Here is a 72,089-nt window from a genome sequence, read left to right on the forward strand (position 1 = left end):
GAAGGTAAACGGCGTTTCCGTGCGCTGCTCTGGTTCGCCAGAAGTGGCTTAGTCATGCTGGCCACATGACCCGGAAGCTGCACGCTGGCTCCCTTGGCCAATAAAGCAAGATGAGTGCCACAAGAGTCGGTCACGACTGGACCTAATGGTCAGGGTCCCTTTACCTTTACCTTTATTCCAAGTGGAAACATGCAAAGTGGGCATAGAACCATAGTGTGAGCAAATCATTTGCACGCTCTGCCTGTATTGTGAGAAGGATTTTACTGTGCCATTGTTCCCTGGTTTTCAGATTGGGCATGGATGTCAGGCAAAACTATCCTCATCAGCTGAGATAGATGCTGCAAACGAACAGGGGCACTTCCAGATTGTTGCTATTTTGAAGTGGGATTAATTACAGTTTTGCAAATTTAGGTTGCACAAGGATAGTTGACAAGGAGGTCTTGCACAGCAAACCCACTTCCTCAGAAGACTTGAATGTTTGTGATAAGGAGGGTGATGACAAAACACACTGGAAAGTGTGGGATAGCATTTGCTTTGATGCAACACCATCTAACATCCCTGCAAACAAATTGGGTTGAATGCTCAGTAACCTGGAAGGGCCCTATCTGCCTGCATATCACTTGGCAAATGGTTGCCTGTGTTCATTTATAGTTTCAGTATTGTTATGAGTTGGGGTGGGTGGGAAGAGGAGGCTGTATGCCAAGACCCTTCTAATACCTGACCCCACCTTTTTTTTAATTCTTGGAATAGCCAGACTAGCTTCCCATTGAGGAGATAGGCTAGGCCATTAGGAGAACAAAGAAAGGAACTCTGTGCGAAATGGGAAATGGGTAGGGCTCCCTCCCCCAACTAATAGATAGTTAGAAGGACAAACCCAGAGTTGAGAGCAGAGAGTTTGGATTGCTGGGAGCTAGAAGTAAAGCAGCAAACTGGGAACTGAGAGAGGCACAGTGATGTTTGATTTCTGTTTGAATCCAAGGCTGCGGCTATGGGGGAAGCAAGACCCTCTTGGGATATTATTGCTGTGAAGCCCTCCACCGTGGACTCAGGTTATATACCACGTATCATAAAGACACCACAGTCTCTGCTGTGCCTCATTCTGAAGGAAACACAAAGCCTGGAACCCCTGAAATCTTACACCACTCAGAGATTCTGAATACAACACTATGTTTTGGACTGGATCCCAGTCTCTTTCTGGAAGTTGAGCAGAGTCAGGATTTAAACCCATTTTGCTGCCGTCCGCTTGCTTTCATTTCACCATTGAATACTGAATTACACCCCCCAACACACAAACACACTTTATAAAATTAAAGACCCAGCCTCTCCTGCTTGTCTTCAAAAAGCTTTGAAGAGGATTCAGGTTCACTTCAGGGCACCAGCACCCACCACAGGATTTCCAGCTGGGGCACTTGGCATTTTCAATCTGCCCCTTCAGGTGTTTACATCATTTGCCAGCAGGTTCAGTTCAATAACTCTCATTGAGGGCCCTTCACAACATTTCCCTCCCTCTGCACTCCACAATTATTTTGAATGGCTTCCCATGTGGCCTTGTAAAAAAAGCACTTTAATGGGAGAAATTCACAGGCATTCACCCTGCTGTTGTTTGCCTCAAGTCCACTATTTCAAAAATAGCTGATCTGAAGGTTCTCCGAAGATATTTTTCAGAGAGAAAAAAAATGGATTTTTCTTTTTCTTCCCCAGTTCCTACTGCTTCTAAAAAGAAGCCATTCTTCAGAATTTTCTCCAAATATTATCCAAGTTTTTTTTTTAAAAAAAATGACAGCCACTATTTCCTCCCCAAAATGTCACAGAATGATGTTGAGACTGAAACATCATGGAGTGTGCAAAATGTTGGCCAGACTGGAGAAAATACTTGTCGCTGATTATTATTGCAATTGCAATACACACACACTTTGGGGAAGGAAGGAAGGAAGGAAGGAAGGAAGGAAGGAAGGAAGGAAGGAAGAAGCTGTGGTATTGTTACTACTACCGCTGAGACCCACAACCACCAGAAACTGTGGAGAATCCCCCGCCCTGAGAAATTTGATGAAATGGTCCCTTAGTGGATAATTTTGAGAGGCCACCTCTGCACTGAAAACATCACCTTTGGACAGGTGGATTCAAGTGCATACCAAAAATTTAGTTTGAGCAGTTAAATAGGTTGTCTGGAGGAGTCCAAAGAACATTTTAGGGCAGAGTAGCTGGGGTCATTTTTGTTTTTGTTTCTGGGATGTTTTGTTCCAGCAACAGTGTCTCCTCCACTCTGCCACTCTGCCCATGCAATGATCTCCTGATGGGAGAATAACCTCAGGGAAAGAGGTGACTGTTCTACTGGTATCTTATATCTAGGAACTACCTTGCTAAATCAAACCAGAGTCCCATCTAGTCCAGCATCCTGTTTCTATGAGGCTGGTGATAGGACCCCAACTCTACTTTCATGTATTGGGTGGATTATTCCCAGAGTTCCCTAGGAAGAGGGATAGATTGTTAATAATAATAATAATAATAATAATAATAATAATAATAATAATAATAATTTCTTTATACCCCACCCATCTGACTGGGTTGCCTCAGCCACTCTGGGTGGCTTCCAGCATATATAAATACATACTAAAACATTACACCTTAAAAAGCTTCCTTATACAGGGCTGCATTCAGATGTTTCCTAAATGTTATATAATTACTCATCTCCTTTATATCTGATGGGAGGGCAATCGACAGGGTGGGCGCCACTACTGAGAAGACCCTCTGCCTGGTTCCCTATAGCTTCACTTCTCACAATGAGGGAACCACCAGAAGGTCCTCAGTCCTGGATCTCAGTGTCCGGGTTAAACAATGGGGGTGGAGACGCTCCTTCAGGTATACAGGGCTGAAGCCATTTAGGGCTTTAAAAGTCAGCACCAACACTTTGAATTGTGCTCAGAAACATACTGGAATAACCTTAACAAACTACAGTTCCCAGGATTCTTTGAGGGAAGCCACAGCTGTTTAAAGTCATGTGATACTGCTTTAAATGTGTGGTTTGGATATGGCTGAACCAATTTCTCCTATAGCATAAGCCTCTGTGGGTATAACTGATGGAAGTGTACTCTAGTCCACCCATGCCAGAATAAATTCATTTTTATACTTTTTAGTCAAGGACAGAATGTGGTGTGGGAGGGGGCATAGCTCTAGGCTAGGGCATAGCTCCAGGCTAAGTTCTGGGCTTACGAAAGACTATTTATTGAAGAAATGGTTGCCTTGCTTTTTGGTGATATCCTCCACAAAGCACCTTAGTAGAAGTTTAAAAACAGATCTACACCCAAAACTTTTACAAAAGCAATTAATCACAGTAAAGACCAGCATTACAATAACTTGATGTAAGCCAAATTAAACAGCCACCACTTGCAATTCCCAAAGGGTTATAGAAGTGGCAGGGTCCTACTTTACTTGGAATAGCAGTTATCCCATCTTGGAGATGAGTCCCGTGCTAAATGGATGTTAGAATCAACTGAGCCCCCCCCCCCCCCCATGTTTATGCACGTGAACCTAGAGAGCTCAGATGACATTCGGAAGGTGCTAAAGACTCACAGCTCTGGGAGAGAGGGCATTTTGCACTTTGCAGGATGGATGAGAGCGACTGAAGCAGGAGCTCTCCATCCTCAGCCGCTGCCCACTGCAAAGGCAGAGGCTCTTTCATGCTATTAACAAGAAAGCAGCAGAGATGTTAGAACTTGATGCAGTTCAGAGCCTTGGGGTTAACAGGGATCAATTTAATCCTTCCCCACAGTGCATGACTGTAATTGTTGATCTATTAGAATCTTAATTGTACTGGGAGAGTGCCAGCTTTAAGAAAGCAATTAATGTATTGCCTGGATTTGAAAGGAAGAAAGTGTCTTTGGGCTTCCTGCCCTGCATCAGCACATCCGCCGGCGGAATATGAATGCGGAGCTTCTGAGGATGCGTGGATGCAGCTTGGCCCCTTTCCTACGTTGCGTTTAAAGTCTCCGGCAAAGAGGCGCCGCAATGTTTCTACGATCAGAGAGGCCACGACCCAATGTGGTCACAGCAATGGGCAGCTGGAGATCAAAGGCTGCTTTCAACACACAAGCCTCCGTTCTATTTATTGCTAGGGCACAGCTCTTCGTTTCATCTCGCTTTTCCCGCCTGCAGACAACGAATCAAGACCCCTCTCCAGATAATGCCGAGGTGGCAGCTGTGTTAATTTGGCTCAGCGTAGAAACATGGCAGACCTATAGCTACCCATTGCATGCCATTGTTTGCAACTTCCGCCCTCTGTATTCATAGGGGATGAAGATAGGAAGCTACCTTATAGTGAATCAGACCACTGGTCCATCTAGCCTAGTATTGTCTACACTGACTGGTGGCATCTCCCTAGGGTTTTAGAAGGGGGACATTCCCAACTCCACCTGGATTGAACCTGGAGTCTTCTACATGCAAAGCAGGTGCTTTGCCACTGAGCTATGCCCTGTCCTCTTCTTTGTGCATATGTGTACGCACACATGCACCCACATACATATACCTGACAGCTGAAAATAAGACTTCACACATCTAATCTGGGGGCCCTTTAGTTGTTATTTCTCTTGCGTATTTCTGGTGATTTGTGCTCATGATGCTATTGGTATATGCAACCCTGCTTCAACATTGCTTGCACCTGCAATGAGCTTGAGGTGGACATACGAGTTTGTTTGCAGTTGATGCATGTCCCATAGTTTCCCTGCTGAAATCCTATAACTTTTCCTACCACCAAATGTTCCAGGGTTTGCTTGCTTGTGTAGCCCCGCATTTGTTACACTATAGCACAAGAATGTCCCTCAACATGGCAATAATGCGGCAGCATTGAAGGAGCATCCCAGAACGATCCACCATTAGGGGACGCGGGTGGCGCTGTGGGTTAAACCACGGAGCTTAGGGCTTGCCAGTCAGAATGCCGGCGGTTCGAATCCCCATGACAGGGTGAGCTCCCATTGGTTGGTCCCTGCTCCTGCCAACCTAGCAGTTCGAAAGCACGTCAAAGTGCAAGTAGATAAATAGGTACCACTCTGGCGGGAAGGTAAATGGCGTTTCTGTGCACTGCTCTGGTTCGCCAGAAGCGGCTTAGTCATGCTGGCCACATGACCCGGAAGCTGTACACCGGCTCCCTGAGCGCTGCAACCCCATAGTCGGTCACGACTGGACCTAATGGTCTGGGGTCCCTTAACCTTTACTTTTAATCTACCATTATTGTGTCAATGAAATGCTGCAGAATGTTCCCATTTAAAAAGCACCATCTGGAGGGTCCCCTACTCCACAAGGGTTTACACTACAGTAAATGTGTTAGTCTAAGGCAGGCTTTCTTGACCTTAAGTTCCCAGATGTTGTTGGACTACAACTCCCATCATCCCTGACCACTGGTCTTGCTAGCTATGGAAGACGGGAGTTGTAGTCCTGCAACATCTGGGAACCCAAAGTTGAGAAAGGCTAGTCTAAGGTCTCACAATATTCCTTTTTGGCTTTGCTGAAGCAGACTAGCACTGTTGCTTCTCCGCTTCCAGTCTGACACTGCATTCCCTGAGCTCCAGCTGAAGAAGACAGAGCCCAAAGAATGCGGCTGTGAAGCGAAGAGGCTGGTGGGAGGCTTGAAGGGGAGGGGAATGCTGTTCTTGTACTCTAGCCACGATAATACTGCCCCTTATGTTTGCCAGTTGTGTGTTTCCTTCAAAATTTGAGGAATATAATTTGACGTCTCCTATACCAGCCTTCACAAACCTGGAGCCCTCCAGGACTAGAAATAAGAGGTGAGACTCGTCGTTTGATTGGGGCAGAAGGAGCCTCTCCTATGACTACCAGCAGTTCTAGTTCTCTGCAGCAGAGGGCAGTAGTGCACATAACCTTACCAGTATTTCTTGCTGATCTTTCTAATACAGGACCATCACTAATACAGTAGTACCATTTCACAAATGAAGAGCTTAGGTTGCCCCCTCCCCCACCTCTACAAAAGAGACACAGTACCCAGGACTGACACCAGACTTTAGGGGTGCCCTCATCATGCTGCTCCCCCACCCTCCCCCACCCAGTACATGTGGGAATGTTCTGGGGTGCAGGAGAGGATATATTGACTAATTATATCCTTATCCAACTTGTGCTAACAAGTTCCCAAAATATCAGCAGAGTTTATAGACATTCCCCTTTAAGTTCGCAACGGTAACGCTTGCACAGGTTCGCTAGAACCTCTATAATAATTACTCTGGTAATTTCCCCTTTGTTCCCTCTTAAAATACAAGACACGACACAGTCTTTATAAAAGTATAAAAGAGTTTACTCACGTTCTGTTCACAATATGATCCCAGAAGGTAGGCAGGCTTAAAAAGGTTACATACACTTAGAATCTATCTTGTAGCAAGATATTACTGTCCTCTCTTGGCTGGGAGCCAAGAGGGCATGTTGCTCCTTCAGAAGATGAAGATGGCAGAGAGGCAAGAGGCAAGAGGGGCAAGAGAGAGAGTGGCTGCCTGCCCTGTGCTTTTATCATTACCTGCACAGGTGAGGCCACACCCACCTCTGGTCACATGCGGAGGAAGTCCGTCCCCAGGAAGTTTACCTGCTTGCTGGACAGACATCCCTCCCCATGTTCTAACATGTACACTCTAGGAATGTTGTCATTGACTGCTCCTGTGTTTACATCCCACATACCCCTTCTCAGGCAATACAACATACACAAAACATAAACAACTTTATTCAACCACCCAGAGTCCCAGCTTGACACGTAGATTCTGGAAACTCTCTCTTGGTAGGGGTTTCGTCAGGATGTCAGCAGTCATCTCTTGGGTGCTGCAGTAGGATAGTTCCACAAGTCCATCCTGGATCATCTGGCGTATGTAGTGGTATTTAACCCCAATGTGTTTTGTTCTGGCCAGGAACTTCTCACTCTGCGTCAGCTTCAGGCAACTTTGATTGTCCTCTAGCAAGCTGACAGGCCCTTTTCTCACCAACCCAAAGTCCTTTATGAGTTGATCAAGCCAGGCGATCTCTCTGCAGGCTTCTGTTGCTGCAACGTATTCTGATTCTGTGGAAGATAATGCTACACAGCTCTGTTTATAACTGCCCCATGAAACAGGTCCATCACCAAACATGAAAACATGACCACTTGTTGATTTATAATCAGCATTATCCCCAGCCCAATCCGCATCAGTATACCCAACCAACTTAGGGTCTCTGACGGCTGGTAACCTTAATTTACAATTCATGGTACCCTTCAAATATCGCACCACCCTCTTTACACCTGCCCAATCATGCTCAGTGGGAGAATTCACTTTTCTGCTAAGAATCCCCACAGCATTTGCTAAGTCAGGTCTACATGTGGTAACTAAATACAAAAGTTTACCAATCGCCGACCTGTAGTCATTGTTGTCTGGCAACTGCTTCGACTCCTGCTGATTCTTCAGGAAGTCAGTAGCCATCGGTGTAGCAACTGGATGTGCGTCTTGCATCTGCATGTGCTCAATCAGCTCGTGGATCTTCTGTCTTTGGCTGAGAAGAAATGAGCCGTCCTCTTCTCTTTCCACCTGGATCCCGAGGTAGTACTGGACATCTCCTAGCTCCTTGACCTCCACCTCTTTGCTAAGGTGTTTTACTATCTGTGTATAGTCTTTCTCACTTGCTGTGGCAATAATCAGGTCATCAACAAATGCTAAGATATATGAGAATTGTCCATTATTTGACTTACTGTACAAGCACTTGTCAGCGTCGCCTTGCTTGTACCCAAGTTGCGTCAGCATTTTATGCAACTTCTGGTTCCAGGCTCTAGCAGCCTGTTTAAGTCCATAAAGTCCTTTCTTGAGTTTGCACACTAAATGTGTCTCATGTGGTTTCACAAAACCTTTGGGCTGTTTCATATAGATTTCTTCAGAAATCTGCCCGTGTAGAAAAGCGGTAGCAATGTCTATGTGTTTCACTCTCATTTTCTTGGAGGCTGCAATGCTTAAAAGCATTCTTACGCTGCTGTACCTCACGGTTGGTGCAAAAACTTCATCATAATCTTCACCAAAACGCTGTGAAAATCCCTGTGCTACAAGTCTAGCTTTGTAGCGCTGCACTTCTCCTTCTGACCCCTTCTTAACCTTGAAAACCCATTTACTGCCAATGGCCTTCTTACCGGGAGGCAGCTCAGTGAGTGTCCAGGTCTTGTTCTGATGCAGTGCATCCATCTCCTCCTGCGCGGCCTTCCTCCAGAGACTGGCTTCTGCAGCTGGCATCTCCTGTATCTCTTCCCAAGTGGAAGGTTCTTGTGGAAACGCCGACCCTGCAAAGTAGGACAACCGTAATGGTGGGACACCTTTGTTGGTTCTGGACGAGCGCCTGACCTCTGGTTCTGCGACCGCATCAGCTTCCTCATCCTCCTCCAACGCAGGCATGTCCCCATCTGAGTCCTCATCTTCGTCTCTGGTGCCGCCAGGGTTCTGGTCCTCTGCGTCTTCTGGTGCGTCGCCTGTAGGGGGCGCTGTAACACTTGAAGGCAGATTATTACTTTGTGGGGTCTCAAAAGGGAAATATACAAATTCTTGAGTCCTTTCTGACTCATCGGAAGAATCCACAACAGTGTTCTTAGTGTCTACTTTTCCATATTCATCAAAATAAACCGCATGGTATGCATTTGTCTTACCAGTTTGTAAGTCCATAATTCTGTATCCTTTGCCTCCAGAGGCGTATCCCACAAGGATACCTGCTTTTGCCCTGGAGTCAAGCTTGTGTCTGTGTTCCTTGGGCACGTGGAAGTAACATGGACTTCCAAACACACGTATGTGCGACAGATTGGGAGCTTTCCCATGCCAAAGTTCAAATGGTGTGCGCTCTGCACCTTTAGTTGGCAGTCTATTCTGCAAATAGACCGACGTGTACACTCCTTCGGCCCACAGCTTCTGTGGCAAACATGCATCCTTTAGCATGCACCTTGTCATGTCCATAATGGACCTAAACTTTCTCTCAGCTATGGCATTCTGCTGTGGTGTGTAAGGAATTGTGGTTACGTGTGCAATTCCTTCCTTGGCCAGGAGAGCCTGCATTTCATTTGAGCAGTACTCACCTCCATTGTCGCTCATTAGCACAGCTGGAGCTCTCTGGAATTTGTTCTTGACCATGGCAATGTATTCCTGGAACTTGTCCACTGTCTCACTCTTCTCTTTGAGGAAATATACAACACAAAATCTTGAAAAGTCATCCAGAAATATTAAAATATATCTATTCTTTCCCAGTGAGGGAACATTCATGGGTCCACATATGTCAGTGTGCACTATGTCAAGCACTTTGTTGCTTCTTTGTTCTGCACAACGTGGAAATGAAGGTTTTACAGCCTTCTCAGTAATACAGCTTATGCACTTTGCTGGAGCTTTGTTGCTCTGCTTTACCTGCAAACCTCTTACAAGATCTCTTTTCTGTAGATCCAGAATGACGTTGGTGTCTCTATGTCCAAGCCTTCTGTGCCACAGGTCCAGATCTGCTTCATCCTTCTGGCTGGAATGTGCCACTTTTGCAGACTGATTCTCTGAAAGATCAAGCTCATATACACCATTGATTAGCTCTGCTTGAGCAAACACTTTGCCATTTCTAGTCACCTTGCATTCTCCATTTCCAAATGTGATCTGGAAACCTTTCTTGTCCAGTGTGGACACGCTGATTAAATTGCAGCTCAGCTCTGGTACATACAAAACTCTAGAGATTGTGTTCTCAATGCATTCATTGTTTATATTGCATTTCAGACTCATGGAACCTGCACCTTTTGCTTTAACAATGTTGCCATCTGCAATCTCAATTTCAGATCCTTCTTCATCATTTATCTCATTAATCTCATTAAAATAGTCCTTTTTATATGAAAAATGTGAGCTGGCACCTGAATCAATTATCCATTTATTACGTCTATTCTCACGATTCTGGACAGTTAAATTCCTTTCTTGCAGTAGCCATGTGCATTCACATTTCCCCTTCTTTTCTCCTTTTGGCTGAAAGGGGTGGGGTTTCTTGGCTTTAGGAGCCTTGCAATTCTTTGCAATGTGTCCTTCTTTGTTACAATTGAAACAAATCACTTTCTTAGGCATCTCTTTGGACTTTGTAAATTGCCTAGATGCATAACTACTGTCTTTGCTTCTAGCATTTCTCACTGGAGATTCAGCTCTATCTCTGCATTCTTCTTTTAAATAACCAATCAAGTCTTTAAAAGTCAGACCTTGTCTATGATCCATCAAACTTACAAATGCGCTAAAGCGTGGTCCAAGTGATGATAACAAAAATGCTATATTTGTATCTTCATCAAAAGCTTTGGGAGTCAAATCAATTCTTTGAATAATCTCAGTAAACTTGTTGATGTGCTCTGTGAATTCCTGTTTTGAATTCATCCTCACTCTGGTTAATTTACACACCAAGTTTCTGAAGCAGTTTATGCTAGATTCTCCATACACGCGCTCAATATCTCTTAAGATTTGAGATGCATCATCTGTACTATTTATTAATGATAGCTGCTCATCACGAAGTCCACTCAAAATTATGTGTCTAGCTTCGCTGTTCATGCGTTTCCAAGCACTTATCTTGGCTAAAGCTTCCTCAGACGATCCCGTAGGTTGAGGGTTTAAAGCTTCCAAAATGTGCTTATAATCTAAACATGCTATCAAGCGCTGCTTCCAGTGTATGAAATTGTGTTCATTCAGCACAGGCATTCCTAGCTTTGCATCACTATCAAAAGCTGCTCTAGCCATCTTAAAATCCAAAAATTTGAAAATTCTTCAAAATTTCAAAATTTCTCAAAATTTTAAAATCAAAATCTCAAAAATCTCAAAATACAAAACAATTCTTCACTGCCTTGGGTCACTGTGAACTCTGAGGGAAGGGGGGGGTGCTTAATCCCCACTGCACAATGGAACAAAGGACCATGTGCTTACCAGGAAGTTAACTCAGAAAAATACTACTCAACTCAAAATCACAATCCAACGCAATCCTTCAAAAATACGCAGAAATATGCAATACTGGGCCCCATAACCCTTTGTGGGAATGTTCTGGGGTGCAGGAGAGGATATATTGACTAATTATATCCTTATCCAACTTGTGCTAACAAGTTCCCAAAATATCAGCAGAGTTTATAGACATTCCCCTTTAAGTTCGCAACGGTAACGCTTGCACAGGTTCGCTAGAACCTCTATAATAATTACTCTGGTAATTTCCCCTTTGTTCCCTCTTAAAATACAAGACACGACACAGTCTTTATAAAAGTATAAAAGAGTTTACTCACGTTCTGTTCACAATATGATCCCAGAAGGTAGGCAGGCTTAAAAAGGTTACATACACTTAGAATCTATCTTGTAGCAAGATATTACTGTCCTCTCTTGGCTGGGAGCCAAGAGGGCATGTTGCTCCTTCAGAAGATGAAGATGGCAGAGAGGCAAGAGGCAAGAGGGGCAAGAGAGAGAGTGGCTGCCTGCCCTGTGCTTTTATCATTACCTGCACAGGTGAGGCCACACCCACCTCTGGTCACATGGGGAGGAAGTCCGTCCCCAGGAAGTTTACCTGCTTGCTGGACAGACATCCCTCCCCATGTTCTAACATGTACACTCTAGGAATGTTGTCATTGACTGCTCCTGTGTTTACATCCCACAGTACACACACCTGGTGCATCAATGCAGCCATTTTTTTTTTGTGGTTCAGCAGCAAGACCACTCACTTCCCTCACAGCTGAGCTTTCAGACAGCATCTTGGCCACTGGCAGCAGCACTTTCGAAAGGGAGGCTACCTTTCCAGTTCCAGCAAAACTCTTTTAAGAATGTCCCTGCTCCTCTGAGACCGAACTTGCAAAAGAGCAAAAAGCACGTGAGGCTAAAGGTATTTTACGAAGGGCAATATCTTTCCCCAAAGCACTCGGATTGGACAGTTTGGGTAAAATCATTCCCTCTGATTGCAAGTTTGATATGTCAGTTATCACAGAGCTCTCTTCCCCTCTCCACAGTGCCTTTTCCCTCACTTTGACCTCACCCTGGAATTTTCCTTATGTGGTAACTTTAGGTACATTCATTTCACTTTTAGCAGACATTTGCTGCAGGTTTTTTTCTTTAAAAAAACCCAACCCATAATTGTTGAGGTACCACAAAGTGCTTCATGTGGTAACCACTTCAGTTTGGACACTGTGCAGATCCTTGTTTACCTCTGACAAGACGATAAACCATCTCAACTACCCTGCTTCATCCCAGAATTTGAGACTGGCTTGAATTCGCCGCACACCCCTATTGATAACTGCTGAAGCTCATGAGGGTTTAACCTCCTATTGCCTCTTCTCCATTCATTCAGTGAGCCACCCAAAGTGTGTGTGGATATATGTCCCTTCATTGCTATTGAATTGTAATACCTTCTCTCAGGTGTACTTTGTGACCAATCATGAGATGAAGTTTGACCCTAGTTGTGCCTGGTTCAGTACCAAGTGCTAGGAGACCCAAATCTGTATGTCTGGGCCATTTGCTAAAAATGATTACGGGTCAAAAGGCAACAGACACAAAACTTCAGAGAGAACTAGAATCTTTGGGAATATTGTGGATACTAGAAAGGATATATTAATTAAATATTATCCTTCCTCACTCACGCTAGTGAGTTAGTAGCAGAGTATATTCCCCAGTAGCAGGAAGCTAGTTGGTAGATTCGTTTGAATCTCTTTACTTAAGCAATCCAATCTGGCTTGTCCAGATTGGGATTGATCCTGGTAAATTCCCCTTTTATCCCTCTTAACAAGAATAAAGACACAGCAGCCTTCTTTTAAAAGTATAACAAGACGTTTACTTACATTCAGTTCACAGCTGGTTCCCTGAAGGCAGGCTTTAGCTTGTAGTTAGAGAAAAGAGAGTGGGTTCATCCCATGTAGAGATTTGAGCCTGTGTCCTGCTGGCTGAGAGCCAGCAGACAGCAAAATACATCAGTATCAGAAGAAAGCAGCAAAAAGAGTAAGGGAAGATGGCTGTGTGACTGACCCTTTTACAGGGTCTCCCAGGGTCACGCCCACCTACCTGGTCACACATAGGCGGAGGATGCTCCAGACCAGGTGTGACAGGAAGTCTCCTCCTGGCTGGAATAGCACGCCCCTGTATGTCCACTCTGGACAAACAGGAAGTGTCGTATTTGACTGTTTATGTTACATCCTACAGAATTATGGCCAGTGCTTGCTAATGGGAATCTCTGAAGGGTACAGCCAGTGCTTTTTTAAAAATAGAAAAATAGGTGTCGGTACTTACCATGAAGTTGTTACATCAAGTGCCACACTTTTTAACAACAACAAAGAGCTGTCCGTACTGCGTACACTTGAGTACCCCCTGGAAAAAATAGCACTGAGTACAGCATAATGTCCCCAGCCATGCTTGCTACATCCTATGGAAAGCCACCATTTCTGCAAGGGAAGTGTGTGGCCAGCCAGCTCTTCCGACTGAGGATGGTTCCTGTTGACCTGTTTATCTAGCATTCATATTGATTTGCTTGTAGGGAGTATTCATTCTGCTCTGTTTGCAGGGAAGGTAGATTGACATTGCATCAATAAAATGTTATCCCTCACTTTCCAGTACATTTCCCCATCACCTCCCTTACTGCAAAAAGCCCAAATTTTGGAGGAAGCTGGTTTGTTGGGGGCAAGAGCTTCAAATGAACTTTAATTGCACAGCCTTGGGGTATGTGAATGAATCCCACCAGAAAACAATGGCATTCTGGTGCAAAATCCTTCGCCCCATATTCCTACATCACAGAGTGGCCAAGTAGACTCAGCGAACTGGAGAGTACACATCTGCTGATTATGTCAGCCAGCAGGATGCTAGCATAGTATAATGGCCCTACCAACAAAAGCAGGCCACTCTTTACATCACTAAGGTTCCTAATCCAGGATAAAAGAAGAAACCTTTGCTTTATGTTGTGTGGGCTGAGCAGGACAACTCATACCGGATGACAAACACATCCCTCATTGTTTTGTGTAAACTAAAGCTGAGCTCATTCTGTATGAGAGCAGGGGGAGGAAAGGAGAAGATGGGGCAGAGAGAGAGAAAATGACAATTTCCCCAAGGATGCTGTGAGAGCAGAGAGGTCACAGCAGAGTAATAGCCAACTTCTGGGCCCTTGCTCAAAGCCCTCCACACTAGCCTCTGCCAGAAAATTTATTTTTCAGACCACATGCAAAGGAAACGAAACTGCACGTTCCCTTAATTTCATCAGTCATGTGGATTCCAAGTGCATTTCAGCAGCACAAGTACAAACAACTATAACTGCAAATCAGTAAATGACATTTAAGCTTACTATATATGTTATGAAGGGGAGAAAGAAGAAGAAGAAAGGAATTCAGAGAAGAATGAGTAGCCATAGCAACATTAAAGTTTATGGGGTTCAGAGGCTCCTTTACGCACGTCAAGTCCTTTTTCACTGTTACTAAAAACTGTGATCTTGTGCATGTAACTTAGATTTTTTAGCATGGCAGCCCCCGCCCCCCTTTAAGTAGTTGGGATGAAAGAATTAGGGAGCCAGATGGCAGGAGCAAAATAGGGGGGGGGTTGGTTGGGTGAAGTTATTACATCACAATTAGAGCAAGGCTGACTTACTTCTGACATGGAATGTCCTTACAGGTACCATTTTAGGCTTAAGGGCAAATCAGAAAACTTTGGATCTGCACATTGTCATCCAGCAGATCTGCTCAGGATGGCAAAGGGGCATTTTAACTCTCAGCCCTCAGGGAGGAGCAGGAGGAATCCCCTAGAGGCCTTCCTGCTGTGAGCAATTTGCAAAACACCTTGTTGGTAAAGTTGCCTGCCTCTCTTCTGACATTGGCCACACATTGATTGCAGAGCCATTGATGTACCTCTGGTCACTGTTTATCATGTTGTTATGGCTACCTTTCAATTTGTACAGTTTGAGGCTATGGACAGAATCCTTGGCGGAGTGAGATCCATCACCTGCACACCTCCTGGATGATCATATATACTAATAGCAAACTGAGACGGTGTGTTTGGTGCAAGCGCTGGGACTCAGGTGCTGGGCTCAGGAATCAATGTCAGGGCATTTCAGATCTTTATCAGAAAGCAGGATTCGTGGCACAGATCCTTCACCAAGCCTTAGATGTGAAGGCCAGTGGTGAGTTAAAGATGTTCCTGGGGTGTGTAGTGAGGTTGCTCAGAGAGACAGCCTAGAATAGACATGGTGGCAACCCATACATAGTCTTGTAGGAGATCTGAAAGTGTGTCGAAGTGAGTTGGTCATGATGACCAATGAGAGGAGGTTAAAGTGGGGGAATGAACAGGGACTGGGCAAAATCCAGGCAGGCGTGATTGGGCATATGGGAGGGGATTTGGGAGATGTAATAGGGAGGGTTTTGATAAGAGGTAGGATGGCGCAGGCAAACAAACAAGTATGACTCATCTGGAGGGTTACCTTGTGGATGGTCCTGCTGGATCAATTTCCCATCAAGAACAATGACTATGGCAGGTGGCTTCCTGGTGAGTCATGCTGTCTTCCTTGCAGATGCTATTGTTCCAATCGGCCTGCATCTACATTTCTATAGAACTTCTGGCTGATGCAGGAAGCTTGCCTTTGGAGCTCCATGCAGGAGCTTTTAGATACAGAAATATGGTGAGCTTTTGTTTTCCGATCTTGCAACCAAGTTGATCAATGACCTTCCTGGATCCTCATGACTGTGCTAGCGAGAAGGTCCAGCATAGAGAAATCAACTAAGGTCAAGATAGGATAATCATTTCCCATGGTCCTTGGCTTTAGCGAAACCCATCTTTGGTCCACTCCGGAAGACAAAACGGACACTCACTGTCCAAGCCTTGTAACATAGTGACTCAGCTTCAGGACTTTCTGGACGATATTGATTATATGGATCCATTTACTTGGTGATTTGACATGGTCTTGGCTGCTCTGGTGGACAAGCTCTACTGGGAAGCTGACAGGTTGCCTCATGGATGTGTGTGTTTTGAACCTATTTAAGAGCAATTTTTGCTGAGCAGAAATAGGTACATGCTTTGTGCAAGAATCCAGCTGTATGGCTATGATGGAGTCACAGACCCCATCACCTTTCTCCAGCAAGTCTTACAGAAATATTTAGGAGATCAGGAAAGGGGTTTAAAACCCAAGCCAATTTCACTGCGAGTTATTGCTGCTTAATTAAGGCAGTGGTCTGTAATGTGTCCTTGAACCGGTTTAATGTCCCTGGCTTGTCTAGATGAAGGAAGAAGAGAGAAACCTTTGACTTTTTTGTGGCTGGAATGTAGCTGACTATATAAAGAGCTACTCCATTCACTTTTGCCTGTGGTCCTGCCCACCCACATGAAGGAGTATGGCCCTCAGAATTAAAAAGGCTTCCCACCCCCTGTGAAGACAACAAGGCGTTGAATCTGGCAGCTGCAGGGTTGTGTGAATAAGTGTTTTGATTGCCCTCATGGGGCAGTCACCCTGCAGCTAATGAAATGGCACTGAAGCTAAAGCACATTGCAATACCCAGATTTCTTTGGGGGAAGCTATTTGTTAGGACTGCTGGGAATTGTAGCTCTAAGATGGGTGAACTACAGTTTCTAGAATTCTTTGGGAAGGGGAAGCCAGGTGCTTTAGATGTATGCTGTGGATGTGGCCTAAGTATCTGGCCATGCACAGACTGAGCCTCTCCAAAGCTCCTGGGAAGTGGATCTCCTCTGTCCAACTTGGCATCCAGGTTAGACGTGTCTCTCTCTTGCGTCTGATGTTTGCATCTACTTCAAGCGAGTACACTTCACTGTATGAGATGTGCTCTTTATGAGAAGGTTAGGAGCTGCTGCGTTAAAACACTCATTAGCAGAGAATGTAACATAAAACCATCCCCCAGATGGATCCAGCTACTTTGTTTAATTTATCTCTTTTCAACATTTTTACTTCCTTAGATGGCAACACAGAGTTACTTAACATCCCAGTGGAGTGGAGTTTTTTCTTTTAAGAGGGTTTGGAGACCTGCAATTTATTATAAAGGTCACCAATTCACACACACACAAGCACATGCGCCACAGTAAGGTAATAAAGACTAAAAACACATTAAAATAATGTTAAACATCTGAAAATAGCCCATGAAATTATGTTCGCTTGTTCCATTGATGCTATTACTTTGTGGCTACTCTGGACTTGTCTTGGTAACAGGGTAAAGGTAAAGGTAAAGGGACCCCTGACCATTAGGTCCAGGCGCAGACAACTCTGGGGTTGTGGTACTCATCTCGCTTTACTAGCCAAGGGAGCAGGCGTACAGCTTCCAGGTAATGTGGCCAGCATGACTAGGCTGCTTCTGGCGAACAAGAGCAGTGCACAGAAATGCCGTTTACCTTCCCGCTGGAGTGGTACCTATTTATCTACTTGCACTTTGACGTGCTTTTGAACTGCTAGGTTGGCAGGAGCTCACTCCATTGCGGGGATTCGAACCGCCAACCTTCTGATCGGCAAGCCCTAGGCTCTGTGGTTTAACCCACAGTGTCACCCGCATCCCTGGTAACAGTGTACCGCAGCTCAAATTGGCACTGTATTTGCAACAAATGAAGTTCTCACAGTGGGCAACCTGAGGCCTGTTGGAAACCTGAAAGCAGGATTCAAGCACAAGAACACTGTCCCCTCCTGTGGTTTCCAGCAACTGGTATTCAGAAGCCACACAGCCTCCATTTGTGAAGGCAGAGCACAGGATTCATGGCCAGCAGCCTTCTATAGCTCTTGCCTTCGATTTGTCTAATCCCTTTGGGTGGTGATTGGTGCCCATCACTGCCTTCTGCTGTGGGAGCAAGTCCCATAGTTTAACTGTTCTGTATGAAGAAGTACTTGTTCATGTTCACAAACTTTTATTGCACTAGCCAATGGCCATGACATTATCCAGAAACATCAACAGTCACTAAATATACAGGAAAACCACAGCCAAATCTACTAAAATTCTATGTTACATAGAATAAAAAAGTAGTTTACCTGTCCTGAATCTTCCAACAGGCCCTGGAGGAAGGCAGTATACACAACATAAATTTAAAGCGTCCACCTCCCAAAAATTCTGGGAACTGTAGTTCAACCCTCACAGAGCCATAATTCCAAGCACTCTTAATTACAGTTCCCCGTATTATCTGGGTGCTTTGTGATTTAAGCTTGCTTTGAACGTATGGTGTACCTGCAGAAGTGAACAATCAGATATGAGGCAAAGATTTAAAAATGAAATACAGTATTTCATTGTTTGCATTTTTAATACAGTTCACAGACTTTAAACACATTAGATTGCCTGTCTCAATGTTCTGGTAGTTCTTCAGTCACCACCATCACTAGTGTACCTTTATAGGCAATTTCTGGCAAATCTTTTGTTGTTGTTGCTGCTTCATAAATATGAGGGATTTTGCTCTTCATCCCTTACATGAAGGAGTTCTATAAAGTTCAAACACCTTTCCATTTCATCCCAAAGCAGTGGCTGGAAAGCGAGCGCCTCATTAGTGGTGCTCTTTGTGCTTTCTTCCTTAACTGCGAAACAGAAAGGCTTTTCTGCCTTAAGGTCAGCACAAAGGACCGAGTTCAGGTGTCAAGTTTTGTCTGGGAAGAAGATGCGGCTGGGAGATGCCTCCGAGAACTGTCGCTTGTGAAGTCAAACCTTTCCGTATCACAGCAACCCAGCTTTAGACTACCTCAAAGTTGTGAAGGGAGGAGTGCTTGGGGGAAAGGGCCCCTTTGAGAAAATCAGGTCAAAAACACACTGAAGCCGCTCTGTGGTTCCTTTCCCTGCCTTTGATCTCTTCTCCACCAGCTCCTTGAAAAGGGTTTATTTCCCTTTGTGCCTCTGCTGCCCTATTTTCTCCCCTGTTTAATTTCTCCCAATTGACTTTAATTGAGATCTCATTAGTAACTTTCACTAGTCTGGTAAGCACTTTATACCGACACCTCTCTTCCCCCGCCAATCCCCACTGCTGGGTTGGTGCCCAGAATATTCCTGCTCCCTCCCTCAGGCTGGATGGGACAAGATTCCTTCGGAAGCAAGGGGGGGCAGTAACTTCTCACAAAGGGACAGGGAGCATCAGCAGCCTTTGAAAGGAAAAGCTTCTGGGGGAAAATATTGCTTTCACTTAAAGGCATCTGGCTGGGAAACAAGAGCTTGCACAAATCCAAGAGGCCACAGCAAGTACTGCTGGAGATAAGGAGATTCTGATATTATTTCTGTAGTGCAGGGTCAAAACTTGACAGCCTTTTGCTGGCTCTCCTTTGCTTTCTCATTGAGTGTGTTTGCCGGGCTGGAATGGTCCTTAAATTCTGGATGGAGGATAGTGAGAGGCATGTGAGTGGTGTGCATACGAAAACCAGCCTGATGTAGAAACATAATATGATTGCTCCATCCACCTTAGCCTCTGGCCCTACCTGCCACTCTCATGTGGTTCCCGAGAAGCTTTCTCAGAAAGGAATGTGGGGCCTCAGGATGAACAAGTTTCTCCATCCCTGATCAATGGGGCTCCTAGACTTCATCTTCATCACCATTAGTTTACAGAAGCATGGAAAATATACTAGACACTGGAAATCAATGAAAACCTTCCCTCCCTGCCTAACTAACCCCACCCATAATAAAACAGAGATAATGATGGGGATTGCAGCAGCTACACCTAATACTTGCTTGGAAATAGTAATCTGACAAAGCAGGCAATTTATTAAAATGTTTCATCCATTCAATAAGGCCACAACACACACACACACACACACACACACACAGTGTTCACATTACCACAGTGAAGTTGCTCTTTGCCCCCCGCCCCATAGCACATTTCATAACTCTTTCCCCCCTAGCTTCTCACATCAGCATGTATTTGTTAGTGTCATATTTGTTGAGGGGGTCACTGAGGGGTGAGGATGTCTTTACCCCAATGCAAAGGTGTCCACACCTTGGCTAGAGAGGAATTAGGAATGCCTTAAGGACTTGCAATCTGTGTGAAGATGGTTTGAGAAATGTGTGTATCAGAAACAGCCGATTTTTATAACGAAGTAAAGGATACATATGCATTGTGGATACCATCATGGGAGCATGGATTAAAAACCCAGCAATGGAGATGCAATGAGTGCAGGGCACAGTAAACGGGAGCATCAACACACACACACACACACACACACACACGTTTGCATTTTGGTCCCAGTCCCATGAAGCTCTGGCCATTCTTAGCTCCTGATGAAAAATCGATGGGAGCCTAATGGATCTTGGTGCATTGCCCCTTGCAAAGAATGCCTGCCCTGACAGCATTCAACAATTACTCTTTAAGCAGGACTAATAATGCTGACTTGTGCGCCGGCTCCTTTTCAACTCTGATATGGTTGCCTTCCTTATTAATATTATCAGGTGCATTATGAAGACAGAGTCTCCCAGCTTTCTGGTGCTAATAATAGCCCCGGCTTCACTGGACAAGGGAGTCAATAACTGTAAGCTGGAGAGCTTATCTGAGGTGTACTCTCCTGCATACAAATCTCATTTAAAGAACGCCCAGTGTCAGTAAACAGTTTTATTACTGACTATTTATATTGGTTTCCCTTTATCCCCACAGATCTGATGGTAAATTACCCGCCCGAGTGCTATTCATTCAGGGCCCCTCATAGTTAACAAACCAGTCACAGGCACTGCTGTGGTGGAACACATGTATTGATTTCCCCCAAATCAAAGGAGAGGGCCAAGAGAGAACGCAGGGGCTTTTCATTACAGTAGAAGCCTCCAATGGAGAGGGAGAGGCTCCTTTTGCTGCATTTGAATGAAGGGAACTAAATTGTTGCACAAGTCTTTAGAAGAGAGCCTTTCAACCCAGGAACGACCCAAAATTGGAAAGAGCAACGAGAAGCAGTTCTGACAGTTGAGCGCTGGAGGCAAGGCGGTGTGTCTAGGAAGGGGAATGATGGGACCCAAACAGATACTGTTGTTTAACAGCAGGGATGGAAAGTAAAAAAACAACAACTAAAAAATAAAAACCTGTGCTGCACACCTTCCATGATTCTGACCAAAAAACAAAACAAAAAGGAATCCTTCCAAGAGAATTCAGCATCCTAAGTATATTATTTAAAAAAGGGGAGAAAGGACCAGTCTTTAAGAGCCAATGTGGTGTAGTGGTTAATGTCGATGGAGCCAGGATCCCGCTCACTCACCCAAGATAACTAGGGGTGCTTTCAGACTTGATCATTGTACATTTATCCTGATTGTTTGCAAAGAGATTAGGTGACATTGGCTATTTAGTGAACATTCAGTCTTATTTGTAGGGAGGCTAGATGATGTACATCAAAGCAAGTGTTGTCCCACACTTCCAAGTGCATTTTCTCATCACTTTCCTTATTGCAAAATGTCTGATTTTGGGGAGACTCAAGATTTGCTGTGCAAGACCTCATAATCAACTTTAATTGTGCAACCTGAAGTTGCCACTATGTGATTGAAAATGGTGAGAGTCTGTGAAAGCACCCTCTGTGACCTTGAGCTAGTCACCATCTCTCAGCTCAACCTACCTTGCAGGGTTGTTGAGAGGATTAAAGGAAGGAAGAAAAACACGTGCACTGCCCTGAGAGAGGATATAAACATAATGAATGAGAATGTGAACACAGGTCTGAAAATGTTTTAATCTACATGTGGTGACATGTCAGAAGGTTGTGCAGGATTTCCAGAAGAAACCAGGATCTGATCAGGATTTCAGGGGATGGGGGAATACATTGGAACAAGGGGGTTCATCCTATATTATGTCAGACTACTGGTCCATCTGGTTAGAACTGTTTACACTAATACAGGAAACCTCTGGCCTGCAGACTTCTACCGGTGGTCCACCAGGCTTCTTAATCTGCCCTCCTGGCACTCTAGGTAACCCACAGCCCTTTCCCCCTCTGCAGCAAGCTGGCAATATAGGAAGAAAATAAAGCTGCCAACCAGTCTTTACCCAAGCCTGGAGTGCAACTTCTATCAACCCCAGCCAGTATGGCAAATTGTCCTAGTTGCGGTCCAGAGTATCAGATTGGGGAAGGTTGCTTTACACTGACTGGCTGGCAGCCACTCTTCAGGGTTCCATGCAGGGGTTTTTCCCGGAAATACCCTCCCCCCCCGCGCGCACACTTCTTGCCCAGCCTATGGAAGCAACCCAGATGAGAGCGAAAACACAAGTATTACTTCTGCCAGAGGCAGCCACAGCCGTGAGTGCGGTGGCCGATTCCTGCAGAATCTGCCTGCGTGCCTGCCTAGGGCAGCGAAAGCCCTCATGGGCGCCTTAGGCTAGGGCATGCCAGCAGCCCCCAGAGAACTGGAGAGGCCTCCATGGCTGCCAAACACCCTCCTTTTGGGGAGGTCGCTTGGAGCCCAAAGGCAAGTCAGCAGATTCCCCCCCCACACACACACCCAAATCTCTAGCTAGATCTCCTCGCTCGCTCACCGCCCCTGGCGCCCGGATCCAGCCCCGAGCTCCGCCGAGCACAGCGGAGCAGGCAAGCCGCACAGCTCTGGAAGCAGCCCGTCCGGCATCCTGTCCCGCGGCTTCTGCGCATTGTGCGCGGCGGCGTCGGTTTCCGCAGCTGTCCCTTCGGGGGCAGTACCCGGAGGCCACCCCGGCCTCGCGGGGAGCAGGGTCGCGGCAATCCGGCGCCGATCCCACGAGCGAGGGAGCCCGGCGCGAGAAGCCGAATCGCTCTCGGTGAGCGCACGGCCAGCCGCCCTTTCCAGTCCCTCCATAATTGCCCGGGATGGACAAGGAAGCGCAGAAATGCGGCATTGCTTGATCGCCCCCCCCCCACCCTCATGCCCTGCGGTTTTCACCTTTCTCTAAGGGGAGGAAGAGGAGGAGGAGGAGGGCGCGCTCCCCGCTTCTAAGCCGGACTCTCATCCGGCCTGAGCGGAGCAGCGAGCGAGAAAAGGCGCCGCGCGAGCGAGGGAATGCGGCAGCCCGGCGGCGGCGAGCTGATCAGGTGGGCAGGCAGCGGCTCCCGGGCGCGCGGCGAGGAAGGGGTTAAGCGGAGGGAGACACTCCGCCAAGGAGAATTCAGAGCAGGTGGTCTCCGTCTGGGAGGGCGGCCCGCGGCCAAAGGGATAGGCAGGCGCTGCCGCCGGTGCCGCCGTTTCGGGGCGCCAGGCAGTGCAGGAGAGCCCATCGCCGAGAGAAAAACTTTCCCCGGATCTTTTTCTCCGCACGAGGAGGAGGAAGACGCAGGCACTGCCCACCCCCGGCTGGCGAGAAGCTGCCGCTGCAGCAGTGCGCGGGGGGGGGGGCTGATTCTCGCGGGGATCGCCGGCACCCTGCAGGAGCAGGAGGCGGAGGAGGCGGCAGCGCGGCGCGGGAGCGGAGAGATGCCCCTCGGGGTGTCTCCGCGGGGGAGTCCAGAGGCGCTTCTTCCCGCGCCGCCGCTCCGGCCTGAGCAAAAGTGAAGGAGGCGAGGCTCCTGCCGCAGCCCTTGGTCGGACTCGGCTTGGCGCCGGGGCTCCTCCGCCACAGGGAACGTGCCGCCCGCTCCTGCTGCGGAGAGCCGGGAAGTCTCTCTCTCCCCCCGTGCGCGCGTGTGTGTGGCGAGGCCGTGTTGCGTCGTGGAAAAAGAGAAGGCGGGCGGTTATTGCGAGCCCCAGCTCCGGATCTTGCTCGGGTATCTTTCTGTGTATGCACATTTGGAACACACACATCGGATCCCTCGGATCGACTCGTCACCCCTCCTCAGTTGCGCGCGCGCAAAAACACCCCGACAGATCACGCCGCCAGCCGACGGCCGGGTCCTGGGAAGGCGCCCTGCCACAGGTAGCCGCGGCGGCCCCGCGCCTTCGCCGGCACGCTTGGAGGGAGAGTCGCGACGCGCGTCCACACCCGGAATCGCGCGTTCCCCCCCCTTCCCCCAAAGGGTGCGGAAGCTTCTGGCTGAGGACCCCCGCCCCGCGCGCCCACTCCCGCCGCATCGTGCCCACCCCACCCCCCGTGCTCTTCCTCGCATCCCAGGATGAATCGTCCTCCTCGCGCGTTGGGGAGGCCGGCGGAGCAAGCGGCGGCGCAGGCGAGGAGCCGATCTGCTCCCGGGTGGGCTCTTCTGCAAGGAGGAGAGCGCGCCGCCGCGAGGGTTTCGCCTGACCAACGGCGCCCAAGTGCTCGCAGGAACGGGCGCAGCGCCTGCTGAATCGCCGGGGAGCTGAAAGGCCCGGAGGAAGTCCGGAACCGAACTGCAGGGCGGTCGGGACTTGCACCGGCACCCGGGAAAGGGGCGGCTCCCTCCGGCTACGACCCCGGGGATACTTTTCAAGCGACTCATTGGGTGCCCGTCGGGTTTTGGAGCGCCCTCTTTCCCAGGACAAGCGGGGAGGCTGGAGTTTGGGAGATAGCACGTGAAAAAGAAGACATTTCTCTCCATCGCCACCCCCCACCTCGGGATCCTGTGAGAAATAAGACTTATGGCGCTTCTGGACTTCGGGATGAGAAGCGCCGGATCCTAAAAGGAGCTCGTCGGGGCCTCTGTAAAGTAGCAGTTTGAAGCTGCCCCCCCCCCTTCAGAAGCCTGATGCTGCTACTGCCTGTCGCTTGGCTCTGCTGTGAAGGGAATGCAGCTGTGCTCCAGGCACAGCTGGAGCCCCTCTGTGCCAGGAAAACACCCCCCTGGTAGTTGGATTGTGTGAAAGTCTGGATTTAGGGGGCGGAGAGGGGGCACCACCCTCTTTGGCCCATCTGCTGGCCCATCTGGGAAAACCTCTATAAGGATGCTGGCCGGATGGAGAGAGCTGTCTACAGGGATAAGTGCTACACTTTGTTGCCTCCTCTTCTTCTGGCTCCTGTATTCTCATCCACCCAAGGAAGGTACGTCCGTGCCCGTTTCATACACCACTTTGCCACTTCACCTTATGGCCTTTGCAGAGAGTGCAGGGAAGGAGCTTCCCTTATTCCGCCTTCAAGGCTATGCACAAATTGGAACCCTGCGATGAGGCTGGGGTAATCTAAATAGGGATCATTGCCGCTGTCTAAGGTCCTGAGGGTTATCCTGGGGTTGCTGGCGAGGAGAACATGTTAAAACAAATCTAAATGCCTGCCCATTTGGCCATGATCACCCCTTCTTTATTTAGGTTGGAAAGAGCAAGCAGAACCAGAAAGGCACATAGGGATTTGGACAGAAAGGCCTTTCAGGCACCCAAGACTCCTCGGATTTTATAAAAGCACCTGGTAAGCTTCAGGCCGGTTGGTATGTTGAAGCAGGGAAGATGTAGGCCACCGCACCTACCCACCCTGGCAAATTGCTTTAAGCACATTACATATTCCGCTCCCCCCCCCCCCCGCCAAAAAACCAGCCCAAGTATGGGCATAGAAAACAAAAGCAAGCAATTGGAAGGTAGCTGAAATGCTGTGCCATAGTGGCACCCAGGTTATCCAAGGGACACGGCCTGGGTTACCTTTTCACAGATGAGTTAGAGAGTCCTTTCAAATTAAAATCAGGGATCAAGGCTCCAAGAACACATTTGGTCATTCCACTAACCTCTCCTTTTATAAAAGGCTACAAAGGCAAGAATGAGGAACTGTTGACCTCACTTCCAACCCATCCCTGGTTTTCCTTCCCTGATTTCTGTGGGTCATTTGAAGAATTTAAATTTCAAAGGCATAAGACACAACCTACCCATTTCCTATGGTTTTTCCATACAGGAGGCAGCAGGGCTGAATAAAAGAGCAAACAGCGAATTTTAAGGCTTTACTTCTGTGCAAAGTTGTGTGGGAAGAAGGCCCATCGAAAAATGAGGGCCTTTAAGCCAAAATTTGTAAGCTCAGTCAAGCTACATGTGCAATAACAATCCTCCTGGAAGGAGATTTAAGTAGCAAATTTCTCATATCTGTAAACTGCTTTGAGGTGTTTTTTTGTTTTTGTTTTTTTTATACAATTGAGCAGTTTATAAATTTTATGAAATAATAAATATCTAAGAAGGATTCAGAACTTGAAGAGCCAAAGATCAGGGCAGAAGAATGGTGGTCCTAGCCAGGAGAGAGACATTTGCACTTGACAAACACACACATAAGGGAAACCTTCATGAAAGGAGAGATCTGGAGGACTTTAGTATGGGTGTTTAAATCCTTATCTGAGGCTGCAACCTTTTATACCAGGGATGGAGAACTTGCGGCCCTCTAGTTGTTGGAATATCAGCTCTCATTATCCCTGATATTTGGCCATGCAACAACTTTTGGAAGGCCCAATGTTTCCCATCCTAGCTCTAGATGCACAAATCTGGGAGTAAGTCCCACTTACCGGTAATTCAGTGGACTCATTTCTGAAGATCTGCACATGGGCATGCACAATGGACTGGATTCAACTCAGTACTCCTCCCAAGCAGAAGCTTCCTCTAGCACAGTGTGACTTTCCACTCCTCCTCATGGATGCCTCCTGTGACCCTCCCCAAAATGGTTTGAGCAGGAGAACCCCAAGAACAGGGAAAGGAGAAGGCAGATCATTCCATGAAGCAAGCAGAAATGTTTTCACTAATGGAGCCATCTGCCTAGGGCTACACTGAATTCCTCCCTGTGACTTCACATTCTCTCTGCATCAAACTCATTTTCTGTGCCCACCTTGTTTAATGGAGGCAGTTCATGGCTGCTGTGTTGCTCTTAGCACACTGGGTAATCTCCCACTGACCCTTTCTAGCGGGCTGAATAATTTTGCGTAGCAAACCTTTACTGGAAGGGCTCAGGTCTGTTGGCTGCTAGCTACTTTGAACAGTACTGCTGTGGGTGACAAGTGACATGACCATGTTTACTGCATGGAGTTTGAAGATTGATTTAATCTGATACTTGCAGTCCAGTTGGAGAAAGTTTTAAATTTAGGCCGAGTAGCCCAAGTAGCAAGCCATGCATGGGAGAGAAAGCACCTCAGTCTAAGGAAGAGGGGATTTTTGCATTGTTGGTTTTGATTTAGACATTTGATTTAGACATTGGCTTATTTCTAGGATTCCATTTCACTTTCACGATTAAGTACTTCAACATGCTCAACATGCACTTAATTGCGATGCTTTTGGAGAGAGAAGGAGATGAACAGAGAAAGGAGCTTCTTTGTGTAGTGAACACTAAGTCATAGGGATATGTGACCTTCAGGACATGCTATCTTAATATATCAACCCAGTTTCATTGATATTTGGTTGCTGAGATGCATCATGGAGCTTGATCAGGTGATGGGAAAAGCTTCTGCTTGAGCCCATAGGGAGCCAGTGCCAATTGCAGTAGACAATACTAGACTGGCAAATGGTCTGGTCTCCTTTAAGATCAGGTTCCAATCCTGTCACTAGCTTTCACTTGTGATGCTGAACACATCACTTTGCCACAAATGGGTCTCTTTCTGCAGCCTAAACACAGTGACCCTCAAACTTGTCATTCTTATCTTTCAGCAGAGCTTATTTTTTCTGGTCCTAAAACTCTTCAGTCACAGGTAGCCAATGTGGTACTACCCCCTACTTTAAGCAAAAGCTACCAGTGGGGAAAGGAAGGAGGTCTGCAATGAGTGAGGTCTCCTTGAAAGTCCCATAGTCCATTAAATTTGCAGTTTTGGTCCTGAAAGAGATTATTTTCCAAAGGCAAGAGCCACCTAGGCCTGTGTGTGGTTGGGTTGTTAATGAGAAACTAGTTGCTATGATTTTCTGCACTCAAGAGAATGATATATCACCTCTTTGACTTCCCAGCCCACTTGATTCGGTATTCGTTTACAGAAGAGTGCCCTGGAGACAGTTGGTTTCTTAGACTCTTTACAAGCTGCAAACCCACAACTTTGGGAGAGGAAGTCAAATGCTTTGTTCATTTGGCTGTCCCCCCCCCACACACACAATGGGGAAAAGAAGCACCCATGTTCACCATTAATAATTCTGTGGTTCAGTTTTAGTTCGCTCAGGGTCCCATTTTCAGATGATAGCTTCTAAGGGGAGTTCAGTTTTCCAGGTTGGCAGACATCTACCAGAAGAGGAACCCAATGTCTTTCTGTCTATTTTCTATTTTCATTTTGACTTAACACAGAAAATCCTAGCCATGTTTGTATCTGAAACACTCCACGTAAAGCACCACTGAGTAATGAATAGGAATTACACAAGGAGTAGACTATTAGAAGCAGTTGGCAATTTGCATGGGTAGCTGCTAACCAACGTTTCCTGGGTCCCCCCCCCCTCCTTGTGTGTGCAAGATCCACTGAGCCCTGTTAAGTAACTGATTTGTTGCCCTTGGTTTTCCCCAACTTCCTTTCCCCCAGTTTACGCTGTGTAACAAACAGCTCTGCTAGCCCAGAAGCTGCAGAAGAAATCCTGTGCTGATGTTTGCTCACCCAGAAACATAAAGAGCACTGTCAGCGTAAACGTTCCACCGAGAGCTCCCAAGACAGGCCTACTGCAAACCAGGATGCGAGGGGCACTTTGCAGATCCATGTGGATCCATAAATAATGTCACAATTAGCAACTGAAACCAAACATTTATTCAATAATTCAGTTGATGCAGCCTCAGCCAGTCGAGCAGGAGCTATGAGTTCAGTGCTGATCACCCGCATGCAAGAGGCAAGACACTGCCAAATTATCAGCTGCCTTGCCAGAGCCCTAGGTGTGTTATAGGCCACAAGGCCGGTTGCTGCACAGCTTCTTTCACTGGACAGTTTGTAAAGCAGCTAAGGTGGAGATTGCTTGCAGTTCATTGCTATGCCTCCATGGCAAGGAAAACCGAGTGCTGGGATGTGTGAGTGTGTGTACATATCACACACAGCCTAAACAGACTTGCTTTTAGATGTGCTGCATAGCGAAAATTCTAAGAAGAATCTCATAAATCCAAAACTAGCTATGTGATTTTTGCCTGGAATTCAGCAATAAATAAAACAGATGGAAGCAGCATTGATCCATAAGAAAGATTCTGAAATCCACAGTTGGGCAATAGCTTAGGCGGACCGAGGAAAACATCACAAAACAGAGCAAGTGTTTTGAGTTCTTCAGAACTCTTCGTTGGCTGGATGTTAAGCAAAATGGGCGGAAGAGTAAAAGCAATAAGGAACTCAACTGGCTCAATGTTGTAGTTGTAAAGTCTGCATTTAGACTCAGTGGCAAGCTGAAGATTGTGGACTGTATTACACCCCATCTAAAACAGTATCGTAGCACTTTAAACAGGGATGGCTTCTCACAAAAATTCCTGAGAATTATTATTTTTTAAGTGTGCTGAGAGACCCCTATTCCTCTCACAGAGTTACCATTCGCAGAGTGGTTTTGCCAGCAGTCCCTTTCCCCAGGGAACTCTGGGAAATTATAGGTCTGTGAAGAGAATAAGGGGTCTCCTAACAACTCTCAGCACCCTTAACAAACTGCAGTTCCCAGGATGCTTTGGGTGAAGCCATGGCTGTTTAAAGTGGAATGATACTGCTTTAAATGTATAGTGCAGATTGGGCCTTTCCTGCTAGGTCATGAGTGGGGAACTGGATCTGGCGGGTGGGCTAGATCCTTCCTTGCCCTACCCCATGACCCTTCTATGACCGGTGGGCAGGGCCACCCAACTGTCAGTCACCCAACCTCATTATTATGCCAGGTGTCAAGTTGAAAGGGCCTTGTCATTGATGGGCATCAGAGACACTGTCATTCAGTACCTCTCGACTGATGGGTGCTGAGAGATATATTTGTGGAGTCTCTGAGTGGTTTCAATACAAACCTCTTGCAAACAGGTTTCAAAGTACAATCATACATCGGAAGTCGAACAGAATCCGTTCTGGAAGTCCGTTCAACTTCCAAAACACAGCTTCTGATTGGCTGCAGGAAGCTCCTGCAGCCAATCAGAAGCTGCAGAAGCCCTGTTGGACGTTTGGCTTCCGAAAGAACGTTCAAAAACCGGAACAACAACTTCTAGTTTTTGGTCATTTGGGAAACAAAATGTTCGACCCCCAAGGCATTCGGGAGCAGAGGTACGACTGTAATGGCAGCCAGTCACGCATTTACCTTCCTTACACCTGATGTCACGTAAGATGACAGGCAAGTGGGCACTGTTTGGGGGAAATGGCTTTGTGGGCCAAATTAGGACCCTTTCTGGGCCTCATTAGGCATGTGGACAGAAAGTGTCCCACTCCTGTTTTAGTCTAACCTTAATATACCATGACAAAGAATCAACGGCTTTGGAAACAAAATCAGGAAGAGTGACAATGACTGCTCATTTCCCTCTAATACAGTCTTGTTCAATATGTGCCATGGTTGTGTTTTTCAGGGCTTTTGAAAGTTCGCAAGACCAGGAATGCCTCCATTGCAAAAGAGGTTTGCTCTCGTAAAATGAAATATATGCTGTGTAAATGCTTAACTCTGCTCCAGTTTCAGTCGAGAGAGACTAAAGTTTGTTAGTTTATTTCAGGAATTTATCCCCCACATTTCAGTAGATGTCTCAAAGCAACTCACGTACAATGTGTAACATGGAAAACGTGTATTGAAACATCAGAAAATGGAAACATCAGAACAATATTCATAGTGCAAAGGTCTCCTGAAATAAAAGCATTTTAACCCAGCTTTTGAAACTTAAGCAGAGATGGTGCCTGCCTGATTTCTAATGGGAGGGAATTCCACAGATGTGAAATTTAGAAGAAGAAAAAAGCAGAAAGTTCCAGTAGAATTGTCGTACATGACAAACTACACAGGGATTTAATGTCGTTTCAGCATGGTGCGGCAATATGTGAATTAAAGCTCCTGCTTAATGCCTTTTTGCTTTGAGCAAACCATACTTCATATGTTGTTCGAGCTTCTCTTTGATCAGCCAAATAGGTGGTGGGTGGAGAGATGCCAATAAAATCTCTGAGTCAAGTGTAGACCCAAAGCTAAAATTTGCTATTTTTGGCTTGCCATTTTACCCAAGGGAGATAATAAATATTTCATGCTTGCTTTAGTTGAGTTGCATGAGGGTTTGTGAGTCCAGTTTAATGCCATACTCTGCAGATGTAGAGAGATATACACAAGTGCTAACTGTTGATTATGCTTACAAATAGGGGAAAAATATATATCCAGAGATGGAGAAATGCAGCTTCCCCTTCCCCCAGAGCTAGCACAGAGTAAGAAAACCATGAAGTAAAGAGATATTATTCCTCTCACCTCTATAAAGGATCAAGGCTTGCTTTTGTGGCCAATATGAGATCTGAACCAGGGCCTCGGAAACTCTTAACCTCTTTATCAAATCAGTACTAAACTAGTATTGAAACTCAGCAAAGCATCTTCCATAAAATGAGCAGTTCTCCACTTTCAGTTCTCCACTTTCATTATAGATTAAGTAAAGGGTGGGCAGACTTTAGGTTTGTGGGATCTGATTTCTTTTTTAATAGTCCCCGAAAGCTGTCCACCAATCAGAGCCAGGTGCAAAATACCAGGAAGGCGGAGCCAGCTACAAAAGGGTGGAGCCAGTGACCTATTGCCTCCCCACGAGCCATCCAATGGGATGATCCATGTGTAGAAGTCTGCATCTGAAATACTACAGATCAGGGACTCCTAACAACCTAATAGGGGGGAGTCTTTTTGTTCCTTTTATTATTAAACAGCTGGAAGCCAGAAAACCTTGATGTGCCTCAAAATGGCAAATAATCTAGTAGAGCCCATCACTTGAAGCCTATGTGGTGGGACAGAACCTGACTTCTACTTTCCTGGAGCGTAGGTAAGGTTGGGCCTGCACGGTTGCATTGATGGGAGCCAATCCAGCAGTCCTGATGATGCAACCCTGTTGTCTTAACCTCACCACCACCCCAGCCAGGTAGGCAGCAGTGACACCTGTTGCTACTGTTACCCACCACTGCTTTAGATTATCTGTTTCTCTCTTGGTGAGCTCACGTGTGATGTGGCTGAGGGTTGGTGCATTAAGGCTCCTTTAGGACAAAGGGATGCTATAGATCATTTTCAGATCCCTTCCAGCCCCACGATGCCAAATCAATTCATGTGAAGATAAAGAAGGATGTAAAAATGAAATGCATTAGTGGAGCGATGGTGCTGAGATTCCGAGGTGACAAAGCATTCCATTGATATTAAGCAAATTGGGAGAAAAGAGCGTTCAGCAATTAGCGTACCCAGAAAACTAGGGAACCGGGTGTTAAAAAGCAACCATTTTTATTCCAGAAAGAATTAGCTTGGAATAAATTGTACCGTCTGTTTCTACTTTTGCAATCACTGACATGGATGATAATTGCCTTTCTACACTTTAGGGCATATTTCTGAGATCACAGAACATGGCAGCTATCCCTTAATGTGCTTTAATCACCTCTTTGCTCAGGCAGTTAAAGAAGTTGAAGCGTTTCCCCTTCTTTCTTCCTTCCAATCAATATTTTCCAGAGCGGTACCTTTCCCCCTGTTTTATTTCCATTTTGATTTGTCCCTCCTCTCTCATAGTCCCTCTTTCCTCCCTCCTCCCCCACCTTCCTTTTCTTGATTATAATATGTGCCAGGGACAAATTCACTACTTCATGGATGAAGAACCTCAGGCCCACGTGCAGCTCTCCACACTTAGCTTCCTGGCCCCTGAGGTTCTTCCCAGGCCACATGCCCCCTTCCCAAACCACACCCCTTACCAGCCCTGCCATACACACTCCGTGAGTGTTTCTGCCAGGCAGAGCTCTTACCCTCTTACCTTCCTTGCTTGGGCGGATGATGGATAGAGATGCATATGTGTCAAGAAACAGGTCCACTGTACAAAGGTAAAACTAGCATTTATTGATGCATCTACTTTTGCATGTCACCCTGCCTGCCACTGGCCCCCTGGAAGGCTGTCCAGAAGGCAATCTGGCCCTTAGGCCAATCTAACCCCACCCCTGCACTGCTTGAAAGATAGCAGACAGCAGGCTGGGGTGCCTAATCACAAGTAAACATACTTTTCTGTAGGCATGCCTCCTTGTTGCTTCAAGTGACTGTCTTAAAAGGGGCAGCATTCCTTGCAATGCCTGCATAGATACTGCAGGACACATTGCTGGTAGCTGAAGCAGCTTGCCAAGTGGGGCAGGGCTGCAACAGTAGCCTCCTGGCAGCAGCATGGCTGGGAGGCAGAGTAAGACCAGGGCTGTCTGGATGAAGTGGTGTAGCCAACCCAACGCTCCTGCTGGCAAGCCTTTCTCATTCACAATGTTACAAACAGTACGCAAACTGAAACTCAGCCATCCTTCAAAATCTGCACTTCTTCATATTTTGCCAGGCTGTTCTCCAGCCAAGAAAGGTGTACAAAAAATGAGTATGCATTAGAATAAAGTGTGGATAAAAATGCATATGTGAAAATAGCATACAAAAGTTATAATGTCAGGAAAAATTGTGTGCACTGCAAGGCAAATTTGCTTACATACATTAGAAATTTGCACTGAAATGCTGCTGCATTCTCACGAGGACTTGTTTTTAAAAGATTATTCAGAAACTGATGCATGAATATGAGGAACTGAATGTGGAAAAACTGGAAACTGAAAAAACAACAACCTGAAATTGACAGATTTCCCCATCTCTATCAAGGGGACTATCCAGCATCTGTTTGAAAAGTTGCTTACAAGCAAACTTGTAAGACGTGATGGGTAGGTGCAGACTCCTTAAGACTTTGGGATGTCTACTGTGGGTCCATGACTGGCTGCGATACTTGGCCCATACCTACTCTGCAATCAGGAGCCTGTGTTTTATTCATCACACTTTACATTCAGTTGGGCTGTGAGAAACACAACCGCTGTGTGAAACGGCTCCCTCAGCCACATTGGGTCACGGAAACATCCCAGTGTGAGTAACTTGTGGCACTTGGATATGCTGACGATAAGGAGTTATTTAAAGCAAAGTTACTATGAGTCTGTTCCCTGCTGATGTCAGTAGCACTGAACAAGCCAGGCAGGATCAGTCCCCAAGTCATCATAAGCAGGAAAAGGTGAATGCAGTTCTAATAGAAACGTCTCAGCCGCTCACATCTACTTATTCAGATAACAAATAACTCTCTCTAGGAAAGAGAGAGAACAGGGAGCTGGAGATTGAATGTATATATTACAGTCCAAATAAATATGAAAAGGCTGTTGCATGTGCCGGTATAAATCCCGGTGATGGCATGCACTTCCGTCACATGAATGCCACTGAAGAAGATGTGAGGAAATGAGAAAGTGGTGTTGCCCATCTAATAGGGAAGCAGAGGGGCTTTTGAACTTATTCAAAGGGGCAGGTTATAGATACAGATATGTGGAGATACATATCTTAAGTATATTATACTCAAGGCTCAGGGAGAAAGTAAAAGGAATTTGGACAGACGGTAACACAAGAAGTAACAATAAGGGGCTTATGAGCCAGCAGGCCCAGTATTTGTAGATCTGCATTCTGTTTCCCTGCTCTGGATAACAGCTGATAGCGCAGCAAGCAGCAAGAAGAGTATACAGAGATTGAAGGAAATGGTTGGAACATGCTGTTATCAGGGTGGCCAGGCAGGCAGGTAGGAAGGCCAGCCTGCCGGCCTGCCCAGGTAGATAGGTGGCAAAGACAAAGTGGAATCCATAGGAGCAATCTCTTGCATGCTTGCTACACAAGCAGTGAGTCTGTGTGAGGCCAACCCATTTAAATGGGAAAAGGTGGATGTGAGGGTGTTTTGCTGCTACCCAGCCCCTGCGTGGCATTCCCCGAGCCGAAAAGTGGAGAGAAGAACAAAAGGGCTTTGGGAAGCCCCGTGCTGGCTAGAGGTGGCTCTCCAGGTAAAACACTTGGGTGCATGGCTGGCAGTAGTCCCTGCTTTGAGATCCCTAGCGCTTTACAGCAATTGTAAAGGAGGTAAAACCTTCTGTTGAATGTCTGGGTTCAGCTTCTCATCTGAATTTCACCCCCTGGACTGTTGGCTCGTCTTTTCAGCCTCGTATATAGTGTAAAAAAAAAAGTGTGATTCTTCCAAACTTCCAGATTCCATCCCCAAGGGGACTAGTGAGAGGAGGAATGGATTTAGCATGTTGAGAATCTAGTGCAACCACAAAGCTTAGCTATGCAAAATGGCTGAATTTGGTCCAGTGACTTGGGACATTGCTAGCTATCCTATGGAGATAGGCTGGGTTCCTCTCAGCGTCAGGGTAACCAGGTTGCTGGAACTGTACAGGCCTGGTGTAATTTTTTTAAAAACAAACAAACCATTTTTTATTGGTTTCTAAAAATAATAATACAAGAACCACTTGTAAGCACTTATCCAGCAGTACATCTAATGGTGTTCATTCTATCCATTGGCTCTAGACGTAAACTTACATATTCAACAATGAAACATAATGCTTAACATAACCTCTTCATTGAAAATATTGAGTGACTGGTATAACAAAGTCTTTGGTCATTAACATACTTAAAGAAAGGGATTCACATTTCTTGGAAGGTGTCTCTATTCTCGGCATGATTTTTATCCTTTTGGCTGATTGCCAAAATGGGAAGATGCAAAACCAGTAGAATCATTTTTGTTTTCAGTGAAAAAAAGTGTACGCATATGCACAAAAGTGTTTCACGGGGAATGGTTGCATTTGAAATGTAGTGTGTGTGTGTGCATACTCAATTGGCGCTGAGTCATTTTAGGCTGCCTCTTTAACCCAAGAGGCCTGACTCCTCCTGCCCTGCTCTGGCAAACAGGCTGCATACTTCTCCTGTTCTGCTGGGATTAGGTCTGTCTCATTTCCCAATCTCTCACTGCAGGAAAGGAGCTGGAGGTGGGGACATGTGAAATCACAGCATTGGACAGAGATATGAGCCATCCCAAGAGGATGATCGCCAGGCAGACAGCGCGGTGTGCTTGTCGGAGGGGTCAAGTGGCTGGAACAACGAAAGCAAAACCTGCATGTGTGGATGGTAAGAGAGCAAGGTCTCCTCCTCCCTCAGTTGATTGTTCCAAATATCTGTGGATCAGGTCCAACAAGGAATAAGAACATCTTTAAACGTGGAAAGAAATGTTGAGGCTTTTTGGTGCTCTCCTACTGATATACATCACAGTCTCTGTGAACTCTCCACTGCTGTCTTTCCCCCCACTCTAAATCTATAGGTCTCTGCCAGGGGTGCTGAAACTAACCAGCTGAGGTTTTTCTAGTCAAAACTAAGATCCAATAGAGTTATAAAAAGAATAAAGTTATTACATTCAGTTTTGGTGAGGAACCTCAAGCCTGGGGGGACAAATGTGGCCCCCAAGCCTCTCTGTCTGGCCTCAGGGACTCTTCCTAGGCCACAACCCCTCACCAGCCACATCTCCTACTGACCTTGCTTTGCAACCCCCTTGAGTGTTTTTGCCTGGCTGGAATGTGTCCTTAATAATGCCTCATGCTTCCCACTTTTGCCTTTGGCCCCACCCACAACTAGCCTGCTGCCTCAGGAAAGTTGCCCAGAAGGGAAAGTGGGTCTCAGGCTGGAAAAGGCTCCTCACCCATGGGTTTGGACTGATGTGCAGTGCCGCTCCATCTGCGTGCTTCAAGAGCCCCCTCTCACTCTGAGGAGATACATGAGCCCTCTTCTGATAAGCATGTTGTTGTAAAGCAGTTATTGGTGCTTAGCATTTCTAGGTGCCCGCCTGAAGAGGAAGCCCATCTCTTTAAAAGCTCTGCAACGAAAGAAACGAAAGAAGAGTGTGCAGCTTCTCTGCTTCTCATTCTGTTGCTCTGCTTGTTCACTGTTCCCTACTTTTCCATCCACCACTAGAAGAGTTTGGATTTGCTATCCCGCTTTATCACTACCCTAAGGAGTCTCAAAGCGGCTAACATTCTCCTTTCCCTTCCTCCCCCACAACAAACACTCTGTGAGGTGAATGAGGCTGAGAGACTTCAGAGAAGTGTGACTAGCCCAAGGTCACCCAGCAGCTGCATGTGGAGGAGCGGAGACGTGAACCTGGTTCACCAGATTACGAGTCTACCGCTCTTAACCACTACACCACACTGGCTAGGTAACCTCGTGGGCTGTATGCTCTAGTGGGTGGGATATCAGATTGTTTGAGAGGTTGCACTGCTTCTTCTCCTCTGCTGTGAGCATCTGAGGAGACAAAGGCAATCTCTGGGAGAAGGGCCACTCACTATCTGTGTGGAGGCTTTACTGTGACTTAAAACACTGGACGACAAAAGTTCTGAAGGAGAGAGTAAGAGAGAGGGGAGCAGAGTTTATCCACACTTACCTTTTGCCCTGCCCTTTCCAGGCAGAAGTCTGCACCTTAAGGCTCTGTGCTGAGCAAACATCAACTTGGATTGAAGTTTGCTCCGATTGAGCTTTAAAGAGTGGGTTTCCATGGGGAAAGTTCTGAAGCAGAAAGAAAAGGGGGGGTGCTTGGACACAGAGCTTTAAATTGCAGGCTGTGCCTAGAAACTAGAAAGAGCAGAGGAAAGGTAAATGTGGATAAGCTGGGAGAGAGAGAGAGAGAGAGAGAGAGAGAGAGAGAGAGAGGGAGAGAGAGAGAGAGAGAGAGAGAGAGAGAGAAAATAGGACCTAGTGGGCAGGTCCTGAGAATACACTTGCTGTTGCTGATATCCATTAACTAGAGTGATCAGAAAAGCTTTAGCCTGTCTGGGGAGAAACAAGAAAACCTCAGAGAAATAGCCATGTGTTTTGGATTCTGAGACTGAGGGTAACCTGGTCTTGAGCTGCATGGAAATGGTTTGGCTCCACAAAATCATTACTTTCCCATTCTAGGAAGCTACTTGATCATATTTTGGGAGCTACTGTGTAAAAACAAAACAAAAATGCACTGGATTCTCTCTTGAACCTTAAGGCCTTAGAAGAAGCTTCCCTGAGGCTTTGGCGTGTGGGCATGTGTTACCTTGTGTTGTAATGTGCTGAGATTGTGCAACAGTGACTACCTAGTGTTGCTATGTGTGTGTGGGAAGGTGTCTCCCGCCTGTGGGTGGGTGTTTGGTACATGTGGTGAGTATGAGGCTATTCTGAGCTCACAGGTGGCCTGTTTTCTCACGTTCGGGGGTGTTATGACCACATCATAAAGCTTCATAGATTTGATCCACTCTCCCTTTTCCCCTTCCCTCTTCCTTTGCTTTCATTTCCACTCTGTTCCCCCCTTTTCCTCTTCCAGTACTCTGTTTCAAAGGGCCTTTCTCAATGATGAGCAAAATACCATATGTCTTAACAGTGCCACGTTATGCGTGCTTATATAGAAGTAAACCTCACTCTATTTAAGTAAGTAGTTAGTATGTGCAGGCATGATAACCTGTTTTGTGGAATCCCACTCCCATGAAATGGAGGAGGTGATCTCGCTGGTGGGGAGAAAACAGACTCATTTGGGAGGGCAGTTGGTTAACTGCACCTTTGTCGTGGTGCAGTGTAGCACAATGGTTAGAGTGTTGGACTGCAACATGGGAGAGCAGCACTTGAATCCCCACTCAGCCATGAAGCTCATGTGTCATAATCTCTCAGCCGAATAGCAATGTGGTGAGGATAAAAATAGAGAGGGAACACCCCTTTGAGCTCTTTGGAGAAAAGGTGGGATATAAATATAAAAATAAGTAAAGAATTGCACTATAAAATTGACATATGAAAAAGCCCAAATCTCACGTTTTATCCATGGTTCTTGTTAAACCTGTGCTTAATTTTTGTCCCTTTTTGCCTCTCTCTCTCTCCATACTTTCCTTCCTCCTTACTTCCCTGGCTACGTTCGGCAGCCCAGATCATTGTCAACAAACAGTGGTGCGGAATGGAGCCTTGCGATGACGGGGAGCAGTGCACTTTGTTAATAAACCGTTCAGGCTGGAGCTGCACTCGGCAACTGGGGCGAATAAAAACAGTCACGGTAAGCAAACTGCCCTGGGGGTCACCAAGCAAAAACAACTTCCTCCTTTGGGGACTGAGCCATGGGAAGGGAAGGAAGGAGGGAGGAAGTTGCCAATAGCAGGGGCAGGATTTTTGCTAGATGGCATCTTGTGAAAAGAGAGAAGCAGCTTGTGAGCCAAGAAACTTCTTTTCGGCCCATGGCAGATCTGTACTGGCTGTATCAACCGTGTTCTGCCTAGAGCAATTCTGTAGGTACCAGCTGTGCAGAAATACCACAAGGCGAGGTCTGTTCCTGTTCTTTGTATCCAGACCCTTTGGTGTAGCCATTTTCTGTCATTCTAAGATTGCATGGAGAATAGGGATGTAATCTGATTCTTGGTACCAAGGTATGGGGGAATCCTGCAAGCAAGACTACAGGCCAGTTAGAGCATGGGTAGGCAAACTAAGGCCCAGGGGCTGGATGTGGCCCAATCACCTTCTCAATCCGGCCCGCAGATGGTCCGGGAATCAGCGTGTTTTTACATGAGTAGAATGTGTCCTTTTATTTAAAATGCATCTCTGGGTTATTTGTGGGGCATAGGAATTCGTTCTTCTTTACCCCAAAAAATATAGTCCGCCCCCCCCCCAAGGTCTGAGGGACAGTGGACCGGCCCCCTGCTGAAAAAGTTTGCTGACCCCTGAGTTAGAGGCTTAGCCAGCTCATAGCAAATTTCACCAGCATTCCTGGTAGGGAATACCGTATTTTTCGCTCTATAGGACGCACCCGACCATAGGACGCACCTAGTTTTAGAGGGGGAGAACAAGAAAAAAATAATTCTCCCCCTCTCTGCTCAGTGCCCCTTCAGCGAAGCGGCAGGAGAAACGGAGCCCCTTCCATTTCCCCTCCCGCTTCGCTGAAGGGGTGCTGCGCAGCTCTCTCTCTGCTGAAGCCGGGAGAGTCTTGCTCTCCCGGCTTCAGCAAAAGGAACCAGAAGCCTTTGGAGCACAGTGCGAGGTCCCGCTGCGCTCCAAAGGCTTCAGGCGGCTATACCTGAAGCCTGGAGAGTGAGAGGGGCCGGTACGCACCGACCCCTCTTGCTCTCCAGGCTTCAGCAAAAGCGACGTGCTCCCTCTGCGCTTTGGAGGCTTCGCGTTGCTATCACTGAAGCCAAGGAGCCTGCATTCGCTCCATAGGACACACACACATTTCCCCTTAATTTTTGGAGGGGGGAAAGTGCGTCCTATAGAGCAAAAAATACGGTAAATAGTGGAGGGGATATCGGACTGGCCTGCCCCAACATCTCCTTTCCTTCCCACGTTGTCTGAAGGAAGATTACATATGTGTTTGGCTGAAGATGCTCAGAAGGGTTCTGTGATCCAGAACCATGCCCAGCCAGGGTTCCCAGCCACAAGGAGGGTTTCTAAGCACATCCTGGCATATAGATGAAGAATCTCCATCCATCTTGTCTTGGGTGTGGCTGGCTGGGATGGGATGTCAGAGGCGAGGCTGGGGTGCATTTATTCCCACCTGCATTCTTTGAACTAATTCAAAAATAGGATGTGGCTTACCATCTAGATTTTTGAGAATATTAGCCTTCAAAGCACCATATCCAGAGGGCTCTTTTGGAGCGAGGGGGTCACTATATGCGCCATCACAGTGGAGCAAGGGAGGAAATGCTGGGAAGCAGAGGATGCCTGAAGCGACGCTCAGATTTGGCAGAATATGCGGTGCCGTTATTTCTTCCCGTTTATTCTGTGAGCACAGGGAGGCATCGCCTTCCCCTTCTGCCTGTGGGGAATCAGCCTTGCTAATAGAGTTGGTACATGGGCCACGCACGAGGGCTTTGCCAGCTATTAATATAACTCACTTGCAGGGACCCACATCAAGCAATTTGTTTTGTTGAGTTCACTGCAGGCGCAGGAGGGATCATGCTCTCTGAGGGCCTTTTAAAACGACTGCTGCCTAGACAGGTAGAGATGGATTTGGGTGGATCTTAAACAAAGCTCTTGGCGGTGCAGAGAGGGAGTAATAAGGCCTGCAAAACAAAGGAGCTCCATTTTTTCCTCCATGCAAGTTGACAGCAGAATAGTAAGAGTCCCGGATTACTGCCTTGGCTTTGTGCTGGGTGTGCTGCAGTGTGGCTTCAGCAGAAATGAATGTGCATCATAGTTAAAGCTGGTTCTTCTTTATTCCTAAGGAAAACTCCAGCCACTCTCCCTCTGTTCAGTTTGCCAGGCTTCAGCCTGAAGACCGCGCCCATGCTTTAGAGTGCTTTAAGGCACCTCCCATGCGTTGCTTTCCTGGTCTCTCTCATTAATCTCCTTCTCCGCCTGCTGGTCTAACAGGTGGGGGAAGAAGATGAAAGAAGGAGCGGGCTGTGAGTGCAACTGCTGCATCCCTCCTTCCACCTGTCTGTGTTCTATGGTGGCTGTTCCTCCTATTGCCCATGTTCAGACTGCGAGTGCTGTTCTGTATGTAGCTGCAATGGGACCAGTCACACACAAGAGGGAAAGAATAAGCAGATTCAGGGGAATAGCAGAGTTCGCAGATGTGCAAAAAACGTGGGAGGGGGGCCTTAAGTGCGAAGGGCATTCCCCCACCCCAAAAACCTAATGAAGACTAAGCATGCTAAGGTTGTGGAAGAATGACTGACCATTAGCAGGGGGGTGAAGGGAGGGACAGCCAATGGTAAACCATGTAGGATGGGAGAGGAAAAAGAATGGAGTATGAGGAGGAGGCCATGACTGAAATGCGGAAAAGATTATTCTGCACAGCAATATCCTGTTGTAGGTCCCACCGGGGTGGGTGTTAGGATTTTGTGTTGCCATTGCTTCAAGATGCATAGGGTGGCATCCATGTCTTGCTCCCCTCCCACATTTTATCTTCACAACAACCTTGCAAAGGTAAGACCTAATGAGAGGGACTAGCCCAAGGTCACCCATGAAATTTGGCAACCTCTGTAGATCAGGAATGGCAGGTTTGTTTGTTTGTTTTGTAAAATTTATAAACCACTTGATTGTAGAAAAAAACTCAAAGCGGTTTACAGAAAAGATAAAACAATAAAAAACTTTAAAAACTTACAACCTTAATTTAGAGCAGACAGTTAAAGCAAGAATAGAATAGACTCAAATTAAAAACTCACACAAACTTTCTAAACATCTGGGTAGATTTGTCTAAATAAGAATGTCTTCAGCAGGCACCAAGAAGAAGTCAGGGGTAGATGGTTATCTTAACTGAGTTGCACAAATGTCGGTGCAGACCACCTTCTACTTCTTATTTCAGTTCATGGCAATTCAGAGCATGTCACTTCTATATCAGAAATGACACAGGAAATGGTTCCTCCCCCCCCCCAATGGGTATTCAGTGCTGATGGGGAACAATGACATAGTCAAGCCCAGGGTTGCTGCCCTTCAGAAATCTGGGGAAGCGGAGGTGTGGTGATGCTGGAGAACCACTTCTTCATACAACCACATTCACAAAGGTGGCTTAAAGCGTAAAAACAGTTTTCCTGGAACATCTGAAGCCATCCTGTTAACTACAGGAGAGCGTGTGGATTGTAATTTGGGTTGTTCACCCTTTTCTAGTAGTTTTGGGGAACAGGCACATCAGAACAGCATAGCAGTGCTTTTTGCTGATGTTGGGTAGTGGAGAAACTTTACGTTTCACTTCAAAACCTGTTTCCCCCCTGCTACCATTCTAGAGCTGAGGATTATCTTTGGCCTGCCAAGAAACTTGTGATGCCTCCAGTTCCACTTTCCTACGTTTGGGGCCTTTGCAGCCATGGCTGGCCTATTTCATGCTCTCCCAGCCTCTCTGGAGCTGGCTTTTGAGCAGAGCTGCTTGGCTGTGGTCCACCACCGACGTGGGAAGGGACGTAGGGTCAAGAGTGCACCCAGGAAGAAGAGGGGTGTGTGCCAGTTTCTTTCTTATTCAAAAGGCATCAGAGCCGAACTGCTCCTTTAGCAGCATCCTCCCAGATGATCACACGGATCCAGGAGCAGCTGGCAGGCTACTGGATGTGCGAGGCCCAGCAGCCTGTGCTGCAGTCAGCTCAGTAAGTGAATAACAATGAATGGGGAGCTGGAGGTTGCTTCAGAAGTGCACTGGGATATTTTATTAATGCCGGATGCTTCGAGGTTTAGAGGGAGGTGAGCGATGCTCCCCACAGAGGAGCGGAGATGGGCATTGCCAGGCCAAGCCTGTTTGCCTCCCATGTACGTTTTGCTCTGGGCATCAGTTGGGCTGCCAAGACCAGCTGCCAGGAGGGCTCCTGCACCTGTAAATAATGGCGCTGAAGAAATTGCACCAGATGCAGATTCCCCCGCCGGCCTCCCCCGGCCACGTTTCACATCTGCTGAAATTCTTCCTTCCCCCAGTGCAACGCTTAGGGCAGAAGTTAGGCATCATACTTGTTCCAGGGCTGCCACAGAAAACGGCAGCCCCACCTCAAGTTCCCATACATCCATATTACGATGCAAGCATGTTGTGCATTTCCCTGTTCCATGCTGCCACACACAGTGGGGGGGGGGATGGGTGGAGAAATATATAGCATGATGATATTGCAATGTGGGTGCATGTGTCTGAACATTATGGAGGTAAGAAAACAAGCTTTTGAGGTGGGGAGGGGCAAGGCTGATAGGTTGGGTCCTAAGCTGGCCCTGCTTCCATCATGTAACAGCATTGGGGCTGATATGGGCCCAGTGATTTTGCCAGCTCCAGCCTAGGGCAGTGATTTGCCTGCACCCCTACCTTCCACCCTGGCTGACAAGCTGAGCAAGTCTGCAGGCATGGCAGTAAAGCCACATCCGTGCAATCAGGGTTAGGATTGCACTAAAGCCATCAGTAATGGGAGCCATTCTACGTTAAGTGTTGTACAAAGGAAGTGCATTCTTTTTGTCTCAATCGGCCACCAATCAATTCAATTGGGTAACCTGGAGTTCTTCTGTTAGGTTCAATAAATAAGAAACTCTCTCCACTTTTTCTGCCTCACACATAATTTTGTGAGCCTCTGCTGTCCCCAGACACCAGCTCCCTCAGCCTGAAAGTGGAGATGAGCATTGCACCCCATTGTTGAATTTGACTGGACTTAACCATCCAGGGGTCCTTTACCTTTTTACCTCTTACACCTCGTTGCCTTTCTTCATCCTAAAAACCAAACAAAACACCGAAACACATTGCCATTTCTTTGTAGGAAATGTGCTCCAACCTGTTAATCATTTTCACTGCCTTTTGATACACTTTCACCAGCAAATATATATATATAAAGAGACAGAGAGAGGAAATGTGGTTTACCCCTCACAGAGCTACAGTCACCAGTACGTATAACAAACCACATTGTCTTTGCACAGCCTAAGTATATGCAATTAAAATAATCAAATATTCCTCCTTGCCTACATGCCTGTTTTTCAATATAGTGCTTTCTTTACCCATTTCCTCTGCTGTCCCCGTATGTCCCTTTCTAGATTAAGCCCGTTGGAAGCAGGGGTTTTTCAAAACCTGTTCTTGGTGAAGTGGCATGTACATAGATGGTATTACATAAATAAGAACAATTATTTCACATTTGAATTATTTCAGAACTCTCTGGTGGATGCTGTCAATACTGTGTTCTTGATTTTTTTTAAAAAATAATGTGAATCAGCGGAAGGACTTAATCTCTTGTCGCTTCCTCTTTCCTGCCCCAAAAAAGTGTGTTTAGGTGTCTGTCCAACATCTTCCCATGAAGACCAACACAAAGAATGCATTCAGTTTCATCCTCCTCCAGTAATTCCTTTCACATCTTTGTCCTTTTAACGGCCTGACTGCCTCCTGGCTAGTTTCACACTTCTGATGCATTTAAAGATGTTTTAATCATTGACATATTGTTTTTAACAATATGGTGTGCTAATACTTTATTTTTGCCTGCTTGCTTGCTTTATTGTCAACTTAAATTTGTTTTTTTCCAGAGAGTTTCTTTTATTCTCATTGGGCAAGACCCACTTTTTAAAAGAAGCCTTCTTGTCTTTTAAAGCTTCCTTGACTCTGCTCATTAATTCTGCTGGCATTCTGTCGGACTTATTAGTCACTCTCATGTTCTGTGGTATACATTCTAACTGAGCTTCTATTGTTGTGGTTTTAAATAACTCCCTGAAGGGATTTGACCCTCTTGACTCTCTAATTCAACCTCCTCCTGTTTAATCTCCTTTTTTAAAAAAAGTTTTTTCTTTTAAAATGAAATATAACTGTTGGATTTCCTGGACAACTTTCTCCTCATAACCATATCTGTTGCATTTGATTGCACTGTGTTCAGTCTTCCCAGTCAGTCCGATATGCCTAGTGTCACCTCCCCTGCAGTCCATTCTATGACTAAGGCTCCTCAGGTTTGAGGAGGGAGCTAAAGACAGTTTTGACTGCCTTAGGTCACATGACACCTGCGCCATCCATTTGAAGTATTGTCGTTCCTTGGTTTTCGAACAGCTTAGTTCTCGAACATTTTGGCTCCTGAACACCGCAAACCTGGAAGTGACTGTTCTGTTTGCGAACTATTTTTGGAAGCCGAATGTCCAAAGGGGCTCCTGATTGGCTGCTGGAGCTTCCTGCAGCCAATCAGAAGCCATGATTTGGTTTCCGAATGTTTTGGAAGTCGAACGGACTTCTGGAACAGATTCCGTTCGACTTCTAAGGTACAACTGCGATCCACTTTAAGAGTCATGGCTTCCCCCAAAGAATCCTGGGAACTGTAGCTTGTTAAGGGTGCTGAAAGGTCCCAGGAGACCTTAATAAGCTACAGTTTCCAGAAATCTCTGGGAGAAGCCACAACTCTTAAGTGACATAAGTGTGTTTTAAATGCATGGTGTGGATATAACCTTATTCAAAACCCTACCAGGTTCTCAGCAGCAGGGAAGAAGGGAGATTGGAAAAGACTCTTGTGTTCCGTCCTTTTGCCTGACTTTTTAAAACAATTTCCCTCCCATTAGAAATATGGGGGTGGTTTTGCAGGTGAGGCTGAGAAGACTATGGATCTTTCGGAACATACCTTTTGCCGGTCCTATCTGCCAGACCCTTCAACTGATGTTGAAGCTGGTATGCCAATAGGGCCAGTGTCCTGGATGTTTCCACATTGGTAGGGAGAGAGAATCTGACATCTGATCTTCCTTTCTGACACCAGAGCTCTTTTATTGCAGAAGGAGTTCTGATGCATTCCCCTTAGGATGCCCTCCTATGGGACATAGGATTGTAGTGTGTTCTAGGCTTTGTCATATTTACAAATGTTATAACTTGTATGTGCATTTGCACCCATTCCATATATGGAAAGTTAAAACCACCCAATATTCCAACCTTTTCCTCCTTTGGCTACCTCTCTTGATTTCTTTCTCCATCAAAGATCTCTCCCAGAGCTTGCTCAGAGTTGTATGTTTACTCCCCAGCACCAAATTATTTTATAGACCCTAAAGTTTCCACACACAGTGATTCAGCGGAAGAGTTTATTCCTCTTACATTTTCTAGTTTAAAGTCCCCTCTTTAACGCATAGAGGAACATCACACCCAATATCCCCCTCCTCATTTTTTCTGCATCCTGGGACATCTGATCTTCCTTTGTCCCACTGGGTTTCTGAAACATCCACCCTCTTTATGTTCCCATTTAGCATCAAGCCCTCCACTTCCCCCATCTTGCCCTGGAAGCCTCCAGCTAGCATTGTTTCATAAACAGAACATTATGTCCCTCTCCATACATCATTTTCATGTGCAATTTTCACCCACAACTCTTTGGTCTCGCCGGCTGTCATTTCTTCCTGTATGCCCTTTGCCAAGATCTATCCCTCTCTTACTTCCATGACCTGAAATATTGACACCATTACCCTCAAGGGACAAGTAACATCCTGAATCAGATGGTCCCCCAGCTCCTGGCATCTTCCTTTCAGATATCTTTCTAGAAGATGCTCTGCAGCCTTTTGGATATGAAAACACAAGCAGTCTGGTTCCATTGCTGTTCAGGCGGAACCTGCCTCTCTTGTGCAGGCTCAGTCTCTCCCTAGAAGTTCCCTAGTGCCTAACAAATCTAAACCTTTCCTCCCAATGCCACTGCCTCATCCATGCATTGAGACCCCGCATGTAATTCTCCGGCTGTTAAGGGGAGATAAATCCACCTTGGGCTTTCGGGACAGGGGATGATGGAGGAGGGGTGTGTGAGGAGTGGAGAGACTCATCCATATTTATCAAACACAATCGCAGATTTGGCAAATCCTGTCCCGATCGCCCTGGCTCTTATTTTGCATTATTAAATATTCATGCAAGCTGGTTGACAATGTGGGGTTTGCACATTTTTGCCACTGAATCATTTATGTACAAATCAGGGGAAACACAGAACCCTGCAAAAGAAAAAAAAGCACCTCATTGGAAAAGGTTCAGAAAAGGGCAGCCCCGATGATCAAGGGGATCTCTCCTATGAAGAAAGGTTGCAGCATTTGGGACTTTTTAGCTTGGAGAAAAGTCGAGTAAGAGGCAACATGAATGAAGCTCATAAAATTATGCATGGTGTTGAGTATCTGGGCAGAGGAACATTTCCTTCCTCATGACACTAGGACTTGCAGACATCAAATGAAGCTGCATGGTGGAAGATTTGTGTCAGATAAACTATGGAACTCTCTCCTGCAGGAGGCCATGGTGACCACCAACGTATATGGCTTTAAAAGAGAGCTGGACAAATTCATGGAGGGGGGGGCTGTCAAAGGTTACTACCCATGATGGCTGTGCTGGGCCTCCACAATTTGAAGCAGCAATGCTTTTGAATACTAGTTCAGGAGGGGAGACTGCTGCCTTGTCCATCTTATAGACTTGCCACAGACATCTGAGGAGCCACTGTGAGAACAGGGTACTGGAGTAGAGGGACCACTGGCCTGAGCCAGCAGGCTATTTTTGTGTTCTTACTTTAAAGTGTAATCCACCTGGTTGTGGCGTTTTGCAAGAAAGTTTGTAAGCAGGGACAGTGCACCTCCTGAACCTTCCATATTGGGAGCCATGCACAGCCTCCACTCTGTAACTTGCGTTCACTTTCCTTCTATAGAAACTAACATTTTATGAGGCAGCACTTTGAAAAGCTCACAGAACAGAGAATGAGGGCAGCATTTCTACTTCATCCTGGAACCGTCCCCATAATGGGGAATTGAGGTTTCTCTTAGGGCAGGTCTGTTAGAAATGTTAATGCCCATACCAAAAAAATCAATCGGGTTTCTACTGAACTCTGCAAAAATTTTGAATAAGTGACTCCTACTTTTCTTTCTTTCCTGTGGAAGAATTCATACTAATCTGGTCCTCTGGGGAAAACGCTTGCTCCCTCCTCCTTTTTCACAGCTCCCAAACTCTTGCATATCATTCTCCAACCCAAAGGAAAAAGCCGAGGGTGAGATTAAGGAGGAAAATCCGGAGCGAATGTGCTTAAAGCTGTTATGATCTGCCACCTGCAAGTGTGGCACATGTCAGTGGGACTTAACAGGATAATGGCAAGCTGATTAGGCACAGGTCGGTGTGTGGGCCACCTTCCACTGCACCTTCGTACACAGCTGAATGTCCAGAATTCACAAGGGGCTGGGAAAGATAGGAATTCCTTAGCTGGTTTTGTCTGTGCTCTTGAGCCGAGGCTCACAAAGTGTCCGTCAAACCTCTGTCACATCTCAGTGCACCCATTCATGTGTTCCACGGTTATGTTTGAATGTCATTTGTGTTACATGTCTGGGCTCGTAAAGCTGAACATCCAAAGAGCCTACTGGTGTCGGGCTGTTTGTAGTGAACAGGAGGAGGGAGCTGGCCCCATAGAACAAGAATGGGACCTAGCTACATGTTACATCAGGGGTGAAGAACCTGTTTCAAATGGAGAGCTGTGTTCTCTTCCAGGTAGCCTTCCGAGGACCACATGTCAGCATTGTGCACAACAAATGAATAGGAGGCTAGTTTGTACACGTACACTCACACAGCCTGTAGCACCCTGCTTGTGGTTAACGCTTAGCTGGAATGAAATATTCAACGCAGCAATAGAGAAATTAAAATAATAATTTATTTGTCAGACAAATAAATGAGAGGCTCAGTGGTACATGGTTACCAAGCTCTGGCCTGGCCTCCTGCCATTCTGGCCAGCACTTATATTTCCTTAATCCAGCCCCCTTGCTCCTCCTGTGGCTGCCTCTGTCCAATCAGCCTGGTTGAAATTCCTATTGGCTGTTTGCTAGAACCAATCACAAGAGATACACCCATTTCCTCGCCCTTTTATGGAACACAAAGAGCTATATATTGTTACATCTATAAATGACAAATAAGTAGTAATATATCTTACATGTGTCTCAACAAGGAATCTTAATTACCAGCTCACCTCTTGCCCTCCTTGCCCTATTGCCTTCTAAAACAGATGGTTAATCTTAAATTTTTATCTTCAACAGATGTCAAGGATCTTGAGTTCACATCAACATTGAAAGATCTCCTTCATTTGATGGTTTCTAAACAAAAAGGCCTGACAACTATATATCAGGAGTGCTCGATGGCGTCTCCTGTCTGGCAGGAGGCTGGGCTCATTTGCCCCTCTGGTCTCCTATTGCAATATGACTCTATGAAATAAGAATCTAGCATTTCCTAAATCCTTTGCATAATTACATTTAAGCCAATATATTTAAGCTAATATATTTCATACATTATCATAGGTAGCCTTTTAAAAGGAATAAGGCCTTTGTAAAGTAAAAAAAGAAACTCAGTAAAAAACAGCTTTAAAAGAAGCCTCTTCAGTTTACACCCCTCCTTTCACAGCCAGCTAGATGCTTCTCCATTGCTCTTGGCCTTTCAACCTTAGGAAGAAGATATGGCTCATTTTACTGGGAGGCAAATGGTATTATTTTCCCCATTCCTAATGGTGTTTATCTCTGCTTTTTTATCTTCTGTAACATGTAGGATCAGTGTCCTCGCTCTCAGCCTGTAATTTCCTTTTTTTTTTTACGACTTTGAGAATTGTTTTCTGCTATAAATCAGGGGGCCCCTTTCCTAGGAGGAAAAACATTGCCAAGGCCTTTTAGGCAGCTGGTCTTTTGCCTGGCATGAAACATTTGAAAATCTTTAAGCTTATTTTAAAATGCAAGCCCTGATTAAACATATAGAAGCTTTGATAAAAATGCAGGCTTATGATTAGATGCCTCAAGCCCTTGGTATCTTCCATTCAGACTAGCAAAAGGCCTCAGCAGAATTCAAGGCCACAGCAATCCAGCCAGGCAAAAACAGTGTATGAAGCAGGATCAGTGAGGAGAGGTCTAAGTGCCACAGACTCTGCATTTGTCCCTTAGGCCTGAGGTGCCCCACCCCCATGCTATGCTAATGATGAACTTAGCAAGCAAGTTGTGGCCTTAAAAAAATTAAATACAAGACCTGAGGGCAGGGGAGAGGGCATTGTGACACCTATACCACAGCACGCAGCCAATTTCATCATTGATGTAATGTGACATTATGCCCTTTTTAATTTTAATTTTAGTCAAGTTTGAGGTGCAGTGTCAATCAAATGGTACATCAAAATTAAACCTTTGAGGTGGAACATCATGCCATAGGATCTATGGCATGTGGAATTTACATTTGAAGAGTTGTACTACTGAATATTTGCATTCAAAGGCACATATTCTGATTTTGTTTTGCGAAACACTTGGTTTGGCTTTTGTTCAGTGGAGGGTATCAGTGTTCCACTTGAGCTCCCAGGAGCTCCCAGTTGGCTCATGGAGCTGCCTGGCTGAGGTAGAATGATCTGAAAAACTGGGAATGCAAAGAGAAAATACAATAGGTTGATTGAGAGCATTATCTATGCTGACTGCAACTTCTACAAACTAATGCTGCGACTTCTGATATCTCCTAGACTTGTTCACATGTTACACTGGACACAGGTACAAGCTGTCTTTAGTACACATGTACAAGGTTTTGTGTGAAAGCCTGTTTTCTGAGGCAAACTATAACTCCAAGAGATTATACAATAAAATATACTCAATCCCTTTATGGCTTCTTCTTCTCTAGGTCTCCTGACAGCCATGGTGCACCTGTCCATGAGAGCAGCTTCTCTACTTCCTGCACACTGATGCAGCAGTTCAGCGATCAAATCATCTTGGGGGAAATGGAGCGGCCAGCTTCTTCAACATGGGTTCATCCCCATGAATTGGGGCCCATGCCAACTGTATTTCCTCTTGTGCCTGAACATGGAACACAAAGGCTACCAACAGAGTATATTGGGGTTGTACCTGTGAGATTTCCTCCACTTTTTTTCTTTCCCTTTCTTCCCCATAGCAAATATAACTATTTCTGGCTTATTTTGTGGGTTTCTAAATATGAAATGCAGTTTTCCCTAGATTTCTCCCCCCTCCCAATGACAACAGAGGATTTGTGCCACTTGGTACTCAAGATTTCTACAGGCCTCTTGGATTTGGGGAATGGCTGCCTCCTTCAGACATATGGCTGTGACAGACTGAGGCAGTTGCTAAGAGTCTGGGATGTTCTCCAGTTGCTGTGAAGAAAATGTTCTCTTTTCCCCTGTGCCTCTTCCTTTTACTTGTTCGTTCTCTCCCCCTCCCTCCCCCAAATCCAATGGAGATGAGGAGATTGGGGGGGGGGGAGGATGGTACGCGTCATGGCTGCCACTCCTGACTGTGGCCTTCTCTGCCTACATAGGAGAGGAAGTTCACCAAAGGCATGGGGCATACTGTGTGAAAGAAAGAAAGAAAGAAAGAAAGAAAGAAAGAAAGAAAGAAAGAAAGAAAGAAAGGTCCTTGTGAAATGGCAGGGTAAATAACCTGGTAACCTGGACACACAAAAAAAACAACTGTGTGTATTTAATGAGCTTTCCTCTTCCTTTTGTGTTTACAGCTTCTTATTTATCTCCATTTACTCATGGCACCTGCCCAAACATTGCCCTTCACCACTTAATGGGAGCAAGCTCAAAATCTGAGCAGAATTGATTTAATATGATTAGCTACATGCCATTGTTCATGCATTCTGACTGGAAAAAGATATTCATTCATGACTGGTTTTAGAAAGGCATAAAACTCCCATCCAATTTCCCCCCTCAGACTAGTTCAACCCGTTTGGACAGCCTTGGAAATCTCTGAAGTGGTTGTTTTTTGCCAGGCATATTGCGGCCCTGGGCCTTTGAAAGAGATCCCTCTTCAATGTTTGAACTTTTAACTGCAGTGCTTGCTTCTTCAAGCTATGCTATGTAGGAATTAAAGCATCCAGGTTACAGTTTCTCCCATGATTGATTTAGGCTCTAGTACTAAAGTGGAAGTGGAAGAGAAACTACCACAAACCAAAGGTTGAGATTAAGGCAAAGACCTTGTCCTAATTGCTAGCCTGGGCTTTGCCATCCACACCAGTCCTAGTCCACCCCAGCCTGCCCTTTGCACTATCAACCAACAGCTAGGGGATTGGTACAGCTATTTGTGGTTTGCCAGTGTCAGGAAGAATCCAAGTCACAGGGGAGATAGTTGTGGTCCACCATTCTCCAGATGCTTGTAATGCTAACCACAGCAAGACCCAGTAGCATCCTAGGGTGATTATAGCTAATGTTCCGCTATACACTCCAGTTCTAATCATGGCTTTGCCTCTTTTTTGTGGTGGTGGGGAGTGTAATTTAATACCTTGAGCCTGCATGGTAAACCATGGGCTCTCCTTTCCTTTCCTTGACTTTGACATATCACAGCAGTCGGGGTCAATTAGCTCAAGTCTCACCAGGCAAATGACAGCAAGTTGTTCTGGCTTGTGTGTTAACCCAGCCAGCTAAATTCAGTCTTCACCTTGACTGGCAACAACTAGTAAATGCAGATGATCAAATACACAGCTGTGGGGGAGGGTGAATGGAAGGCTTAATCAGATGGACTGAGGTAAAAGATTTGGGGTGGGTGAGTTGGCAAGACAGAAGGCCAGAAGAAGACTTTCTGCAGAAAGCAGGCCTAAGCAGGAATAGGAATTCTACCTAGGAACAACCAATCAACACATAATAAGAGACAATAAGGCCTGATCAGTGGTTGATACAGCAAGAAAACTAGAGCAGTTCAAAATGCAGAGACTAACAATACACGTCGAGAACCTGTGACCCTCAAGATGTCGTTGGACTCCTGTCAGTCCCAGCCAGAATAGACAATGGTCATGGATGATGGGAGTTGTAAGTGCAGTAACACCTGGAGTGCCACAGCTTCCTCGTCCCTGAATCAACACATATGCCCAGTTGGAGAAGAACAAGAGTCTCTTGCCGTTAGTTCAAGGCTGTCATTAGTTTTTACCCAGAGGCTCACTGTTGGTTTTCCTTTTTTCTGAATGCACTATCTGCCCTGTTGATTTCAATTCTTCCCTTCGCCTAGAAGTGCAACATGTTGAACTTCTTCAATTCTACCATCACCCTCTTCTGGTGACTTGACAAAACATTTAAAATTTTCCAAGCCCCATTGGTTGGCACTGATCGACAATTTGAGAATTTCTCCCTCACCTGTAAATATCAAAGGTTGGGGGGTCTGCTCTCATCCCAGCATCCCTCCCCACCTTTTCTGGTCTCACTGTGAGTTGGACTCTTACGTTGCAAGGGCCTTTTCCACTGTAATAAATTTCCAAAATTTGTGATGTCAAAAAAGAGAAAAAGGTAAGGAAATAAAATTCTAACTTTATTAGTCAACGAGGACACTCCCCATCCTTCCTGGTTTTTTTTTTGTATGTGTGTATGTTCAGTGGTAAAAACTATAGCACCCAGACAGTGGGAGGTGTAGGGGTATCAATGTGCACATTCAGTGTTTATTTTTTAAAAAAACAGTATCCAGGCATTCATTTTTGAAAGTGAAGGGGCCAGCTAGTCCTGCCCTTTGATAATGAGGCATTTGCTAGTGATGTCTCCCAGCCAACACATGACTGAAACCTGGCCGTGGGTTTCATCTTTTTACGGGAATGAGAATCCTGACCAATGTGGGTCTCTGTCCCTTTGGAGGAAATCCTACATGCTCCCATCTGACTGAGCTGATCACATCAGCTGGGAAACATTGCTGTCATGTGTGTCATTGCGGTCCCCTTCATGTGTTACCCACACAGGTAATGAATGCTTGAAAAGGGTTAAAGAAAAAAGGAAACCAGGATCTGCAGTTTTCAGAGGAGGAATTCCATGGGGGAAACATGCAACAATTTGTCATTGGGCACAGAAACAAAAAATAAAATGCAAGAGTGTATCTTTCACACACCTGTGGAAGGATTGGTATATGACACACAGGAAGTGGAATCCCATGGGAGACAACCATGGCACTTGTTTGTGGTAAATGTTCTGTTACACAGGCACTTGAGGGATCTAATGTGGAAAATGTGGAGTGTTCACCCACTTTCCTGCCATACTTGGAAGAGAGTCACTGTAAGAAAGGAATGGGGGTTCCTAGTCATCAGATTAAGGGGAGCATTCATATATGGCATGCTCTCCCTCTAGTGCAGGGAAGGAAAATAAATTTGTATATTGAGTGGTCCTGAAAGCAGTTGAAGAGAATGAGTACTCAACCCATTGGTGTTTACGCAAAGGACAGAGATCTTTGAAAACTAACTCCATTTGTGGAAGCATCCTGCATCCTGGCTCCTAGTGAGCCTACTTTCCAAGATGCCTCAAAATATCACTTTATGGGGAGCTACTACAGCGGGAGGAGCTATTCCATTCATTCCCTGTTGCTGGGAATCCCAAATGCATCTGATGGACCATTTTAGGAGACCAGTTGTTGGTTTAGGTAGGCATTTGGTCTGATCTAACAGGTCTTTTATGTGAAGAGTGATGCAATAAAGCAAGATTTGAGCCCCATGATTTCAAGTGCCTGAGGCTCAATATATTTCTCTCCCTGCCTGTTGTGCAAAATTCATTTCTCATGGTATTGTGGATGATACTCTGCTCAGAGAAATGACTTGCATGAATACCAGCAAACATTAACACCCTACAGATTGGAAAAAGCCGAGCAATGCAATTGAAATGAACAACAACATATTTTTCTTAATCTGGGCAAATGTCCAAGTAAATGGAATATGTATGTGTCTAGCCAGCAATAGTTAAATACCTGCCTATTCTGCTTTGCCCACCTCCATGCAATCAGAGTGCAGAGAGAGACCAAGTCTCCAAGGCACTAATTCATGTCTTGGCCTAATTACCATTGATTGGATTTCCACATACAACAGTCTCTCTCATTATCACAGCACCATTTGAAGATGTTCTACGTGAGGCCCTCTTAAAGAATCCATTTAAACAACAGAGAGGCTGCTTGCAGTCTGGACACACAGGATCCTGGGAGCCATTAATTATCCATAAAACACAGTACTGGTGAGAATAGAAAGGTTCCTCGTCTGCAGAGAATACCGCTTGCAGTCCCAGTGCTCCCATGAGTTCTTTTTCAAACACAGAAGGAAATGGCTGCCTTTCTGTCAGCTATCTTAGAACAGTCTTTGCTACTTAGCTTCCTTCCCAATAAAGTCAGAAGTAGACAGTGAAGCCATCTGTGGTCATCCACCACCTCATGGGGGTCCACCACCCAAACACCCTTTAAGTTAGGTTTTGTAAGATTCACCTTTTGGTAAATCTAATGCTGCCGTGTTTGTGTTCTGTGGGTTAGCACGACAATCCAAAGAGGTAAAGGGTTTTAGTTCAACATATTTATCCAAAGAAGGAATTGCAGGTGATAAATCCAATAAAGTGAAACCCACAAGAAACGTAATCCCCCTGTGGGGGGAAGGGGTCAAGTTGAGGGCCAGGAGAAACTGTGACGATGGCGGGGAAAGAGCCCGAGAAACTTGAAATGAGTGTCACATTCATCAACTGCAAGTTCCTCTTGGTGTCCCAAGGAACTGGTACTTGACATAACCTTTTAGCCCAAAGCTCTTCAGTGACTCCTTAAAAAAACCTTGAGTGGACAAATGCTCGTATTTCCAGTGACAAAGCGAGCTGAGGTAATGGAAGTATTTTCCATAACAGGAACACATGACAGATCAATGGATCATCTGGCTCAACACTTTCAACCTTGTCCAATGGATCAACTTTGAAGATCGCCAGCAGAGCTCCTTCCCACTCCTGTGTCCTACTGCTGAGCTACAGAGGTCCTCCCACCCCATCAACCATCAAAGCATGCTTAAAAGCATGTCCCGGGTGCATTTTTAAGCCTTTGCACTATACTTCTTTCCACCTACAGCAGCACATATTTCATCCAAGCTTTGTTTTATGACATTAGCAGTACTAACCTTCCCTCTGCCCCCCACTCCCAGTACATGGAATCATGAATGACACCTTGAGCAATTTGGAGCAAAGGTGGGATATAAATGCAGGAAGAAAAAGTGCTTCCCAAAACAGGTGATGGTCAGCACAACACCTAAATACTTTGATGTTGATAAGAGAAAAATAAATAAAGGATTATATTTAACTAATTTTTACTTCGGATAGATTCATTGAAATTAATCATAGTCATTGATTTCAGGGGGTCCATTTTGAGTTAAAGTTAGCTGACTACAAGCCAAATATTCACCAGGTTGAGCAGATATGAAGCAAGTCTTCTCTGCTGGTGCTATACTGTAGAACTGGGGAAGCCAACATGGTGGCCCCCAGATGTTGGGCTATGGGTCCCATCATACCTGACCATTGGCCATGCCCCCTGGGGCTGATGGAAACTAGCCCAACAATATCTGGAGGGCACAATGCTGGCTATTGCTGGTGTAGAAAGTTTGAGTCATTTCTTGGACATCTCCATGCTCATTTTAACTTGCTCCTTAATGCTTGGGCTACATATACATTGAGCCCAATCTCTGTCTTCCATTTAGAAATGCTCTGCTCCCTTCTGATGAGCTCAGTGCACAGAATGAAACCTGCCCATCTCTGATGCTTTCAAGGTTTTCATTAAAGAAAACTTGTACTGCAACAAGTGTAGCAGGCACTGTCCACATACTGGACAGCAGAATATACAATAGCATTTCCGGGCGCTGCCATCTTACTCTTCCTATCTCTGATCTTGCTGTTATTGCCCACTATGTTGCTTTGGCAGTGCCTGCCCTTCTGGCTGCAGGTGTAACTGGCTCTCTGGTGCTCTTCTGGCTGCAGGTGTTACTTACTGGCAGGTGTTCATTATTCAGTCTCTCCTTCTGGGCACAACTGCCAAGTCTCCACTCATCGGCTACTGTGGAAGGTGGCTCTGTTGTTCAGTGATGTTGCCAGCTATTTGTTGGCAGCCTCCTTAATGCCTTCCCATGTCAGCCTGTCAGATCACTCAGCTGTTGGCTTCCTGATGATGGGATTGATTGGATAATAACAATGCCACACACTGTGCACCTGGAAGCAAGCAAGGCCACACTGGCAATCCATCACATGGAAGGCAGTAATGCATCCTAGCTGAAGCAAAGGGCTTTGGAGCAGGAGATAAGCAGAGGTGGCTCCTGACCTCTAAGAGCAGCCTTGATGAATGAGGAGCTGTTGGCAAAGAGCAGCTGAGTTTTTCTCTCTCTCATCCCAAAGTGTTAGGCCAATTCACACGCTCAAATGGAACCATTAGTGGAAGTAGATTTCACTCAAGATACTTTTCACATTTTCACCCCACCTTTCCCACCTTTAATCCAGGAAGGGAGCAGAAAAATCCCTCTCATTGGCAGACAAGACTCTTGTCCAATGCAGGTAACCAATTCCACCTTGCAAGGCAGTTGTAGTCTGGGCATCAGCAAGGGAGATTTCCCTGCTCTTCTCGGAACCAGGAGTAGGCGAGGAAAAAATCTGCTTCACCAAGTGACAGGCTCACACAGTTATGGAGACTGGGAAATGTTTGTAAGAGGGGGGATGTTCTGCACCCTTCTTACTCCTGGTTAAAAGGTGTACCTCCCTCTTTGCTCACCTATCAACCAGCTGCAGTCATTGAAACAGCTGGAGCAACATAATAACTCCACTTCTTCCTTGCCTCTTCTTCAAGTCACCCATGTAGTGACAGGAGGAGGCACATCTGATGGTAGCAGCTGCAAAGATGCCTTGTCTTGACTATAGAACAGCTGCTAATAATATAGCAAACAGCTCTTCATGTTTCACAGCAACATGAAGGATGTACATTCTTCTCCTGCCCGCCCCCTCCTTTCTTCACTGGAGGTTTTAAAGCAGAGGTTGAATGGCTACCTGCAGGGATTCTTTACTTGTGATTCCTGCATCACAGGGGGTTGGACTAAATGACCCTGGGAGCCCCTTTCAGTTCTATAATTCTATTATTCTGTATTAAGTGTTCACATTATATTGTAACAGTATGGGATTGTGTTTTAATATTTTTATTGATGTGCCCTCTCCTGAACTTATGGTAATGAAGGGTGGCCTAAAATAATTTAAATGCATATCTAGCATTGGTACTGTATCTCATATTTAAAGTGTTCAAATCACATATGTTCCTTTAGTGCAGGCATCTCCCAACTTGGCCCACCAGCTGTTTTGGGACTACAGTTCCCATCATCCCTGACTACTGGTCCTGTTAGCTAGGGATGATGGGAGTTGTAGTCCCAAAACAGCTGGAGGGCCGAGTTTGGGGGTGCCTGCTTTAGTGCAAGGCAATTCACCGCTATTCCTTCCAACCAACCTGTTTTGTGCATAAAGATCTGAGGTTCTGTGAGCAAGAATTTCACATGGATCTTGTAATGTTTGCCACTGCAAATGTTTGGACAAGGATGAGGGACTGGGTGTGACAATCCAAGCATCTCTAACTGTTCTTCAAGACTCTGCCCAAACCATGTTGTTTCAGAAATCCAACATTAGACCACACTAAAGTTTAGGAAATCCAGAGAGAGGACTAGGAAAGAGAAGCAAGAATTTAGATAGGGAAGGAAAAACATGGACAGCTCCAAGTGAGGCTGGCCAAAGTCCAGGATGGATACAAACACCCAATAGTAGCAGACCAGAATGTTACTCCAGCAGGGAGACAGAGGCAATTGAGAGTTTAAATAACCCTACCTTGGAAGCCAAATCCTAGGGGCCGAGGTCCCTTCACCATCACCCCTTGAGGAAGCTGCCCCCCTGAGTTGATGAGCATTGCCATTCAAATGATGTGCATGCTCTGTGCCTTGTGATTGATTATGTGGGGTGGGGCTTGCCTGGTCCCCCCAATATTTTATTCACCCCTGGCACCCATGAACCCTACCGTCTAGTTTGGTGTACCTAACTCCACCCCATCACTGAGGAAACTGCTAGTGCAGGCACGGTCTAATCCAGCCTGCTGGACCTCTTCATCCAACCCCCAGCACCCTGCTCAGCCCAGGCTCCCTCCACCAGTTCCTCAGCTTCTTCTCAGTTTATTGAGCAGAGCCTATTTTTCATCCCAATCTCTGCACTAAGAAGGATGGTTAACCCCCTCCCTTCTTGTGTGCCACAATCAGGAAGAAAACTGCCCTCCATCACCTGAATGGAGCGGTTTTTCTCCCCACCATGAAGCACCAGGGAGGAAGGATTGGTCCTCCCTTCATGCCAAGATAGGGATGGAAATTCCTGTTCTTAAAGGGGCCATGCCCTCTTCATCAAGCAGTGGCTGTCCTGAGGACATGGAGGTGGCAATGCAAAAGGTCTTGGGGTTTCTTCTCACACAGAGGCTTCTGGCAGAGTGCTGTCTTCTGGCTTCCGCTATTTCATTATTATTTTTAGTTATGTATATGTCCTACTGTTCCTCCAAGGATTTAAGGGACATATACAGGATTCTTCTCTTCCCCTGTCTCTCTCAGGGTGTGCCGATTCTGAGGATAATTTGATCTTCACCCTCTGCAGAGTCCTCAGAACGTTTGCTTGATCATATGGGAACTGACTTCCGGGTCACAACAGCTTCCCAGAAGCCTCTCTGTTTGGCCACTGTGGAGAAACAGGTTGCTGGGCCAGATGGGCCTTTGGTCTGAGGCTACCAGGCTCTTCTTATGTCTCTAGTGTCCCCTCCACCAAATGAAACACATCTAATAAAAGCCACCCTGAATTCTGAAGGGCCGCCATGCAGAACAAGGTGCAACCTTGGTCTCTGTTGCTCCAGAGGGCAAGACAAGCACTGATGGGTCGAAATTGTGGAAGAGCAGATTTTGACTAAACCTTAGGAGAAGCTTTCTAACACTAAGAGCTGTTTGACAGTTGAGCAGATTGCCATGGGAGGCAGTGGGCTCTCCTTCACGGGAGGTCTTTAAGCAAAGGCAGGGATGCTATAGCAATTGCATCCTGCACTGCAGATACTGCGCTGAGCTGGAGACTACGTTAGATGGCTATGTCCATTCTGTTCATTTCTCACTTTCCAGTCTTCGATTCAGTTCTCTACATAGCTGCACCAATTTGCATTTTTTAAAAAAATCCTTATGAAATTTCCTCCGCCATTCAGTGCAAATTTCTCCTAATAAACAGTTTTGAATGGATTTTGATAAATATACAGTTTGGCAAGCAATTTTCCCTAATATACAGCATTTTGCATGTTATTTCCCCTAATATATGCATTCTTAACCCAAATATATGCATTTTGCACACATTGCACAGCTGGAGAACTGGAGTCCAGTATTCAGAAAAGTGTAAAATTTGAAGGATGGCTGTGTTTTGGTTCAAATATTGTTTCAGGAGGTGAGAAATTGGTACATTCCCCTTTATATATGACCTGAATTGCACTTCACCCCCACCCATAGAGATGGCCTCCGAGGTTCCTTTCAGTTCTAAAATTCTAATATTCTATTACACACCCACCTACACACCCACAAAACTTAGGTAAGGGAAATACATGGTTGTGTATATGTATATCGAAGAAAAACGTGTATTGAGGGTTGGAATTGGTTGTCAGACAATGAATTGTAATCTAAATCTTCTTGGAAGGTACCAATAATAATAATAATTTGCTTTGTGCTAACCAAGAATGAGAAATGAAAGTTCACGCTTCACTGGATGCATCTGCCGGTGAAAATTTATTTTATTTAGCAATTCTAATGGGTCAATTAAAATATATTAGCATGACAATTTCATTTCTTTTCTGATCAGTTACAAAGTAAACAGGCGAATTTAAACCCTTAAGCTGTGAAACAACCTTCAAGACACCCCAAAAGGAATTTCAAGAGAGGAGCCGAGTTGCCATACATCTCAGACAACATCCCGACTTAGCCTTTGCCAACTCAGCACCCTCCAAATGTTTTTGGACTACAATGCCCATCATCACCAGCCAGCACTGTGTGGGAATTCATTCATAATAAAACAGATGGCTGCGGTGTCTATCTTAACTATTTTAGGATTCGCTTCCCTGTGGAAGATCCTGTGCACGTTTCTTTGGAATGAACAGGGACTTGCAGGGAGCTGGATCATGCCTTTTCTTTAGTAGCTTTTCTTGCCACTCTGGCTGCTGCCATTTTATTCTTCTTTTACAATCTTGGGGGGCAGCAATCTCTGTTCTTTAGGGAGGGGAAAGGAATTTAAATACCCAGCTACTGAACAAGCGCACTGAAACGGATGAGGAAGTTCTGAGCCTTTTTCCCTGGCTCTCTGCATTTTGTTACATATTTTGTGCATTCGTTAAACTTGCTTTGTATTCATAGGTATTCACTCTCATTCTCATTCTCTCTCTCTCTCTCTCTCTCTCTCTCTCACACACACACACTCTGTGTGTGTACATAGACCTTGAAGAATGACTGTAAAATGTGACTGTATCCTGCTAATCTGCCAGAGGGGTCTACCCCACCACATGTTAGGAAGAATGAACCTTGCCAATTGTGTTTTTAAAAGAGGTATCTGGGAAATATATATTTGGCTGCTACTGACTGACCACTGAAGTGCTAAACATCAAACAGCCTTGGATGGAATCATCACCATCACCGTGTATAAACCCTAATTTGAATCTTCCCATGCTTGAGCAGCTGGAGTCAAAACCACATCACATGCAAGAAAGAAAGAAAGAAAGAAAGAAAGAAAGAAAGAAAGAAAGAAAGAAAGAAGAAAGAAAGAAAGAAAGAAAGAAAGAAAGAAAGAAAGAAAGAAAGAAAGAAAGAGGCAGATATGCAAGACAATCCTTATTTATATACAGTGGTACCTCGCAAGACGAATGCCTCGAAAAACAAAAAAACTCGCAAAACGAAAAGTTTTTCGTTTTTTGAGTTGCTTCACAAGACAGATTTCCCTATGGGCTTGCTTCGCAAGACGGAAACGTCTTGCAAGTTTGTTTCCTTTGTCTTGCAAGTTTGTTTCCTTTTTCTTAAAACCGTGCATTCACTTCGAGGAGCAACTCATAGCACACGGTGTGGTAGCCTTTTTTGAGGTTTTTGAAGACTTTGGTGATTTTTGAAGCTTTTCCAAAGTCCGTGCTTTGCAAGACGAAAAAATCGCAAAACGAAAAAACTCGCAGAATGAATTAATTTCGTCTTGCGAGACACCACTGTATATTATTTATAACCTTTATATCCCACTCTTTCCTCCAAGGAGTTCAAGGTGGCATGCATGGTTCTTTGTCTCCCCATTTTATCCTCACAACAACCCTGTGAGGTAGGTTAAGCTGAAAGACAGTGACTGGTCCAAAATCAACCACTGAGCTTCATGGCTGAGTGGGGACCAGAGCCCCAGCCACACGGGTTTTCATCCAGCGTTCTAATCCAGGCAAATGTAACCTTCCGCCTGTTTTGGCCTACAACTCCCATGATCCCTAGGTAATAGGACCAGTGGTCAGGGATGATGGGAATTGTAGTTCAAAACATCTGGAGGGCCAAAGGTTGCCTATGCCTGTTCTAATCACTACGCCATACTGGCTCTCTATAGACAAGGAAACCCCATACAACCCCATATTAGCTCAAAGGCATGGGATCCTGGCTGATGGAAGGGGCCAGGGACAGAGACCTGGGTTGGGGAAAACAGAGTGCCTGCAACAGGAGAAGACACATACACTCACTCACTAGTCCTAGTGAGTCTGGATTGTGTGGGTTGGCCCCTTTGTGGATTGGCCGCACTGGTTCACCGTGAGAACCTATTTTTGAAAGACCTGCCCACAGAAACCAAGATTTTTAATGTAGTTGGGATTGGGCACTGCCTGTGGGTCCACCCAGCCAACCACCCCAACCCAAGCAATAAACTCAGAAGCCAATAGTCCCTCCTCAGAAAGACTCAGTTCTTATTTAGTGTGACGCTTTTAAAAAACAGCCTTGCTAATGCAGATTCCAAAGCAAATGCAGTTCACTGCCCCCAAACTGGGGCTTATGATGGTACTGCAGTGTCATTCACACAGAATACTTCAGATCAGGCTCCGAGTGGTTTACAACAACCCTGCAATATTGCCCAAGAGTATTTGCTCCTTCTTTGCAGGCTGCCGATTGGGCAGAAGCTGAGAGAGTAGATTTCAACAGCACTGCAGTGTTATTTACTGCTTCCCTCCCCCCTTGTATTACAGATTGGACTGAGAGAGTAGGATACAAAAATCACTTAGTTCACTGTTCTGTTCCTATTGCAAGTTGGAAAGCTGTGCTGAGAGACAGTAGCTTCCAGCAGCCTTGCAATGTAGTCCAGTATTGCAGCCACAGGCCAGAGGGGGAGCTACCTAAACTGACCCTTAGACCTCCTCCCGGCCCAAAGAAACCTTAACTACTAATAGGAGCTTCAAACTCCACTGACTTGCAAACCACCTTCCCCCTTTTAAATGCTCAGAACAATAGAAAACAAAGTAAAACAAGACTCCTGTCTCGAATGGCCTATCTTGTTTTTTCTAACCCGCTCAGCCTCAAGCTCAAGTAACATACACACCGCAACATTTTGTACAGAGCTCCTCTTGCATCTAGTCATTGTAATTTTATGGGGGTTCCAATCTCTGGAGATTCTCCCAAACCTTCAGAGCAGATTTAGGGATGGAGACAGGAGAAGTTCAGTTGTGTGAGTGGAAGGTGTTCTGTTCATACAATGACTTTGGTGGAGTTAATCTGGAGTTTGCAGAAGCAAACAGGGCTCATAGTGAGTAGAGGGCATGTTTGCAACAATATGAGCAACACCTTCCTGGTAGTCAGAGTCAATTGTGCATTTACAGCACAGATCCCTGTGTTTACAAGGTGTGCCCCATGTTTGCTGTATGTTTCCAATCTCTTATCTCCTTCACCCTTAGTGGTGCCCCCTGGGAGATGTGCAGTGTAGACATGCAAACATGAATGCCCCCTACATCTTAAATTGGATTGACAGAGATTAACACTGATGATTAACATCATATCCCTACATGTAAGACACCTTGAGTGTGATTTCTAGCATAGAAAGGCAGGGCATAAACGTCCAAATGCATTTTAAAATATCTGCATTCCATATAGCACAAGGCACGTGCAGTATTTTTTTCCCTCTTCTAAAGGCAAGCTGGTCTAATAAAAGATTGCTTAACTGTCATAGCCACACACACGGTAGCATTATTAGGAATGGGCAGCATTAAGGGAAATTGTACAATTCTGCAATGGAGACAAGTAAGATAGAACTAATGCACAGTCTGCTGTTAAAAAGTAAATAAACTTTAAAGTCATTATTTTCCTTTTGCATGTTCCAAAACTAGACTTTACTGTGCAAGCTGTTCCCTAGAGACCAGTGCATTGGAGGGTAGGGGTGGATCTTGGAAGCAGCTCTCAAAATATAATGTCTGTTTAGACACTTCCAAAGGAGGAGGAATGGGGCTTCCAGAAGAAGGACATGTGTGATGCTTCCACAGCCTCTTGTCTTCCACCCTTGAATGTAAAAGTTGAAAAATGCCCAGCGTACAAAAATCCCTTGATGGGTAACATGACCTCAAGGGAAAAGGTCATTCTGATGAGTCCAAGGACCTGTAGTTGAGAAACCTTAGCACCTTCATAAAACTAAATCCCAGACTCTGAATCCCTACAAGACAGGAAGCCCAGCAAATAAACAGGTTTAAGTGTGCTTGCAGCAAAGATCCAGCTTTTGTTCCAGCAAGGTCCAGTTGCCACCTGTTACTCGCCATTCCTTCTGGAGCTGTCATCCAGCCCTTTGCTTCAGCTTCTCCATCCTGTGCCAGAGGTCACTGCGCATGATGGATGGCAGCACAGTTTGAAGGCAGCTTGCCACATGGACAGTGTGCTGAATGTGTTATGATCATGAATCTTGATCTATGAATAGTGACAGCTGACTGATTGGAGGACATTTCTGGCTGGCTGCGTGGAACGAAGCGGGGGCTATACGCTATAATGATGAGTATTAGGAATGTATTAAGAGGTAATGTCAGTAGAACAGAACAATGTCTCATGCTAATGCTCTCTTTCAGCCACATAAATTCCAGACAGAACCAAGACATTTCCCATTTTATCACATTCTATCACAATCCCCTTATTTCAGCTACACCTAATGATAGATAATCATTGTATCTGACAGATGCTGGCACAGTAGAATGACAGCTGCTCACTGCCCTTTTATTAAGGAGCTGTTTTCAGGCCATCTATGGAATTATTGTTAGCTTCAGCCCACAAAATGAGGACTGTGCCCATGTGTGCATGCCTTGGGAGAGAAAGTGGATTCTCCTTAAAATGCAAGGCTGCACTTGGTTTGAACATTCGCTTCTGCAGAAATGAAGCAAAACATGCAGAATGTGTTTGAATAAAGCAGATGATCATATTGAAAATTCAGGATCATCAACTCAGATTAGCACCAGACTGTAATCTATATACCCATCCAGTGTTGGCATCAGGATTTTGGAGGCCATATTTTGGCAATATACACTCTTAAACAAGATGTGGGGGGATCTTTTGCCTTTGCAGATGTTGACCCATGCCCATCTTAAACCTACTAGAGGCAGAGCACATCATCCAAGAATTTTCTCACAATACTGTCAACTGTCTTGTATGCACTTTGCAAAATGAGATGAATGACCTACTTGGGGTTGGGTGGGCCATTTGTAAAAGTCATGGTTCCCCAGCAAATGCCTACCCTTGCTGCACTCTGGAGCCAGCCTCTTCTGTGTGGTGTACATCCAACCATTTTTCAATGGCTTCCTATGTTTTTGAACATTAGTTATCCAGCTCTCCAAAATCTAAATTCCCTATATCCCCCATGTCAGGAAGATTTTAGCAGCTTTTTGGCAGGCTAATGATTAACCAAGAACATTTAGACTCTAAAGCATGCAATTAGGAAAAAGTATGATACTCCTTGCATGATAGTTTTTCTGTATCCTGTTCACCATGAAGACAGCAATAAATCTATGCCCATTGCATATGCTAGAATAGGTTTCTGCCCTGAATCAATGATGAGATGGAAGAAGCTGCATGGAAATGTCATGGGCTGGTGATTTTATCAATCAAAGCATTGAGCTTTCAGGATGGTTAGCATCTCAGTAGAAATGTCAACTTTTTAGAAAAGACACAAATGAAGTCCTCTCATATTTAATTATAAGTGGGAAATTACCAGAGAAGAATTTCTGTTAGCACACCAATTTGTAAATCAAATCATTTTTCTATCCTGATAAGCTTTATGGAGGGACTAGATCTATGGCAAAAGATGCCAAAATGAGACGGTGTTAGGAATAAAGATATTGCAGAACAAACATGTTTTTTCCTGAGTAACCTCGAACAGCTGACTCCCAGCCAAACATCCATAGGTCAAGCACATAAGTTTGAAAGTTGGCATGTGATACAGAGTGAATTTGTGGGCCATGTTGTTGCTGCTGCTTATCCTAGTCTTTTTTTCTGAGCGGATCAAAATGACACATTTGTGATTACCAAATGTCATGGCCCCAGACCAGAGCCCTCCAACAATGGCAGTCCTGAGGAGGAAATGAATCCACTCCCTGGTCCATTCCCATGTGGAGCCTAAAACTCCTCCCCAGAAACTCAGGGTGACAAGTCTGCCACTAGACTCTGTTGACTGGTTCACAGATTCCTCAAAGGATCAGAAGAGTCTGAAACATTGGGGTATGGAAAAAGCAGAAGAAGGCAGTGGCACTTTAACTGGTCAGACTTTGGGAAGTGTGGCCTCTACTCAATGAATACCTAGCCCAGGCTATAAATACCTGCTAGTTGTACCAGGAGGTTGTGAAGTCAACTTGTATTTTCTTCCTCAGCTGTAGCATCACTGGCCATGGTCCTGAAAACCACACCCAGTTCCCTCTCCCAGGTGCTGATCTTGCCTTGCCATTCCTGGAACTATTGACCACGCCTTTGCTTGGACAGTCACCTATCTGCAGTAGTATGCATCTCCATGGATCAGGACACAAGGTAGTTTCCCATCCAGATGCTGGGAAAGATGGCTAGATAAAGTGTGACCACAATCACCAATATGGCTGCCAGCTCATTTCATGTGCAACCCAGTTCACACGACTTGTTTCTTCATGCTTCTTTGTGCACACATAACTACATGGAGCAATTCAGCAGTGTATAAACTGGTTCTGATATATACAACTTATAACATGGAGGCTCCATTCAGTTGTTATGGCAAACATCCACCTACAGTGTTTCCTCCATGAAGTTGTCTATATGTTTTCAGTGCGTTCCTTTGCATGCTAAGGAATGCAATAAGTTAGTTTAGTGCTATGGAAAGAAATGCAACCATTTGCTTGTTCTGAATTTGCTGCCAAAGAACTCTATTGAATTACTGGGGTGGGTGGGTGGTAATCTGTCTATTCACTATTTCTGCACTGCTCATAATTTTATATATCTCCATCACACACACACCAATTTTGTCAGTCCCCCCCCCCCCCGCAAGTAAAATATGTTTAAGCAAGTTCCTACACAGATCTAATCACTGAACTTAGACTGCAGTCTTACACATTAGGAGTGGGCAATAGGCCAATCAGAATCTAATGGGAGATCTCGACATGATTTCTAGAAGATTGACAAGCATTTCTGGCACCCAGTGGTTTAACAATAGTACAACAAAAAGACCACCCCTAAAAAAAACCACCACATGGTTTCTGAAGTGAAGAAAGAGGAGAGTATGAAATGAAATGTGACAGAGGAGAAAGCAGGACTGATTTGTGTGTGAGAAGACTGTGAGATTAGATCTGCTTCCTAAAACAAATTATGGGGCTGAGCAACTGCTCAGAGGCCCCCTGATCCTTAATTATACATTTACATAAGTCTCCTGTAACATAATTTTGTATCTAGCTCTCACTGGTGGATCATAAAGTTGGTTATTCTAAAAAGCAAAGTAGATCCATCAAGCCTGTTCACCCCTGCTCTCCATCTGTACCTGGAAATAAACCCAAGCGAAATCAGTGGGACCTGCTTCTGAATAACATGCCTTGGGTGGCACTTAGTATATTTATTATTGCTACTATTTATTAAATTTCTATAATACCCCTCATCAGCGTGGCTTACAAAATAAAAACACAAAAATGCACAAGCAAAGACAATACCCCCCCCCGAGAGTGCTTAAAGGGCCATAGTTTGTTTAATTAGCCAAAGGCCTGGGAGAAGAGGGATGTTTTTGTCCGGCACATAAATTTGTGTAATGAAGGCACCAGGCGAGCCTCGTTGACGAGAGCATTTCACAAGCTAGGAGCCACTACAACAGGCTTCGTCAAACTCAGCCCTCCAGATATTTTTTTGGCCTACAACTCCCATGATCCCTAGCTAGCAGGACCAATGGTCAGGGATGATGGGAACTGTAGTCTCAAAACATCTGGAGGGCCAAGTTTGAGGAAGCCTGCACTACAGAAAAGGCTCGTTCTCATGTTGCCACCCTGTGGACCTCTCATGGAGGAAGCATGCAAAGAAGGGCCTCAGATGATGATCGCAGGGTCCAGGTGGGTTCATATATGGAGAGGCGATCTATGAGGTATAGCGGTCCTGAGCCGTGTTTAGGATTGCAACCCAACTGTACAACCTTCTAAGGGTCTACTCAGAAGTAAGCCCCGTTGAGTGCAAGGGGACTTAGCTGGTGAATGGTAATAGACGTGCAGCCTTTATTTAGTGTGAGAAAGAACGCTCCCTTCCTCCCCCCCCCCCCATTTACCCTGCCCCTCCACATACACATTTTGCCTTGAAGCTGGCATTACAGCGTCCAAGTGAATAGATCTCACCTTGTGGAGCCTAGTTATTCACTTTGTACCCTTGGAATTAACAGCCCCCAAGCCATTTGCTCTCACTTCTCTAGTGCTCATTGCCTCCTGGAGAGCAGCCAAAGCTAAACGACATGACCTGATTCTCAAACGACAAAAAGAGGCTGGCCTGGGGCTTGTTGCTATCTGTGCCATAAACGAAGGGAGTTCCTGGGGGTGTCGGAAAATCTTTGATCCCCTATCTAGACAGACTACTCTGTACAAGGAGGTTCTCCTACCATCCCCATGACTGTGTGTGTGTGTGTGTCACTACCCTCAGGGTACTTGGCCAGCTTACCAACAAGGGTCAGGTGTCAGGCTGCTACCTGCACATCTGCTTGCCTGCTCAGGTCCCTAGTAGGTTAGGAGGGTAGTCCACAGACCTGCCTGACTGCTGCCTCCGCCAATCCACCCAAGAGGGCCTGGGTTCACATGCTGCAGGGTGTGCATAGTGGCAGCAGCTGGGTTCCAGAAGCAGCTGATGCACCTTGGATCTCCTTCACCCGAGGCGTTCCATTTCAGTTGCTGTGCTTCATTGCATGTTTTAATTGTGGGTGCTTATATTTTAATGCTTTAATAAGATTGCTTTATTGAGCATTTAAATTGTGGCGGGTTTTAAATTGTTCTGCATTTTAAACCATGACGTGCAATGGGTTGCCCTGTTTTGTAAACCGATGAGAAGCCATCTAAGGCAGTGTTCCCCAACCTTGGATCTCCAGCTGTTTTTGGACTACAACTCCCATCATCCCTCGCTAGCAAGACCAGTGGTCAAGGATGATGGGAATTGTAGTCCAAAAACAGCTGGAGGCCCAAGGTTGGGGAACACTGATCTAAGGCATTAAGAGGCAGATAGATAGATATAGATAGATGATAGATAGATGACAGATAGATAGATAGATATAGATGATAGATAGATATAGATAGATGCTGGCACCCCTGTTGCTGCAGCCAGTATTGCATGTGGTCCTTCTGTCCTCTCCCCTTGGCACAACTGGGTGTGGAGTTTGCTTGCCTGCCTGCCTGAGCCATTCCATGGGTGCCTGCTGCTTCTTCTTCTGCTGCTGCTGCTGGGACCACCTGATAATAGAGGAGGCAGAGGCAGCACTCTGCTTACTAGTGGGCAGTGGCAAAGAAGTGAGCTGGGCATGATTGTGCCCAGGACAATTTTACCAACCGATGCACACAATCTCAGGGTGTCCCTTTTGGTTGTTATTCCTGCATTGCACGGGTTTGGACTAGATGGCCCTTGGGGTCCCTTCCAACTCTACAATTCTAGGATTCTATTTTACGGTACTTCTACTTGGTCCTGTCTTGGAGGATGCCTTGTTAATGTTCTTCATGCTAACACTGTCATTATTCTGGGTTTTGCTTTCTCCCCTGAGACTCTAGAAGGTAAACACTGCTTTTCTCTAGGATACAGTCATTCAGAGGATGGCACAGCACTAACCTGCCATACTGTGCACAGCCTGAACAAGGCAGAATGGAATGCTACAAGGACGTTCCTATTTCCATCTGTGAAACGTAGGAGAATGCTGCTGACAGAATCAGGGGACTAGTATTTGAGTGATAGCTACGGCACCTACTGATGAGCTAGAATCTAGCTGGTAGATGGACTAAGAGTCTGATAATGAAATGAAAAAGGTATTTAAATATACCTTTCTGAAGAAACCAGAGGCCTTTCTCCTGGGCATGGTCGGCCAATTGGTGTCAAAGAAGGATAGAACTTTCTTTATGTATGCTACAACAGCAGCAAGAATACTTATTGCAAAGTACTGGAAGACACAAGATCTACCCACCTGGGAAGAATGGCAGATGAAGGTGATGGACTACATGGAACTGGCGGAAATGACTGGCAGAATCCGAGACCAGGGAGAAGAGTTGGTGGAGGAAGATTGGAAGAAATTTAAAGACTATTTACAGAAACATTGTAAAATTAATAACTGTTAGAAGGATGTTGGAATAATATTATATGATTTTAGCAGGAATGATATAAAGGATTTGGGAATAACTGACTGTTAATTGGTGAAAGGAGGGAAAGTAAAGTTACATCATATTGAGATAAATTACAGAACAAAAATTGGAAAAGGTGGAAAGGATTTGCTGAAATAGTTAACCGAATTAGAATACAAAAAAGGGAGGTGTGAGGAGGTCAAGGAAACAAGCAAATGAAAGATAAGTTATGGGAAGATTAGTTGTGTTTTTTTTTTCTTTTCTTCTTTTTTCCTTATTGTGATGTGCTGTTTTGTTTTTGTTTAATATGGTGTTATTACTTTTACTTTTGCTTTTTGTAACCCTTAAAATTTTTAATACATATTATTAAAAAAAGAAGAGTCTGATAGCTCCATTGGTTTCATGTGCATGCCAGCCTTCAGAGAGCTAAAAATATGATGATGATGATGATGATGATGATGAATGAAGTGTCAGGATATTACTGCAAGAACAGCAGCTAGCCTTGTTGATGCATTTGCCACTTTTTTGTCCTTGTCAAATGTCTAGATTTAAAAAAAGCCCTGCTGTGATACATGTCAGGAGCCCTTGACAGCCAAGCCGGACTTGGGATAGGGGAGCACCTCAAACACTGAACACAGCTCTCTCTTAGTCCCCCACAATCTTCTCTTCTCACTTCCTTCAACTTTTTCTTATGGGACTTGTTTTCCTAAACCCATTCCACTTTGCCTATATATGTAGAGAGACAGTATGCACACAATCCCATCCATATCTATTCGGTGAAGTCCTATTGAAATAATGGGGTTCACTCCGGGGTAGGATTGCAGCCACGATTCCAAGATTACAGCACCCAAAATCAGACAGCAGTCTAGGCAGGACTTTTTTTCAGCCAGAACTCATTAGAACTCAGTTCTGGCACCTCTCAGGTGAGCACCATTGCCATTCTAAGAGAATGAGAGAGGTGTTCATGGTGAGTTCCGGCACCTTTTTCTAGAAAAATAACACCAAGTCTAGGTGAAGCAGGGGAATCGACTTGGGCCCCAGTGTGTGTGACATCATGGCATCAGATTGCAATGTGACATCATGACATCACACACACACCCAGCCTCAGAACCTCACTTCCAGTGGTACCAGAAGTCGGGTTTCGAGGTCACGCGAGGCCTCAAACATGACTTCTGGTGCTTTGCAAGGCACTGGAAGTTGTGTTGAGGGTCCTGGGGTGTGACTGATGAGTACCCACAACAAAATTGTTGTGGGTGCTAGGGTACCCAGAGCCCCTATAGGTGGCGCGCCTGAGGTGAAGTCAAACTAGTCCTTCAAACATGAAACTCATCCTTCTGTCTATACCTTCTCCACTGTGCATTTTTTTTTTACCCATCATGGTCCACCAGTTTGCCATCCCCAAAGCAGCACATACTCAAAAGGTATGAGGCACAGTTGTAAAGGTTAGATTGTATCCAGTCTTTATCAAGCATTTGTTCTGATTCATTAATAGACTGGTTATATGACAATGAGCATGCATCCTTATTTGCACATGGGGGGGTTGCATGTCTTCTCAGTAATTGTTCATTCA

General features: G+C 45.5%; 1 protein-coding gene across 1 annotated transcript; it reads left to right on the forward strand.

Annotated features, from left to right (window-relative positions):
- The first annotated feature begins 22,358 nt into the window (after positions 1-22,358).
- On the forward strand, positions 22,359-53,244 carry LOC309344357 (chemokine-like protein TAFA-5). Its single transcript, XM_081866683.1, has 6 exons — positions 22,359-24,761; positions 25,025-25,121; positions 30,141-30,187; positions 35,558-35,710; positions 38,506-38,633; positions 50,601-53,244. Exons 1-6 carry the CDS (start codon positions 24,665-24,667, stop codon positions 50,607-50,609), a joined length of 531 nt encoding a protein of 176 aa, XP_081722809.1. The 5' UTR covers positions 22,359-24,664; the 3' UTR covers positions 50,610-53,244.
- Positions 53,245-72,089: the final 18,845 nt, after the last annotated feature.

Source organism: Podarcis erhardii (genome assembly GCF_964252035.2).
Source record: "Podarcis erhardii genome assembly, chromosome: 6".
Lineage (NCBI taxonomy): Eukaryota > Metazoa > Chordata > Lepidosauria > Squamata > Lacertidae > Podarcis > Podarcis erhardii.

Bases quoted from the DNA above. Each gene is read 5' to 3' on its own strand.
- LOC309344357 (XM_081866683.1), top strand. From the start codon at position 24,665: ATGCTGGCCGGATGGAGAGAGCTGTCTACAGGGATAAGTGCTACACTT. The intron at 24,762-25,024 runs GTACGTCCGTGC...TTCTTTATTTAG, and splicing joins TTCTCATCCACCCAAGGAAG to GTTGGAAAGAGCAAGCAGAA. The intron at 35,711-38,505 runs GTAAGAGAGCAA...TACGTTCGGCAG, and splicing joins AAAACCTGCATGTGTGGATG to CCCAGATCATTGTCAACAAA.